Source organism: Gallinula chloropus (genome assembly GCF_964237585.1).
Source record: "Gallinula chloropus genome assembly, chromosome: 23".
NCBI lineage: Eukaryota > Metazoa > Chordata > Aves > Gruiformes > Rallidae > Gallinula > Gallinula chloropus.
The window spans coordinates 7717929-7778919 of NC_140108.1; the positions used below are offsets into that span (position 1 = coordinate 7717929).

The following is a 60991-nucleotide window of genomic DNA, read 5'->3' on the forward strand; positions in this document are numbered from 1 at the left end:
GCAACTTTGAATAAGGTCTGCTTTAGTGTTATACTGAGAGAAAAGTACTTTTAAAGGACTCTCATAAAATAAATGGGTTTGCAAAGCCCTTTGGTCAGCAAACCTTCCCTGTGAAATGTCATTTAGTCAAGTCACAGGGTAAGCAAGCCAGCTTCCCTGAGAAGCACACCGATTCCCTGCATGTGGCTATCAGCCTCTCTCCTCCCTGTGCTGAGAAGCAGCAATAGCTGTTGCATGTCAGCTGTCGAATTTCTTCACATAACACCCCTCATTGTGCAATACACCAGCAGCATAGGGAGGAGCATGTATTCCTGACCTCAGCTGGTGAGCATCCCATGCCCCGAGGCGTGAGAGTGAAGATAGTGTAGCTCTCTGCATCACATCTCCCTAAACTGTCAGGAATTTCCCAGTTAGGAAATCGCCTTGCCCAAAACTGCCCAGATGGTGAAGATGCTATCGCTGGCCCGGTTAACTGACTCACGCTGGCAAGTCTCATTTTGCAGGGTACAAGTGGTATTCCTTTCCACAGTAGGATGAGTTTGGAAAGTTCTTCTTTTGGTATATCACAGGAGTCAGGCCTCGACACCTTGTACTGTCAGTTGTGCTGTCCCTGAGCTTTTTGGATCCACTGTTTTCCTTCACATGCCTCTACTATCCAACACTATTACCCTCTGGATTTCACAGAAGCTACAGTCTTTTCTTGGAAGCTTCACTGGTCCTATTTCTGTCTTCACAAGATGCCCAACACGATGTTCAAGGGGTGTTTGGGTTGGTTTTTTTTTTAGTTATAGTGTTTCTTGAAACGAAACCAAGTTCACCTCTCTGCAAGTGAAAACAAGAGCTACATGCCTTTTATTTAAATGTGTTCTTGGGTAAATTGGTAATAAAATAAAATAATCCATGGGATATCAAACACAGTCAATTTTAAGGGGTGGGTATGTGAAGAGCATTCCCAGAAGGGAAGGACTGAAGTGATGACTGCAGCCCTTAATGCTGTGTTTGCATATTCTCCTACCAGCAGCTTCTTACTGTAACTCTTCTGATGAATATTCCTCTCTCACTGGTTTTATCACTGTGGGTAAACGCACACAGAAAGGTTGTTGTCTTTGCAGGAGTAGGAAGAACAGTTTAACTGGCTGCAATTGTATAAATACATTCCTGTATCTCCACATGCTATTCAGCGTGCTGGCTCGGTGCCCTAGAGCTTGTGTTATTAATTTTAGGCATTTGGGTTGTATATTTAATAAAAGAATTGAGCCTCAATCCACCTCTGAGCTGAATTTGTTTTGAAGCAACACAGATCTCTGTGTGGTTCAGCCAATTCCCCAGCGCTTGAGTTCAGCCTCAGCATTCCTGCCCAGGAGCAGTAACTGCTGCTCAGCACGGCTCTGTGTGGAGACACTGCTGCTCCTCAGAGCATTTCTACTGCTTTGGCTACAACATGGCACTGCTGCAGCTGCACAGCTCATGCACATGGACTGTGTTGGGCTGGTACAACTCAGGACCAGAGAGCTGCACCTCTCTGGAGCTCTTCTAGGTGATGCCAAGAAAGCACTGCCTTGTCCTTGCCCCACTCAAAGCTCCACAGGAGACTGAAACCAACTCACTAATGGTTCAGCAAGCTATGCTTTGAAATAGCCTTGTTAACAAAGAAATGCCTTTGTGTGTGTTGGGGTGGGGGAGGCAGGGTATTTCTCACTATGCTCCCACCTAAAAAAACCCTTTCTCCAGAAAAAAAATGGTCCTTACACAAGCCAGGAGCTGGTGTTTCTCACAGAATAGAAGCAGGAAAGTCTTTCTTCTAATTCCTCAGTAGTTCTACACACACATACAAACATACAAAATGTTACTTGACCTCCTGATGTGAGTTTGGAACAAGCCAAAGTGACTTTGGACTCGAACCCCCTCCTATGGTCCCTGAGCTAGCAAGGCAGATGCCACCTTCACGAAGAGGGTGAGAGCCAAAAATAATCCACCCTCTGAGAAAATAAATAACCAACATCTATTTCAGCAAAACCAGTATTTCTCCTTCTTTGATTGACAAGGGAACACCCTGGGTAGGTTATCTGTATCACATAGTGGAGACCAGAATGATGCATTGCTATCAGAACAGCCTGGGCTCAGACAAGGTGAAAACTGAAGCAATCCATTTCTGCCTAGTGTAATTACCTCTTGCTTTGTTGATTGAGGACTTATCATAAGAGCAAGGCAAGTAGGAACTTTCCAGCTACTTGGAATATCTTCAGCAGTACTCAAAAGGCTGCAGAAACTCCAGAGCACCCAGTAGAATCCCAGGTTTCTGGGTACAGGGACAACTTCTCAATCCCTGCTTTCAGTCTTGGTACCTAGTAGATAGTTTGGGGGGTTTTGGTAACAAAATCTTTTAAGCCACTTTTATTATATTAAGGCTGGAAGAAATTGGGCAACTTTAATTTTGGTCAGGTTCCCTTTTCTTAAACTTGGAGTTAAAGTGTTTTGGGAGTGAACATTTTGAAAAGCAGGGACAAATTCTGGCTTTAAAGTTGTGGAAAGTAAATTTTTTCCCAGCATTGTTTGTTTCTCCAAAAGCCTAAGCCCTTATTTCAACACGCCTAAGACTGTGAAGGGATCACAGGTTCTCCTGAAGTTAAGTATCCATTTACCAGCCTACAGCTTGTCTTATGGTGCACAAAAATGCTCTGGCAGGGGGTTGGACCCGATGATCTCTTGAGGTCCCTTCCAATCCCTATGATTCTGTGATTCTGTGAAAAACAGGACTCTGCTGCATTACACTGCACATACCACTAGGTAATATAAACAAGTACATTTTCACATCAGGCAATAGCCCATTAGGCCTTTGCACGATCGAGCACAGCATCAGGTTGGGGACAGCATTTTACCAAACAGCCCTCAAACACCTCCTGCTTGCTCACCTCCCTTTAGCACATAAGTATCTCTGATGCTTCCTACAGCTGCTTATGAGCACCAGGAAGGGTTTCAGACTTGGCTTTGGTCACTGTCATAAAGCTCAACAGCAAGGTCACTGCTCTGTTAATGCTGTTCCCCCTTCATCTCACTAGAACAACATCCCTTTCTCCCCCAGAGACTTTGCAGCTATTAGCTGAAGACAACATTGCACTCACACTGCTGTGTATTACACGTTCAAATCAGGAAAACTCAGGCACCCACAGAAAATAACTTGTCCAGACAGTTGCAGAAGAAAATAACCAAGAGACTTTGTTGTAGACTCCAAGTATTCAGACTTCTTATTTGGCTTTAACTTACCAACATCAACATTCAACGTCCTGGCATAACAGTGTGTGGGGAATTAGAAGAAAGCTCAGTGCCTCCTTGCCTCCTTGCCTCCTTTCCTCTCCTACAATTAACCATTTTAAAAGCAAGAGACAGGAACCCAGAGCTTTCAAACAGGGAGCTAGGAGAAGACAAAGGAAAGGCATTGAGTTTTCTTAGTATTTTGTACAAACCAAAACACTGGGGTGTGTGTGGGGGGAAACACCTTGACCCTGTTTAAATACTTTATTACTCATCATGGAGCAATAAATCTCCCGTGAGTTAAAACCCCTTCATACCTCCTTTGAGCCTGGTGAAAGCCTCATCAACAGAAACGCTGGCTCCCAGCGTGGTGGTACGGATGTTCTTGACATCTCCAGAATACCAGCCCTAAATGCAATGCAGAAAAGGCTCTTTAGATATTTAGGGAAAAGACCTAAAATACCCAGATCCCTCCTTACGAAACTTCTGCTTGGGAGAAGCTCTTTTCATGCTCCTTTGTCAGTTTATTTTAGGCACAGTGAGGTGGAGCCAGCTCCCAAGGCAGTAAATTTAACAAGCACCTCCTGGCACAACTGCTACAATCCAAAGTGATTTAAGAACAAAGTTCAGGCCATTTAGACTGCAGAAACTATGAGCACATAACTTGTTTGATCGTTTTACTCCATAAAAGTGGATTGAAGTATTAAAGGAGCTGCTTAATGAGCAGCATACACGCCCAGCACGCTATCTACCTTGTTCAAGGCAACAGCATTTGTTTATCTATTTTTTTCCCCAGATATCATGAACTTTCTTTGAGTAAGTGGGATCAACCTGACCTTCCAGGTTCAGGTTGGAGTAGTGGTGCTTGGGACAGTCCCCTGGGGACCGCACAGAGCCCGCAGCTGGCTCAAGTGCCCCAGGATGCCTGTGTCCCTGGGCAGTTCCCTGCCTGACTTCACTGGCCCCTTTTAAACAGTGTCTTAAGTGGGGGGAGAGTTTGGAAGAACCAAGAGGATCCTAAACTTTAAAATGGGATATTTATCAAGATCCCCATTGTGTTGGTGCCCAAACACAGATCACTTCAGAGCCTCTATTAAACCATTTATTACCTGGGTCCCTCCAATTGGGAGCCAAAGCCAGGGAGAGGCTAAGCAAACAGAGGAGAAACAACCTCATTTGGATTGCTAATTTTATTTGCATACCAAATACCACTTGAAACAAACCCTTCTGGATTTCTGTGTGCCATCCTAACTGGTTATTTGCTGCTATTTGATGACTGTTTGTGAGCCTGCCCTTTCAATATACACACACAGAGCGAGAGGAAGAAGCCTTGAGGACCACTGAATAAAGGGAACCCTGAAAACACACTAGGATGAGCTAATGACACACAGCACTTTCAGACTGCACACTTGTCTCTGGCCTTTATCTCCCTTAGAACAGGTCCTAACATCAAGGTGACTTTAGAACAGTTTGGGAACAAAGGCACTGCCTATAAATATACTCCAAAAAATAGCAGGCAGAAGACTAGAAGAGTCTGAGCTAACTGCAGTCGTATGGTGAGCAGAGTGAATGAGATACAGCCCACATTTAGCTTCTTTTCTAAATTGAATTTCTCCCACAGCTGTAAGTTAGAAGTGTGAGGCATGACTACACTGGGACTGAGGCACTCCCCGTCCCCTGCTGCATCCCATTTTCCTGCCCTTTGTCTGGGCAGGGGGCATGGGGTGTTTTGATTTTTCTTTTCAATACTGCACTGACTTGGTAGCTCAATAGATGGGAAGAGGTTTACTCCCCACCCCCACTCCTCTTCCCAGCCCTGCATTCCCTGTGCTGCTGCGTTCTGCCACCTCCTTATTCCCATCAAGGAATTCTCTCAAACAGGGCAGGACAATAAAGCAGAGTGGGGAAAAGGGCTGCTGCTGCCCAACACACCCTGTTCCCCCTGGCAGGAGAAGGAAGCCTTACACCTCCCAGGAGGAAGAGCCAGGAACCAGCCCCACACCAGGAACCAGCCCCACACACAGGGCAGTGAAGCTCCACACCAGCCACCCCAGGGAGCAGCTCCACGGCTGTGCTCACACAAAACCCTGGTGCCTCAGCTGCACGTGCAGCAGCACCTCAAACTGCCTGAAGACAGACGTGTTTCCTACCTGGTGGCTCTTCTCATTACCCAACTCTGGTGTCACTGGCTGTGCAGTGTAATAAATTAGAGAGCTTGCTTTCCTTTCTTCTGGGGTGCGTCCCTTTTGCCCATGATGTTATTTGCATCTCCTCTGTCCACCTGAAAAGAGGAGAGAGAGAGCAACTTTAGTGGGCATCTGGCCTCCAGCCAGGGTCAAACCATCACATTCACCCATTTCTGCTCACACTTCCCTGCAAAACCACGGCACAAGCAGCAGCAAGACCCTATTTCTGTGGAAATGAACCTCAGAATTAATCACTCTGCTGCTGCTGTAAGAGCTGCTCTTGGTGAGGCCACGCAAGGCCAGAGCTGTAACCGTCAGACGCTGATACCTCACCAGCCCTTCGGGGCGTTTTCATAAGCTTGATAAATCAGGGACAAGTTCATCTGTCAGGGAGCGATGTGGCTATTCCCAGGAGACGGTACCTTTCCCCTAAGGGACAGGTACGTGGTGCTGGTAGCTGACAGAAACAGAAGCTAGCTCTGCCTTTAAAAAGCCACCAGAATACTGAACAGGCTTTGAAAAATGGGGTTTACAGGTTGCATCTCCATGTGGCTCACAAACACAGAGCCATCTCTTACGTGAGCTGCTGCATCTATTCCAGGTTCACGTTGCCAAAATGACAATGACCTTTTATTGCTATTTAGAGACCAGGGCGAAGGGGGGAGAGGTCTCTCCAGCCTAGCCTAGGTGTCCCTTGATGTGCCCAGGAGTTGACTGGGGAGATAGATGCTAACTGAGTATCTCAAAAGAGAAGCCGAGTGCTGGAGCACCGCTGGGGAATCCTTCCTCATCTGAAGGTACAGGGGGGCAATGTAAACAGGTCGCAGAAGACTGGCTATGCCAGATGAATGGTTAAGTTTACTGGCTTGCTTTCCACAGGGAAAAATTAAAAATAGCTGGCAGCCTGGCTCCGTGGGCTGGTCTCTGTGGTTTATGCAAAGCGCGACTGACAACGCGCAGGAAAATTTGGCCCCATCTGACACTGTGAAGCAACTGCTTTTCTGAACTGTAACACACTCTGCCAGCAACTCGCAGCAACAGATGGGGCCCTGTCAGGGTTTGAAGAGCTCCCAAGGTGCAGGAAGCAGTAACTGGAACGCCACGTACCCCCCGACTGCCGTAAAACTACCGAAATGATTGCTGGAGTTTGCCCTCAGACTAGTGAAATATTGGTTTTCACCAGAAATTCATTTCTGAAAGCATTTGGGCATCCCTCTCACCCCCCCTTGCCCCAAGGAGGGCAGAGTGCTGGGCTACGGGTGGAGCCTCCTGACTTCACTGCTCGCTGGCATCCCAGCCGAGTCCTGGAGGCATCCAAGAGACGGGTCCAGACACGAGCAGCTGTGGTTTCTGGGATGAACCAAAGGCACAACTGAAAGAGGACACATACCTACTTAGCCTGACTGGTACAGCAATGAGAAAAGTCCTGCCAAGCAATAGGCTGTACTTAGAAAGAGCCTCCCAGAGTGGTGTATGAAATAAAACACCTGAAGAAAACACCACAGAAAGTAAAAGAACACTGCAACTCACCCAGGGAGGCAAAGCATGAACAGGGTGGCTTTAGGTCTGAAATCATCGTCCCTTACAGACAGGCTCTCTGCCAGTAGTGCTTCTAGGAGATATTCCCAGTTTGCTTAAAATACTGATCCCAAGCCAGATGAAACCCTTGGAAGTCTTTCCACAGACTTCACTGCACTTCAGGCTGAATTCCCTTTTTCTGTGATCGACAAGACCCTTTTCTATGACAACTCTCACGCTCATGAAGAGATACACTCCTGTCTTTCAGCTGATTTCAAGCAGGACTGTAGGTGCTCAGCAGCACTGTGAACTGATCCTGTTATGAGAAACTGGCTTGGCAAAATCAGGGCGCAGAGAATTCCCCTGTTGATGCAGGTTTGTAGCTATAAACCGGGATTTACCTTATCATCTCAGTTGTTCTGGTTTCCCACTGTGCTACAGGAAGGGGATGGGTCCATCTCCTGCACAGGCAGGGTTTCTGCCACAGCTCCCATGAACTGGGGACTCATGCTGGACCTCCCACGGTTGCAGGGTGCTGCGAGTGGCCTCGGTACAAAACTACAGCAGCAGCCAGCCAAAAAACCCCTCGGGTTTCATGTTTCTAGAGGGTTTTCCTTCTCCTGACTGCACAGCTTTGTTTCAGAATTTGGGCTTAATGATTAATTCCTGCGTGGCTGTGGGCAGGGTGCCTGCTGTGCAGCCAGAGACAGGCCCAGCCTGGTCAGCCTCTCCGGGGCAGCCGATACACGCTGCACCTCCACACACACCCACAGCCTGCACACACCACCGCTGCTGCCGATACACGCTGCACCTCCACACACACCCACAGCCTGCACACACCACCACTGCTGCCCGATCCTGCCTGGGAACCACACGACTCACTGCTGGGGGGCCCAAGCCCGTGTTGTTTAACACCTCCCCAAGCAATCTGCAAGTACCCATTGCTGGTAAAGTCCACAACATCTAAATTCTGGGGTTGTTTTCCATTGTACAGGCGATAAAACCAAAGTCTGCAGGAGGATATGAGTTTCCAAGTGGTTTTCTTGCAGAACAAAGGGGACACCATCCTTTCTGGCCCTGCTGCACACTCAAGAAAAGACCCGTACACCACCACGCATGGTCCTTCCTCACTGCTAGGTACTTCCTAGCTGCTACCACAGGTTGGGCTTCTCCCTCCCAGATCTGCTGCAACCCACTGTAAAAGCAGTCACTGTAAAAACACTTGTGGCTGTTGGAAAACAGCAATGCCAAGCCAGCCAACCCACACCACGACTGCCCTTGTCTCAGGTCCAGAGGTACTTTGGGAATTATTCTATTGGGGTTAGGGGTGGGGAGTGGCAGTTGGGGAAGCAGCCTCCCAGCGTGATTAAAACATTGTTTTCTGAGAGACATGCTGTTCTGACCCTCCAGTTAGCTATGGAAAGGGCACAGGGAGCAGTCACAGCACCAGCACATGAGTCACTCTTAAAAAATCTTTGAATGAAAGAGATTGTCTAGATAGCACCGCTCTCCCACCGCCTGCACGCAGCGAAACCTCAGTGCTGTCAGCTCATGGCTGATCACAGGAACGTAAAATCATAGAATGGTCTGGCTCTGAAGGGACCCCAAGGATCACAGAGCTCCAACCCAGCCCCAAATACCAGCAGTTTTTGGATGCAACAATGCTGCTTACCAGGATGATGAGGACCCACGCAGGCATCTCTCATGATCCCCCGGACCAGCAGTTTTCTGTCCTCAAACTGCATTATTTATGGAGAGAAGCATCAAAAAGCGTCATATTCCTGCAGTAGTGCTCAGGTTGTTCTCTTCAGCAAGAAGCTATTAGCACATGTTTATGCAGCTTGCTTCCTTGCACCGTCTGCTCTGTGAAACCAGAAACAGAGACAAATTCAGACCCCCCCAGACCTGCAGCACGGGGCGATGTGTGATGTGAGGCTTCTGGTTTCCCTGGCTGCTGAATAGCAAGGCCTGGTTGGTTGTTTTGAGGTCCTGCATAGGTAACAGTGTGGAGTATATTGTGGGTTTTTTTTAAAAAGGAATTTCCCATGGTTTACTGTTTGAATTTCTTACCAGGTTTTGTTTCACACAGCTCTCCCTTGCTTTTGTAGCTTGGATTTCATGAGAGCCCTGAAAAAGAATTGCAACCTTATTATTGCATCTTCTATGGTGGAAATACATTTCTTATGTAAATCCTGCTGCACTTCCCAGTCGAGGGACTGGTTTGCTACACTCCTATTTCATATGGATCCCACAAGACTTTCAGAAACACGGAATGCAAATGGGCCTTTCACATCAAAACATTCCAACTTTACACACTTAAACAAGGGACCAAAGGCAGCAGCAAGCTTGTCCCACTGTCTATTCCCAAAACAGCCAACCCACATGCTGCTTGCACAGTTCATGGAGTCACAGCAGCTGTGACAGCCGAGCTCCCTGGGTCAGGCACGTGCTGTCTCTTCCTGTACCTGTGCTGGCAGCACAGGGTATTTTCTATGGCACGGTATTTTTTCAGCCTGTTTTTCCAAGATAAGGAGGATTACCCAGTCACTTTATCTTTGTCATTTCTTACTCTAGTGACTTTGAAATCTATTGGTCAAGTTCTACAAAAGTCGAGTTTTCCAGCCTCCTACATTCACATGAACAGGCAGCGGGGTAGGAGGGGGGAGAGGTGACGAATGGCCCTTCCCTCTCCCTGCCACCTCCCACGCGAGGGAAAACCTCCAGCCTTCTTTGAATCACTGCTTAGCACTGGAGATCCAAACAGAAAAGGATGGGGAAAAGAGGTGGCCAAAGGGTATTTAAAATAGCCTGAGTTAGGATCTCAAAGCACTGGGCAAACACGTAGGGCAGCCCAGGAATCCTCTGAGGAGTTTCGCTGCACGCAGACTGAAGCTGCTCTCTTAACGTCTCCAGTGAATGAAATGCATCCTTTGACTCTGCAACTGGCAGCCTCTCCCTGTCTCCAACAGTTAGGCAATATTTCCTAGAGGGTGTAACGTTTGCTGAAAGCATTTGCAGCACCGTGGGTTGCAACACTTGCCATCCTCCCACTCCGCGCTCTTCTCTGCCTGACCAGAGATTAGGTTGGGTGCCTTGGCCATGAGAGGTAATCCAGGAAGGTTGAAGGTAAGGCAAGGACAGGGTCCTGACTGGCTCTGCTTGAGCGCTGGAGCTAATCAGAGGCATTGTGTGCGAACAGGAAAACACAGAGAACGTTCTTGAAGGTCACTGTGACTGCCAGGGAGGAGTGCCAGGGTATTCACACCGCCTTGGCACGGCCACATTGGAGGATGCAGAGCCAGCCCAGGGGGAGACTGAACCTAAGCCAAATTCCACGTTCCATCAACTTTTCTCATCCCTTTTGGTCAGGGGGGCTTGGGAGAGCTGCTGCATAAGAAGACACAGGTTTATGTCTGGATTTTCACTCTTCCTCCCTTGTAGTTTTAACTGAGGTGCTGTCTGTGTTCCCTGGGAGCCGATCTCGCTCTGCAGAAAGCACATTTCAGCATCTCAGGTCCTGCTGGCAGATGGGGCAGAAGTTTTCTGGGTAGGGCAGTAACTGACCTCTTGTGTCTGCAGTTGAAGAGCCAAAGCCTGACAGTAAATGCCGACCTTTCCAAGCTTTATCTTCTCATGTTAATCCTGGAGATGACCGACTCTTTGTGCACATCCAGCTGAGGTCATAAAAAACCCACGCTATTTTTTGTGCCTGCATCTGAAGGACAGAAAAATCTATACAGAGAGGAATTTAAAGCTACATAAATAGGCTTTTCTGTCTTTATATTTTTGACTGAGTGTCCATAAGTGTCAAAATCCTTTATTATAGCTAGTTCGGTAGCACACAGCAGCTGCCTGAGCAAAAATCAAGGTCCCATTGTTTTAGGCACTTTTCACTGCACTCAGATAATTAATGGTGTAATAAAACCAAAAATGTGAGGGAGGAGAGAGGCTCCTGTAGAAATAATGATTTGCCATGGTCATAAAATGGTCCGTTTAGTCACGAAACTGGCGATGGATCCACTCCATTTGGTTCGAACTTTGCTTTGGAGAAGCACCCAGAACCATGGAGTTGTTTCTTTTCCATACTAATCCTAGCACTGCCAGACTCCTGGAAACACACGTAGGACCTTATGAGGTTTGGGATAAAAAGAGGAATGCTTCTTCCATTTCCTTTCTTTTCCTTTCCCCTCAGTCAATCCCTGGGCTGCTGTAGGCTCAGCTCACCAGTGGCTACAGCTTAGTGACACAGTAAAACTACTCAAGGGATTCAATAACCAATTATCGTCAGCCTTATATGAGCAATAACTGCCAAATAGAGAGATCTCACACTGCCACTTGCTCATTCTTCCTTTCTGAACTTATTTTTATATCAATTGGTGTCATTTCATATCAGTGTGAGCTCTGTTTTGACATCACCCCTGTCTCCTGTATCAGTGAGTTTGTAGGTGTGCTTTCGATCACAACTGGCATGTGATTCCATGAAATAGCAGTCCTTTGCTTGCCAGGATGCTTCCCAGTCTGCGGGTGAGAGTGTTAGAGGAACAGCTCCTTATTCCATCACCCTTCAGGGGATCTTACAGCTTCCTCTTGCTGTCTGGCAAAGCCCTCTGCCAGGCCTTTGGGTGACAGTCACAGTGTACGATGCCACTCCACACTTCCCTCCTGCCACCCAAGTCCTAGAGAACCCTTTCCCCTGTGATTTCCCTCCTGGTTCTGCCAGACTGAGGTTCAGAGAAGGGCAGGTGCCCTGAAGTTCCTGACCACCAGTTCTGCTGAACCTTCCTTCACGTGGGAAAGGGGAAGAGGAAACACTGCTTAGCAAGCTTCTAAACCCAGCTCCTTTTATTTTCCTTTTGGTAGCAGATGACACAAAGCAGACCACAGCTCCCTGCCAGCCTGTCCATCCCCACGTGCACTGACAGCAGAGCGGAGATTAGACCCACCAAACACAGTTCCCAAAGACATTAGTGAGCTGAGTTCAGAATCGTCTCAAGCAGTGTCATTTACTGGCTGCTCTTGGTGTGGTGCAACCTCTGTGAAGGGAATCACCCTGTTTAATTCCATGAAGCCAGTTCGTGCCTTGCATCATGAGAGCATCTCCCCAAGGGCTCCCCCCGCACACCTCCCCCCCCAAGTACCTTTTGGACACAGAGAGACCCCTTCACTGGACAAGGCAGAGGCACAAACACCCTCTGAAATACCCACTGCTCTCTGGTGATGAGGTGTGCAAGCCAAGCCACGCTGCCTGATCCTTCCCAAGAGCTCAAGTCACAACAAGCATCTAATCCCACTACTGATAAACAAGTGAAGAGGCCCTTGCCTGAAAATATATCCCCTGCATCCCTGCCTCTCCCTTCCTCTTCAGCAATAAGCCATCTATGGATGCAAAACACACAAGCAAATGAAGACTAAGGGGACTCCTGCTTAAATCACACGTCAAAAGAGTCAATGAAATGAAGGTTCACCTTTAATACTGGGAGATTCCATAATTAGACAGGAAAGAAGATAAAAGGCTCCCACGCCCTGGGTCTCTGCATAAGGATTAGAGAGGGAGAGACAGGTACGTGTTCAGACTAATGGAAGAATACCTTACCAGCACTTCAATCACTGCAGGATATTTCATGTGTCCATGTCTCAGGATAAATGGGACTGGTTAAAATTGGATCCAGGCCAGGAGGGAGATGATAAAAGAGCCAGAAGCTCTCTCAGGAGGGATGAGCGAGCAAATAAATGTTAAAAATAGATAAACATTTACATGCTCCTATCAAAGGGGAACAAACCAGCACTGTGATGCATAGTGCTAAGGCAGAGGAGAGAGATCAGCCTCCCTCGTGCAAGATACCAGCAGGTGGAGGGGTGGTACAGCTTCGTGGTACCACCTTTCCATGAGATGCTTTCACCCGGTGCTGTGATGGCAAAGTGAGATAGTGACCAAAGAGCCAGGCATCGCTCTCTGCTGGAGAGTCCTCCCCACTGCAACTGCCCCACTGTCCTGCAACCAGCAGAACCAGTAACAGGCAGCTGAAAATTCCCCGTGGAAAAAAAACTCCTTTCAGCTGTTTGCAAGACATCCAGGAGGTAGTTTTCCATCCTGGAAGTGGCGTCCTGGCTTGTTGGAACTGGTTGTTTAGTGTGTACTTTGGGTTTGTTTAGATTTTAATTTAAGAGGGAATTCAAGGCAGGAGTCCAGGGATTAGCACTGATAATGCTGCTTTTACTGGGAGAACCCTTTGGTGCCAAGTACTGCACGAAGCAGAAATTTCAAGTCACCTCAAAGAGTTTGCAAGCGACTTCCTTTATTCCAAGGCAAACTGAGCCTGGAGTGGGAGCCTGCTGGGAAATTCAGTAACTGTGGGCACAGGGTTCACTGTGGGCTGCACCTGTGCTCATAGGTGGAGCAGAGGGAAGACATAAAACAAGTGCTTGTAAAACAGGAGAGATAACAACGTCCAAAACCTTTGCTCCACTTAAGTCAAAGGGGTTTTGTCATTGAGACTTTTTTCATGTGGTCACAGGATGTATGGCAGCAAAGGACGATAAAAGAACAGACCAAAGAGTAGACACCTCCACTCTTGTCACCTGCTTCTTTCCTGCTCCCTCCTTCCCAACTACCACTTTGTTCCAGTGGGAAGAGGCTGAGGACAATGTGGACTTTTTCTTCCATTCACAGACTTTACTGTTTCCAGATGTTTTGTGCACAGCCAAGCTGAAAAGAAACCAGAGGCATAGATCCTTAGCCTCTGGAAGTGCTAATCCTTGGTATGTTTTCCATAGGAGCCAGTGATTAGGCACCAGTATCTCAGATGCCAGGTGTACAACTAGTCCTGAGCTGCTCTGGAAGCAAGTGCCAGACACAATTCCTATGAGTTACCAGCCAAGAAATCAGACCACGAACAGAACTTTCTTGCTAAGACCAAGATAATGGATGATAAACCCAGCAATAGTTTTGAGGCTGATGACATCATTGCAATAGATACAGTTCCCTCCTCTGAAGTCCTTTACCAACAATCGTATTCCAAAGAAAATTTCCCATTACTGGCCATTCTTTCATTCACACCCAAATGTGATTCAAATGCCAAACAGATAACATCCTTCATCTCATTTATGTACCCCAATGCCACTGATCTGTTCTGGGAACATTTGAACACCATGAAGACTGATCACATACAAATTACCTACCACACTTTCTTTCCTAACAGTACCACAGCGTAGGATGGTCTAGTTGCATCAGACAGGACCCTGAACAAGTTTTGCTACTTTCCTTAAAACAAATACAAGCATTAGACCTCTTGACCTGTATCTCTGACAGGGTGAGAGGGCACTTGAGTTGCTTCAGCTGCTTTGCAGCATCTTTATGTTTTAGAACGTGACCAGGGGCTGCACCAGAGAACTGTCTGCACTGTGTGAAGAACATCAGAGAGCTGAGATATGGACAAGGCATGGGGGTGGTGGGGAAACGTCCCAGGGTCTCATTTTGCCTCACAAAAGGAAAGCTTTTGCTGTGCATTGTACAGGGAAGCCTCTTGACAGAGGAAGATCTGGAAATGATGCTTTAAGTTTAGTTTATAATTCCCAAAAGGCCAAGATTTTAAAGTTCTTCTCAACTGTTAAAACTAGATATCTCAGACATTCTCCTCCACAAACAACACTGGTTAGGCAGATCCCATAAATTTTGTACTGAGAAGAAATTATTATCCCCTCCAAACTCACCAGGTTCTGACCTGAGAACAGGTAGTGGCACCATTGCAAGCCTGGCATGGGGAGTTACCCATCAGGGTGTGTGGAGCAGGGTGTTTCCCACTCTCACCCATCAGTCATTGTCACCACAGTCTACATGTGCCATTCTACTTTGTGGCTGCCTGCCCAGGAACCTCAGAGCTGCCCTGTCCTGGGCTTAGCACCATTCCATTCCCATGGGCTTTAACAGTTGAAAGAACATCTGTTTGCACAGACAGTGTACAGCTCACACTTTTTAGGAGGTTCTTCTTGCCTCTCTCCCTTTGGACCTCCACTCCTCTCTAGACCTGGAAGCCTGTCTGACTCTCACACCTGACTAGCTGGAATGACTTGTGCTCAGCTTAAAGCAGAGCAGAGCCCCACCCAGACAGGATACCTGGGGAGTCCTGTGAAGAAGAGCCCTGCCAAGGAGGAGACCACCATTCAGCACTGACAGAGCAGGGCTGACTGGAACGCTCCCTTCTACTACATATTCTATTATACTTCTGCTTTCCACTCAACACACCATGGCACCTGCCAGCAGGCTACATCAGCAGCAATTTCTGAATTAAGACAATGCCCCTAGAAAGGGCTATAAAATCAAAGCAGCCCCTTACCATGCAGTTTTGTCTTCTGTGCCAGCTGCCTGCCTGGATGTGGATTTTATGGAGATCTCACATCACCCGAAGTTTCCCGACTTCCAGTTCTGCAGCTGCTTCTACCAAGTGGAGCTTGACAAAGCCAAGTCTAATGAGAACAGAACACACTGTTAAGGCATGCCCTCAAGAAAAACATCTGGGAGAAGAGATACCAAAAGTACCACTGGGACCAGGGCCGTATTCTTGTATCAGTGGATCTCATGGAGCTTGGCTCTAAGTAGGCCCTCTCAGCAGGTTCATGTGAACAGTATATAACCATATAAGAAGTCATGTGATGTTATCCATTGGCTTCAAATATTTTTTCTTTGATTTGCTGTCTTTCTGGAGCAGTATATCTTGGGAACTCTGTAAAGGTAATTGAAATGGAAAGTACCTACTGGAAGGACACCTGTGGCAAAGTATCTACCACATCTTCACAAAGAAACAAAGCACTTGTATTGGCTTAATGAACTGTTGGGGGTGCTCAGAAATCACTTGACTACACCATGTAGCAAATCTGCTATCTAGCACCATCACTAGAGTTAGGAGCCATTATTGGGGATCAACATTCTGTTGGGCTAAATGTAAAACAAATGAAAAATTAGAAAGGATTTCTGGCCTGGAGAGAAATCAGATAGGATTTCTCATGTGCCTGTAGGCATCTTTCTCTAGATGTTGTCACCAGCCAGCACCACCGACTCTGCTACAGACAACACTTCCCTTGCTATGTTTCCATAGTTTTGGCTACAAACAGCTTTATCTATTGCTCCCTGTCATCTCTCCCTAAGCTCCCCAGTGGAGAGCCTCCTTATCAAGTCTGGACTCTGCACATGTCTATTCAATGGGTACCAGCTGCATCCTGAACAGAAAATCCCTGCTGAAACGGTAGGAGTTCTCATTAGAGCTGCCCAATCACAATGTGCTTCCCATCCCCAGGTACCCCCCCTCCCCCTCTCAAGTTCAGACCAGCAGGTCCAGTAGCAGCCGAGCTAATTAGTGCTTCCCACCTTACCCCTCCACCCAGGGGCTTCTGGGCATGTTAGGTCAAGCTCCCAGAGAAAATTATAAGGAGTTGAAGGGACAGGAGCTAACTATTTGTTAACAGAAAGGACCCTGCTGTGCTGTTTTGTTTTCCATATGCAGTGTGAGCATCTCTTGCCAGAGAAGAGGCTGGCAGTGTATCTATGACAACAGAGGAGAGGATTATGCACTGAAATGGTGTGAAATCAAGTGCCAAGAGACCTATTACCATTTCAAAGAAGGTAGAGGTCCCTGTGGGTCCTGGGTGGAAGAGGGTGGTGGGAAAAACTTGAGAACACTGGATTTGTGACTCCCAGGGCAGAGGAGGTCACTTGGGGGTAGAAGAAATAGGTAACCTCAACCTTGTGGCAGACCTCAGCGGGGACAGCAGAGCTGGATAGCCACGGCTGATTAAAGACAGGATTCTGGACAAGAGAACAGCTTGGGGAGAACAGATACCATGGGAACGAATCAGGCACAGTGAACTGAGCAGCACCATGAACCAAACACAAACCATCATCACTATGTGATCCTCTAAAGTGTTCACAGAAATATATAGAGCAATGATAACGGGTGCCTATATGCACGTGTGTGTATTTACACACACACAACCCCAAGCCAGCCCTTCCCAGAGCCTACTGTCAGTGCTGCATACCCCATGCAAAACTGTAACAGAGTCATTCTCCCTGCAGAACAACGGATTTGGATCTACAAGCCCAGTTGCTCTAATCAAGGTTGAGGAATTTTCCTGCTTAAACCTCCTGTTGTTGTCAACAGCCTTCGAGCCCAGCTGCAAAGCCCTGAGGAATGCCTGCACGATACACGGGTGCCATGCAAGGCTCCCCAAGCAGGAATAGTGCCAAGGCAGAGAGCAACGCCTGGGAATTCATGTGTGTACTGAGCTCGGTTAAGCACACTGGCCTCAGAGAGTTGACTAGTTCCAGAGGTGTTTAATGTGGTTACACCACATCTCATCAGCTTCTGAGCTCTCGTTTTGTGGGAGAGAGGCCATTTCTCTGGTTAGTCTGCCCTGCATCCACACTTCAGTCGTTTCAAGGTAGATCTTTGTCATCAGAAAGACTTGAGTTTACCTTTGTCTGGAAATTGAAGAATGACTTCAAAAGGCCAGATGCTGCAGCTCTGTACACGGTTCTACACACAAGCCCTCTGCAAAGCAATTGAAATTAGATATTATCCCAGCTTCTCAGACAAAGGTAGCATTCTACAAGTTGTGCAGCTGCAGTATCTGTTCTATGTCATCTAATAAAGCCCCCCAAATACCTTCTGAACTCTGCCTCAATGCTGCAAAAGTCTAGACCTTAATCACCAGGCAGTGGCTAGCAGGCACTGAAGGTTTGGGCAAGGGTGGTTTTACTTTTTATTGCCTGCACAAATAAAAGAACCACACAAATTCTTCTCTGTAGACCATGTGCCCTCCCAGCCATTCCAAGAATGTTTTGTAGAGCAGAAGAGCAGCAAAAGGAAGGGAAAAATAAGGCAGAAGTAGTAAGGAGAAGACTTTCAGTTACTGAGGGTCACCTGCTTATTGTTATGAAACTCACCTGACTTCCCTGTGCCTCAGTGTCCCTCCTCCATTCAAGGAACCATTATAACTACATGGCTCAGTGCTTTGAGATGAGGGAATGAAACTCTCAAAGAGAAGTGCAAAGAGGATGATTCCATTACTTACCCCACAGCTCCCAGATGCCTTTGATGCCACCTCGGTGCGCACAGTGAGGCGCGTGGGGCACTCCAAGCGTCAAGGTGTCCCCAGGCACATGGCAGTGTCTGGCCTTCTGATGACATGCCAGCAATGCCAATGTGCCACACTCATGACAACGCTGCAGCATCGCCACAAAAGCCCATCTTGCCACATAGGCCTGGCCAGCTGGTGATACCAACTCCTCATGCCCATCCTGCGCCGCATCCCTGACACTCAGGTAAGAGATTTGTGGAATGGTGAAGGGGAATGACCATCTTACAGGCTTTCCCAGTGGGCTGGGCTGTGGTAATGCAGCAGCCAGCACAGAGAGCAAAACCACTGCTTGACAACATGAGATGAAGGGTGTTAGTGTGACCATTACGTGCTCTCTGACATGGACAAGCAGCAGTGCCGGAGACGAAGTGGTTGGGCCCTATCTTAGATCTCACCTTGATTTCTACTAGTGAGGGATGACTTATGCTTTATGAAGAACAAGGCTCCATATTTCTTTGAAAACTGCTGTTAGCATTGATTTTTTTAACAGTATATCCTTGTTATTTGTGTAGACATCCAGCAACCTTTGATGATAAAGGGAAACAATTCCCAGATTACATCACTCTGGCAATAAAAGTAGTGGTGCCTTATGAAGGGCTCTTTGTGCTCAGACATAAACTTTGTATATTCTCCAGTAAATATTGGTAAATCTTTAATTACCTCCCACTCCTGACACTCAGCACAGTGTCTATTCCTCCCCAAAGGAGCTGCTGTCCTTTCCAACTTCTCCCACAAGTGCCCACTGCTGCCATTCCCCTTAAAACCAGTGCTACATCAGACCACCAATGGGTTCCTGTGGCACGAGATGAACTGGCTGTGGGGTTCTGTGCGAGCTTTGAATCTCTGTGAATTACAGCTACTTGCTGGTGACGTGTGTTGAAATGCCCTGACAGGTACGTTCAGCAACCTCTGCTCTTGGAGGGGAAGAGGTTTGATGTCCAGTCTTACCTCCTCGTTGCCTGCACAGCACCAGGTGTGGTATTTTTTGCCCAGGGTTACGTTCGGTTGACCTGCGTCAATTACGATGCCGCGTCTGATGAGCCGACTGTTCATCCAGCCAACTAGGTAAACTGAGTGAGTGAACTTAGCTCAGAAGAAGGGGAGGGTGCGGTTGATAGAGACAGGAAGCAAAGAAAGACTTTGGAAAGGCTACAAATATGTGCCTCATGCATGCAAAATCCATGCATCCAGGAAACGGATGCGGGCTTATGGTCAGGCACGGCAGCGACGCCGAGCAGAGCTGTACTGGGTGAGGTTCCCTCCTCTGCCACAGACCAGTTCTCAGCTTAACCTGACAATTTATTTCCCTGCACCACTTTTTCCTGCCATTATTTTCTCACTTGTCTGCAGACTATAAGCTGCTTAGGGCAAGAAGCCTTTGATTATGGCTACCTAGCACAAAGAAGCCTTAATCTCAGCAAAGGATTTTGCTGATCCTGTTGTGCTTAAACACAACGATCGTAATGATGCAAGATGCAGATGAATTCTTCAAGAGCCATAATGCTAAAATCTCCATCTTTGTGTGTCTTGCTTCTCAAGTGAGGGTTATAACAGAACAAGCCTCTTCTGGCTTGTACCCCCATATGTTTCTTACACACAACAGAAGCCTTCCTCACCCAGATCCACCTTTGGTTTTGCTTTGAACCAAGCCCTTTGGTATTCAGAGCTGGTCCTGATGAAAGAGAACCAAAAGAGGTAGAAGGAAAGAAACCCTTTGCTTGCAAAGCCCTCCTCTCCTCCCAGCATCCTGCTCTGAGAACTGGCAAAACACACAGCGGGGAGGTCCCAGACAAGCCCACTTCAGGTGGAGTTTTACGGTTCCTGTAGGGGTGCAGCTCAGGACAGCAGATTACAGTTGCTTCCTGCAATATAGGTGATTATCGGTATGGCACTTGTTTTCCTGGAATAGTTTGTTTGCTCAGCTAGAGAGCTATCCACATGGGAACTCAGGTGCTCGGGTAGGATCCCATGGCACAAGTGATATTAAACAAAGGACAGGTGTTTACTGGCAAAACATAAATTATCTGGGTTCCTGCTGGGAGGAGGGAGACGAAATTTACTGGAGCGACTCCTTCAAATTACAGTCGAGCCTGCTTGCTTTCCCCTCCTACCCTTTCATCCCACCTGGAATCAGCCTTCTTCCCAAAGGACAAGAGGCAGCAGAGACTTTACAGTAACCGTCCCACAGATGGACTTGCAGCCAAGCCTGGCTGTTTCACAGGGGCAGGGGACTTGCCTTTGACTGACCAGTGTAAATACCCCGTTATTGACAGGATCGATGAGCCAGTGAGGAGAGAAGCCCTCACCTTGGTTTGCTCCGGGCAGACATTCATACATCTGTCCCAGATGCACTCTTCTCTAGGAGAGCATGAGGCAGATGGACACGGGAACCAGGTTTAGCCCAATGAATATCATGCCTAAGACCTGCAGGCACCTCTCCTTACCTGCCACCAGTCCAGACATACCATACCCACACTCACATGCAGAAAGCAGCCCTGGGACAGAAGCCCTGGGTAACTGCCTGCCATGGCCATGTGGGTCAGGCACGTTCCTGCCTGTGGAGCACTGCACATGGGGACTCAGAGCACTGACTGAAGTTTAGCTTTCCTAGTGAGGGGCTGTATTCCCTCCACCTCTATAGTTCTTCCCAACTCCAGATGCCTGGAACAAATCAGGGCAGCTGGATGTCCCCACGCGAGCCGGTGCCCAGTTACCCTTCACTGCCAGAAACCCAATCCTCCCTGTGCTCTGCCTCCCCAGCCCTCAGCACATGCAGGAGGAGAACTCCCTGTACAGCCAGCTGAAAGATGAGACACTTTGGTGGATGTAGCACCTCAACAGCTACGTTAATGAGAAGTTCAGAAAAGCCAGTGGCATCCCCAAAGGCTGGGTTTTCACTGTGTTTACTGTAGGTGCAAGTGCTCAGTGTGCTCGTTTGCCTAATGAGGGTGACAGAAATAGGGAGAAAACCCGGTGGTTCACTGGAGCCCCCAAGGAAACACACCACGTGAGAAGGTATTGATGGTCCCATGGTAACCATTTAGCTGCAGGTGCTAAGCACAGAATTGAAGACACAACGAGTTTAATTGCAATAAAATGGGTAAACTACTGAGAAAGAGATTGTGAGTGTAAATGCTAGCTATAAAAATGCAATTTCAGGCTTCACATTCCTGGCCCAGCACTGTGGTCCTGCATTAAAAGAATAAAGTATGCATCAGAGAGCTCTCCAGCCTGGCAGGTCTTAGCCTGGAAAGGGACAACACTTGCTGTGGAGCCTTTTCTGTCTGACTTGGTCTCACCCTTCACTTTCCATCTGATTTTGCCACATGAAAAATCCTATCAAGGCCTTAGATCTCCTCTTATCACAGTGGAGAGAGAGGATGACTCAGTTGGCTAGATTTCTTACCATCTTCCTGTCTCACAGAAGAAACTATTTGAGTTCCTGAGATTTCCTTTCATCAGCCTGAGTCTAACGGTGCATCAGTTCTGTACCTGACTTGCTGGAGTGAAAATGAAAAGGGCAGAAGGTACAGCTTTCTCAGGTTAATTTTGGAGGTGCTCCAGTTTAAAGACAAATACAAAGAAAATTAAGCAGCTAAAAACTTTGTTAAATTATGGTTTTGTTCAAAACAACAGCTCAGAAGTTTCTCAGGGGATCAGAAAGTTTTCAGCCAACTTTATGGTATCTCTCTTCCTGGGGAAGTTCCCCACCTCCAAACTGAGTGAAACTCAGCTGCTGCAAGCTGCTGTAGCTCACCAGGCTTCTGTAAGCCACCATGACCAGCCCAGTTGTGAGGGGGTGTGAGTCATGGCTGTCAGAAATAGCTGTGTTCAGCTCACATCTAGGTACACCCAGTGCAATGAATGAAAGAACATCACCACAAGCTGTGCTGCCAGCCCATTCTGAGTAAGTGACAAAGGCAGAGACACCTTCACACACCACCACAGCAGCCTGGAGAGCCAAGCTCAAAACGGGGTTTCAGTCAACTCAGGGTTGATCGATGTATGGTCTGCAAAATGCAGCATCCTTCCAAGCCTAGAGAGGAGCTCTGCTGGAAGCAGGGGGACAGAAAACATCCCTAAACCAAGTGGGCACCTCTGACTTAAAGTGAAACTCCTACGCCCTGAGCATTCACAGTGACCAGTCACTCCAGTTCCCTGCCTTCCCTTTCAGGAGAGGATACAGCAGATGCTTCCTGGCAGCCAAACACAAACCAGACCACAAACTGGGCTACTTCGATCTCATCGGCTGTGACTTCCTGATGGAAGAAAACTCTCAGGTACAAAGGCAACGCTGCAACACTGTGAAATGCTCAGTGTGCTATTGGCCAGAGGTCTAATGTCAGTGGTACAGAGTGGCTGACACAGGCCCTGGTGCTAGGAATTAAATAGAGCATGCAGTCAGCTAACAAGTGCAGGATTTGGGTTTTTTCCTCCCGTTTTCACTGTCCAGCATCAAGACCTGGCACCTGTATCAGCTGCATATTTACTGCATGGAGAAGCCCTGGCACTGACAGCTCAGTATGGGAAGAGAAGTACTTGCTGCAGCTGAAACGGGTCGGTGCAGAGTTTGCTCTGGGAAGCAGAGTTCAGGGTATGGGAATTTTTAATGCCCACTCAGTGTTTTTTGTATCTCCAGAAACCCAGTGTGCCAGATGGTCAACCAGCATAAACCAGTGTGTGATGCTTCTAACACCCCATGAAGTACACTGACCTACACTGGCTGGGTATCCAGAGGCATTGAAGAACTCGCCACACCGAAGAATCGGTCATCATGGACTCAGATGTCAGCATCAGCATCTCTGCATTCACTGCCAGGTCACCACTCAGCCATAGGGCAGCCCACTGAGTCTATAGAATCTGCTAGAATTACAACTCCAACTTGTAAAGAGCGAACGAGCACAGGCGAGAGAAGCCTGAAGAAAGGGCAAGGGGACGATGAAAGCAACTGAGGTGCTTCCAGTGCAGCAAGCCCTTCAAAACCACCTGGCCTAAAGAGAACAGAAGGCCATCTGGCAGATTCTGCTGTTGCTAAAGCAGAAAGGAACTCAAACATATTCCAGTGAAGGGCAGCGGGAAGAGCAAACCCTCTGAAGAGCCAGCGGTGTATGCGGTGGGTCAGGCACCCGAACAATAGACCCTTTGTGCTGGAAGTCAATGGCAAAGGAGAGCAAATGGCACAGACAGAACTGGGGCTTCTCAAATTGCAGCGGGTTTGTCCTTTGCAGCGCTGGCATGCGAAGCCCCGGCTGTGTACACCTGAAGGAGAACAGGCGACCCAGTATCACTCTCTTGTGGCAGTTCCTACTTTGGCTGGTTGAAAACTTCAGGGTTTAAAAAGCATCACGTCCCTGTGCATTTTGCATATGGGGAGGTAAACAAAATCTGTCTCTTGACAGGTATTATCTGTAAAAACAACAAGGGTTTCTGGACATTTAGTGGTGGCAGAGTCACTTGGAACCTGGCATTTCCCTTTGAGAGTGATGTGGAAATGTAGGCTTTTACCCAGCATAGGTTTGTCCACGTTTTCTTGGGGAGCAACAGACCCAATTTTTACCCATGAAGTGCTGCATGAAAAGACAGCTTTATGCTCCAGGTGGAGGTAGTGCACAACAGCAGGACAGACAGCTTCAGCCCACAGGTACCATCGGTCAGTGCAGCCACCTCCCAGTTTCCTGTAGGCTGATATCCTGATTCCTGGTCTGACATCCTGTCTTCTCCACCTCCCAACACACAACAGCCTTATTCTGCCCATCATCCTACTTCACAGCACACGCAGAATCTGCTTAATACCGATTTAACACAGTCTAACATGCTCAGTCCTACAGCTTATCACGCCTTGCCCTCTTCCTCATTTAGCTGGGATAGAAGTGCCCCCAGCATCGTTCTTAACAAAGCCTGAAGGCCCTGCAGCATCCTAATTCAGTCTCTGGAAGGTGTTTTTCCTGCCCCGAGTTCTCAGAAGCACAGACTATGACAGCAGGGCTTTCAGCAGAGCTTTGCATATTCACCTGTAAGCTGGGAAAGGAATGAAGTGCTTTAAGGGGCAGAGGGAGCAGGAGTGAGGGATGTGGTTTTGCTGGTTTTGGCTTTTTTCCTACAGTTTTCTGGAGCTTCCTTGTGCTGCACTGTAAACCCGAAGTCGCTCTGCAGCTCAGGACAGGGTTGTTTGTATGCTCAAGGAACCTGTTCTTCAGAAAGCATTGCATCAGCCCTGTAAAAGGGCTTCTCTCCAGGGGTGTGCTGGGACAACAGATGTGTATGCTTTTTATCAGCCGTAAAGGGACTCAGCTATCTACCAGCAGAACTGCCTGAACACAGATAAGCCATTTGCCAGCTTGTGATAGGTGTAGGTAAAGGAAGATAACCCTCAGCCCCCCAGCTAACGCAGGGACGGGGCTTTTGATTTGACTGCGCAGCTTGCCCTTCACACCGGGAGGATGAGGTACCACATGGATGCTCTGGGCTTGGCTGTGCCCAATCTAGGTCAGAACAATTCAATACAAGCCTGATAAAAGCCTGCAAAGACTATGGAAAACAGACCCCCACTGCCTTAGCCTGAGGTGTCCACTATCATTAAGCTGGTCCCTGTCTGGGTTGACATCTGAGCAGCCTGTCCAGCGCTCGGGTTGTGACTGCATGTGGCTTCAGCTGTGTGCACACAGCATACAGAATAAGCTGTTTTATTCCTATTTCTGACTGCTATTCCTACAGTTGGACTCCGTGATGTAAGGACATACACACATTCCCACTCAGTCTTGGCTATCAAGCCAGTTGGAGCCACTAGGATAACAGACTGATGCCCTTGCCCTCCCTGAGAGCCCAGCTTCCACCTGGAGAGCTCAGCAGAGACCCACAGAGTTAAATAAATTCCATGGGTTTCAATCACAAACAGAACAAAACTCTGGCTCAATCACTGATGGATTTCCCCCACACCAAAATGTCTCACCTCTGCCCAAGCTGGCAGGCAAAGGACCCTCGAGACGGGTCTTAACGTGCTTTGTTACCCACCATGTCAACCATGCTGCAGCCCAGTCTCACCAGCCAAGTCTCCTTTGAAAGACATCAAACTGCTGCTCTAAGGATGACTCTACAGCAGCGAGACCATAACAGCAATCAAACAGGATGAAAATCAGGAGTATTGAGCAGACAGTAACATTGCATCTAGTACTATACTTAGAACAAGAAATGAGAGCTCAGATCCTGGTGTAACCCAGGAGTGCCTTGGAGCTGTTCAAGAGCCTATGGAAATATCCTGCTATTTGAAGCTGTTAAGCCTACCTGTGATGTCTTGGCAGAGCAAGCTGAAGATGTGACAGGAAGTGGAGTCATACTGGTAGGATGCAGGAGCAGTAACATCTTCAACCCCAACAAACATCCAGAGCAGCACTTCTGACCAAAGCCACAAGGTACCTGCTACTGTCCTCACCACTTGAAAGACCTAAAGAACAAGGACAGTCCATGGTTAGGAAGTCGAGGTCAGACATTCTGGGTTTGGGTTTCCTTTCTTTGGTGTATGTTTGCTAGGAAATTCTGAGCAAGGCACCTGCATGCCAGATGCAGGGAGAAGAATGGGAACTTCATTCCTCATGGAATCCCCCTGGATTTCCAGGTCTTCACACAGGGACAGTGAATCTGGACCTCAGTCTCTCTGCTCTCCCTGAAACACAACAAAGAGCATTTATTAAGTTGCCTTGGGTGTTGAGAAGTTGGGAGCATTTAAAAACACTGTGAGACATTTAGGTAGCACAGTACTGGGGGAGGTGAAAGATGAGCAGCATGATGGATGCCACAGAGAGCGTCCTTCCTTCTGCTTGTCAGTGTTGCTTGTTTTGAAGAAGAAAGCAAAACCTAATCAGGAAAACTATGAAGGTTCATCGAGTTTGTCTGTCAGCACAAAAATCTTAAGCACTTTTAATAGGGAAAAGCATGCTCACAAGGAGGATGCCAGGAAAGATGTATGGAGCCCAGGTGCCCTCTGTTGGCATCCCCAAAGCAAGTGTTTCAGCGGCTGCTCCAGTTCTCCTGGGGAAAAAAAAAAAAAAGAAGAGAAAAGAGTCATTCCACTACCTCACTTCCCAGTCCTTTCATTTGTTTAATAAAGTATATCAAAGAAGTGAAAGTTATTACTGTATTTTGTTCTTAGCAAAATAAAGCACCCAAGTGAAGGCTGTCACGTCACCAAGATCTACCAACCCCTCAGCCTTCCTTCCACAGGTACTTAGTAACTCACTGCTGCTTCAGAAAAAAGTAAAAATAATCATAAAAAATAAATTGTAAGGGAGTAAAATTCTCCTGGGGCTGTTACACGATTAAACATTCTTCCCTACAAACGCTGAGCAGCTCCTCCATGTGTAGGATGCAGCACCATATGGCAGAGGCAGGAAGCGAGCAGATGAGTTTCACTGTAGGGAGAGGAAATAGTAAACAGTGACATGCCAGTCAATCGTTTGGTTTCACACAGATTTGTAACCAGCCCATCACATGCTGTGGCTTTACAGCTTCAGACCTCGGCATTGCGAAGGGAAATGAGAGATGAGGCAAGTGTAGATATGTGAAGCCAGTATCTTACATGGCTCCTATCTGAAACCAAAGCTCACCCAGGAAACCAAGGCCAAGGGTTCACTGAGGACTCAATGCTGTGGTGGCTTTGGGTTGATCCCATGCCCACCTCAAACCAAGTCCTGGTTTCCTTGTGCTCAGAGGAGATCCAGCCCAGCTTCCTGACCGGCATTCAGCTTTCCTAGGTCTGGCTTCTGGAGATGACTGCAAACCCAGCACTGCAAAGCAACTGCAAAGCCTTGAGGGACATCATCCCAGCTATGCTCTGAGAGAGTCCTGGTAAGCAAACAAGTCACAGCGTGGCCAGCAGCAGAAAATCCTATCACCACGCTGCTTGTCAGAGCAAAGAGTCAGATTTCTATCAGCTGTAGGTCCAAAACTGTTATGTGAGCTATACAAACCCTGCAAAAGTCCTTCTGTGGTCTGATACACATTAACCAGAAGCACTCCTGCCTGGAGGACCAGGATCTCTTTCACCTCTGGCTTTCTGTGCTGTCACCCCATGTGTGAGGAAGAGGAGCAAAGGAGGGAGAGTCTGTGCCTGCATGAAGGGCATTAGCAACAGCCTGCTTAGGCTTGCTTTCACAGACACAGCTACCTGTGTGTGCCCACAGATGCTTATTTTGGGGTGCACCTCTATCCTGTCTCTCACTGTAAGCAGTTTTAGAGTATTTTTCCCTATGGATTTCCTAAACCCTTTCCAGTGGAGTTGAAGCTGGCTGAAGTGACTGCAAGAAGAGAGAAGTGGGGTTTGTTTTTGGTTTTCTTTTAAATTGTCTAAATAATAATAGTCTACAGAGGCCACAGCTCACAGGTTGGAAACCACTTCCTCAACTCCCCCACATCCTTCCCACGCACACAGATGCTTTGTGCATTCACATGACAGCTTACGTGTAGCTTAGCACCAGAGTGACCATCAGACCACCTCAGAGCTGCTGCTTCTTTGCCAGGTTTGGTTCTCAAGATTTTCAACAAGCACCTCCAAGGCCGGGGGGTTTTGCCTTTAAAGATGCCCTGCCATTTGGTGCTTCTCTGCTATGAGGATGCTGCAGAACTTGGCCAGAACCAACCCTCAAAGCTCAGAACCCGCCTGTGCACGGGGTGATTTCTGCAGCCATGAACAAGTGGTACCAGCCACTGTGGCCAGAGCCCTGCCAAAGTGCTGGAGAGCTCTGCCAAGAAGTTTGGTTGCTCTAAGAAAAAAAGGTCTCCTCATTGCCCAGAAAGAACTGTTAAACTGCCCCAACTCTACCACACATGAAACTCTTCAAGCATCACAGAAAAACCCTCTGAGCTGCTGCAGCACAAGGGCCTTTCACATAAAGAGGGAATAAAACCTAAACCTGCACATGCTGTGCATGTCCAGCTCGTTTCCACCTTACGTAAGGAGACAGGTACCAACTTCAAATGGAGAACTGGGAACGACTTCTGTAAGCTCTTAGTGCTCCTGTGGAAAGCAAGACTTTACCCAGCCAGTCAGAGATGGAAAAGAGATGGAAAGCTACAGAAAATGAGATGACTGTTACCACATTAAAACTCCTCCCTGACAAAAACAACGATGGTCTGGCCAGTGCAATCCAGAAACCAGCCAAAGTTTTCACATACAAAGTCCTGGTACAACAGTGCTGGGAGAGAAGCTGTGAAGACTAAACCTAGGGCTGAGCAGTTGAAACCCCCCAGTTTGCCCCATCATCCGTGGCTCTGTGCCCTCTGTGCCCTGCAGGTTTAGTCATGGCATATTAAGGCTCCTTCAGGTTTCATTTTGTTGATGTGACAGCCAAGCAGCAACACACGCTCAGCGTATCAGGCCACCATCTCAGCAGGAAGCTGTGACGCCTGGGGACCAAGGAGATGGGTAAGAACAGAGAGGAGCTTCAACCAACAGGAAATGCTTTACGTCTCACGTTGTTGCTTCTAACACAAGCTGAATTTCAACCAGTTGAAGGGGACACACGTTTCCTTCCCCTCCAGTGCTTACTCTAATTGACTGTAGTTCAGGCACGTTCACGTGGTCCTGTGACTGCAGCACCAGTTTGAAGCCAGCACCCGTGGACCAGGGAGCCAGCGACCAAGCATGGGATGCTGCAGCCTGAGCGCCAGGAAGGCTGGGTCTGCAGGACTGGGCCAGGATGAGGTGGAGCTCCTGAAGACAGGCAGGACCAGGTAGGTAGCGATTTTGGGGGCCATGGAAAAAGCGCTGAGCAGCTCTGCTCAAGCAGAAAGACATGTGGTGCTTCAGACTGAAACCCAATGGCTTTATTTCCTTTCCAGAAATGACTCCCTTAAAGAAAAGCTTTCTCTTCTTCCCTTTTTCTAGCCAGAATTTACAGTGGCACTACGTGCCAGACTCGCTTACTCTTCCAACTAAAGCCTGCTTGCTTCTCCTCAACTTGTCCTCCTGCTGTCGCAGTTGTTTAAGACAGAGGGTCAGCATTTGAGGAACCAAAGGTGGAAACATCCCATCCTGCCACAGATGTAACTCTCTGTTTTGGGCAGGCAACCCCAGCTAACTCCTGGGGCAAGCACTGCTCATGGTCTGTCAGAAAGGGGTGTTTCAATCAGACTGTCACACATCAGAGACAGATCAAAGACTTGAAAAGAAGCTCAGTGGGAGCCTTTAGTCCTGCTTCCAGCTCTGGAGCAACCTCAGCTCTTCCTAAATCCTGCCTGACAGGCACAAGTCTGTCCTTGAAAGTCTTCAGTGATGAAGAGTCTTCAGTGTCCCAGACAAGCCATTTTCCCCCCTAACAACTAACCTTTAATGCCAGTAAGGCGTTGTCTCTCCTACACACCACAGGCATAAGATAAAAGCAACTGTTCCCCTCCTCTTTGTAGTGGCATTGTACACACGTGAAGCCTGTTACCACACCGCCTCAGCACTCTTGTCTTTAGGCCAAGTGTTGAGCTACTTCATACATTTCCTTCCCTAATTTGATCCTTTCCCAAGGAAAGGTGTTATTCCTTCCTTGTCCGTTAGGGCAGGCACACCAGGAGCACCCTCACCACCCCTGCACTCTGTGTGATGCCAGTGGAAAATTAGGAGTCTAAGTGCTTTGCTGAATTTAGGACATAGTCTCTGCTTAATGTGAGGGGACATTTAGTGGCACGTTCCCCAAAAGCCTTGACATGCCTACTTTCTGATTCTGCATCAGCTGCATCTTTTCTCCAAGACTTCACTGAGCTGCAATATTCTCCTTGAAATCAGCATACTCTAAAACACATTACCTCTACGCCAGAAATCCATTCACTTATCTGCTCACTCAGAATTAACATAGCATCCCTCTTTTTCTTTTCCCCAGTGCATCCCACAAGGGCTTTCCTGTGCCTTTCCATATTCTCTTTTGTTTCAGAATGTCATCCAACTCTGAAGGCCACAGCGAGGCATCCCTGCATCCTAAGGACCTGGCAAACCCAGCAGAAACAGAAGATGTGAGTGTGAGCAGGGTCATGCAATCAAAGATTCGGGCATAGGATCAAGGAAGAAATCACAGGCCTGTTTCTCTCACCCACCCTGATGCAGTATCCACTGCAGTGAAGTGCCAGAGGCTACGCCATGCCCTTTGCTTGAAAGCAAGTAACCAACAGCTCTCACTGTTTCAGGGCCTGGGCACAGGTTTTCAGCTTTTGCTTACAAATTCACATGTGAGAAAGTTTGTCATCACAAGTCAGCCTGGGGTTTCGGTTTTTACCCCCCCTGGGATGATGTTTTAGCACCATTGTTGAGAGAAGATGCTCAGAGAGAGCGGAAGTGACTGACACACATTCACATACACGCTGACTTTCTGCAACCCCACCCCTCCTCTCTTCCAGCTAGTGTCAGATATCAGTGTTGTTTGGCTCTCCTTTTCCATTTTCCCACCTCCTAACTGCCTCACTTTGCAGACTGTTCCTGGTAAGGTTACCAGAAGAAATGCATCCCACTGTTTGTTTCTTCCAGACACTGTGGGGAAGAACACGAGAGGAACTGGCAGACCTGTTGATCACGCAGCCCATCAGCGGCTGGGAAGGGATCAACATCCACTCACTTGGGGAAATCATTTGGTCCTCCCTGGTTTTTCTGAGAAGTTACTGCATGGAGGTAATCACCCTCTTACAACCACAGAGTCACACACAAGGGATAAAGGTGGGGGGCAAGTTTGCATTTCATAGCTCCTGTCTGCACTGCAGCCAAGTCTCAGGGCTTGCCTGAAGCTGTGATTTCTCCTGACCTTTGCAAGAGGCAGTGTTAACATGCCCAATTTTTCCTCCAGAACAGATGTCATAGCCACTTCCTTGAGCAGCACATCTCTTTCCATTCGTTCCCCAGGGAAACGAATCCACCCTTGCTGTCAGGAGTTTCCTGTATCACTTTCCCCAGACAGACAAGGACTGGTTATTACAGTTGCAAAATTGTCCGTGTGACAATCGAGCCCCCCCCACAGCTACTGCTGAAACTAACGCAGCGTGACTGCCTTTACCCTGGTTTTGATGAGGTCAGAAGAGGGAGCTGAGATCTATTCCAGCCTTGTCAGGGATTCACATCTCTCTAACTGCACATCACTGTTTATTCGGGTGTGTACCCACCTCCCAGTCTCACAGGAACACCAGGGTCTGGTCACCAGTGCTCAGGGAGCCCAGAGAGAGAACCTGAGATGATAGAAACCACAAAGTATTGACATAAAGCTTCCAACTGCGACCCAGTCCAGTTAAACACTGCAGAGCTGCCCAGTACCAGCCAGTCCCTACCCACGAGAGCCTGCCAGCACTGTCTGCACATAAAGACACACCACCCGCTGCATCAGCAGAAGGGAAGGGAAGGTGAAGAGGCTCAAGGGAACATAATTTCCTTCTTAAAAAAAAAATTGAGTAAGTTTGGAGGAAATAAATCGTTATCTTATTTCAACAGGACATGTGTGAATGCTACATCGTGCTGTTCTCCTTCCACCTGCTGATTCTTTCAGTGGATCGTATGAAGAAGGCATTTGTTTATGAGGTAAAGCATCAAAACCCTTCTGTGGCTGTTTCAGCCACGTTTGCATTCCAGAGTTCCTAAATAGCCCTTTGCTCACAGCTCTGGCACGTCCATGGCAAAAAGAGTGCCTGCCCTGCCAGGAGGGCACAACAACCCCAGGCAGCACTACAGGCTGGGGGCAGAGAGCCTGGAGAGCTGTCAGGCAGAGAAGGAACCGGGGGTGTTGGGTGACTGTGACTGACCATGAGCCAGCAGTGTGCCCAGGTGGCCAGGAAGGCCAATGGCATCCTGGCTGGTGTCAGAAATAGTGTGGCCAGTAGGTTTGGGGAGGGGATTGTGCCCCTGGACTGGGCACTGGTGAGGCTGCACCTCGAGTGCTGGGTCCAGTTCTGGGCCCCTCACTCCAAGAAGGACATTGAGGTCCTGGAGCGAGTGCAGAGAAGGGCAACCAGGCTGGGGAAGGGGCTGGAGGGCAAATCCTATGAGGAGCAGCTGAGGGGAGACCTTATCACTGCCTACAACTACCTGCCAGGAGGGTGCAGAGAGGTGGGCGATGGTCTCTTCAGCCAGGGGACAGGAGATGGGACAAGGGGCAATGGGCTCAAGCTGCCCCAGAGCAGGGTCAGAGCAGATGGGAGGGAAAAGTTCTTCCCTGAAAGAGTTGTGGGGCTGTGGCACAGGCTGCCCAGGGAGGGGATTGAGTCACCATCCCTGGATGTGGAGAGATGAGGTGCTCAGGGATCTGGTTTAGCACAGGACAGGAACGGTTGGACTCGATCTTAAAGGTCTTTTCCAACCTTGTGATGCTGTGAGATGTGTGGGTCCCATCAGCTGAGACAGACCCTTCAGTCCAGGGCAGCTCTGAGGGATTTGCTAACACAGCAGCTGACAGGTCTCCATTTTTTAGCAGACTCTGAACAGGGAAGTGAGTCTGCTGCCGGGTAGGAGGAAGCTCCACTCTCTGTGTAGATGCCTGCTTTTAGAGCCTGTGACGTTCACTGGCCTCTTTCCACCTGATTTGGTTACCCACGGAGAGGGACTGTACGAGCTAAGCCACAAGCACCAGCCAGGAGGTATCAGAAGAGAGTCATAAGAACAAGAGACTCCAGGGGAGAGGAGCTTATCAGGGTGCAGCCACAAGCGTTGCCTTCAGCACACCAGTGTCTCCTGATGGCTGATTTGGATATTTCTCTGTGCACCTTAAATGTGAGCAGAAAATAAGAGGGCCAAAGTAAAGAAAAGCTAAAGAAAGAAGGTCCCTGGTCTGTATTACATCAGAAATGACAAAAATCTAAGTCACTCCATCAGTCATGCAAGAGGTCACAGACAAGGAGTCAACACCAGTGGAACAGAGGATCCAAAGGGCAAACTGGGGCCCTTTGTGTCCTGAACACCAGCGTCATCATCTCACACGGCGTGGGGCAGGGATTAAGGAGGGGGAGGCTGCACGGTGGGTGCAATTCCATCTTTCCAACACCAGCCCTGCTCTGCTGGTGGAGCTCCCCCCCTGCACCTCCGAGTGCTTTACCACCGTGTTTTTACAGACAGGGAAGCAGGAATAAATGCCTGGCTTCCCCTGTCTTAGGACAGTGAGCTGAATGTCACCCCACACACACTTCCTTAAAGTCAGAGGTGTGAAAGGTGGGAACTTCTTGAGCTCAGCCTGCAGAAAAGCATCACATCACCCATCAGAGGGGCCACAGCGGGACAGGCAGACGTGGCTGTTACCAACCCATGTCTAACTCCATTCTCTGCCTCACCAGGGTCTCCTTCCTCTTGCTGGGATGCATCTGAGAGAGATTGCAAATGCAACTGGCCACACCTTTGAACTTTCTGGTAAGCCTCTGCTGGAGGGGATGCTGGGTCTCAGAGCAGTGACATGCCTGCTCTAGCCTTCAAGGGTTGGCCTATGTGGCTAGGAGATGACAGGGGCTATGCAGCCATGCAGAGGATCACAGACCAAGGGGCATGTCTCCTCTTCAACAATTAAGCCACTCCAGAGAACATGCCATGCCTTTCTGGGCCCTCACAACCAGCACAGCAGGAGGAGATGGTGTCCTGGGTTCAGCTCCCAGAGCATTAGTTTTCTTTTAGCCAACAGATGGATGGCATTTGGGTTTGTACAGGTGGACACAAGCGCTGTGCAGCCTCACACCAAGGATTAGGGTTAACCAGAATTCCTCACAAGTGAAGCAATATAAATGATAGGTTCACCTTTACTCTAATTTCCTGCTTACACTGATCAGGAGACACGTGCTGATGTGGAACCAGGAAGGTACCCAACCGTCCCAGTGCCAAGCCAGCATCTGCCACCCAGAGCAACAAAAGCCAAACCTGAGCTTAAGATGAGCTCAAAGCTCATCCTAGCATGAGGTCAGAGCACAGGTGGAATATGGTCACAGAGACAACACATGGTGGAGGGCAGCACACAACTCACCTGTAAGGCTCAACAGCAGATCCCAAACTCTTCCTCAGCCCCAGGGGATGTGTGTGTCTGTGTGTCTCTGTGTGCAGGGTCCATGATAGAGTCCAGGCTCGTTTTCTGCCGGAGTTCAGCCGACTTCAACATGTGGGTTCAACACCTGCAGCACCAGATCAAGACAGCAAACGCTCACTGCCCAGTCAGTCCCAACAACAACATCGCTTTCCTGGTGAGTCAGTGCAGAGGGAGGCAAAGAGAATGGGGACGGGGGTGGGGGCACTGGAAACAGTGGCAGCTTTAACGTAGACAGGGGTTTTCAGGGATTTTTAGAGTGCAGGGGGGGGATGAGCAGTAGTGCTGCTGAGGGTGCTGATCTAGGCTTGGGCAAGGCGTGCTACACACAGATTTGCAGGTTCTACTCTATGCTCATGAGAGAGCTTGGAAAAATTCCTGATCGTGTTTGCCCCTGAGGTGTAACTACACCGCTGGGTATTTCCTCTCAGCGGCAGTCACAGAGTACTTACTCTTACTCGGAGACGCGCTGACTGCCACACACGCGACACTGCAGCACCCACACGGGTCACGAGAGGGCAGGGCTACACCGCGCCGTGGGGTTCCCCAGCAGCCACACAACGTGCCGGGCCAGAGCTGCTTGGAAGGAACAGCAAAATAACCCCAAATAAAGGGACTTGAATGCCAAGCCCCAGGTGCTGTGAACTAAGGAGAAATTCTAATTCGAATCAAAGCAGCGTCTCAGCCAACCTCTTCTGAGGGGAGAAGGAAGATGAGACCTCTCCCTCTTAACAGCTGAAGCTGGCTGGTTGTTCCAGCTGCTGCTCATGAGCCACATTAAACATGATTTTGTTTCAGGTAGGCAGGAAACCTACAGCAAACATGGAAATCACCGTGGGCTTCCCAATTTCCCAGCATATATCCCAACCACCTTCCGTGTCCCACCGCCCTACCCTGGAAAACATCACTCTTGTGGTCTTACCTCTTTGCTTTGTCTCCAAAACAACCCACCAGGTGCCATGTGATGAAGAGTGGAAGAAAAGGGAACTGATGAGACATCTGTGGTGTAACACCATTCTGAAGTGGGAGGGAAAACCCATCCAGCATCTGGGAAAGATTCAGTACCTGACCATGGTGCAAGTGGCTAGTGGCTGCGTGGGGGTAACGTGCAACGTACACCACTGACATCTGGGTGGCAATGGGAACCAGCAGAAGTTTAGGCTCACACAGAACCATTGCTTCAAGAGAATAGTAAGATGAAAAGGCTAATCACATCGAGGCCTCAGTATTAAAGAGACAAAAGGAAAGGCAGCTGTGTTTCTGAAAGCTGCTTCTGACAGCGTGTCCAAGCAGCCACACTCAGCCTCCAAGGAAGCAGAGCTGGGAGGGATGATCCACCTCAGCAGGACTGATGCTTGCTAAACACCTCCTTGCCAGTGTGTGCCTGTCCTAGTCTAAAAACCCTCAGTGCTTTGTGCAATCCTACCAGCTTTCTGAGTGAGGAATTGCCAAGCTGGACAGGAAACACAAAGAGCAGCCAGTACCTGTGGGTGGCAGGGGAGCAGCTGGGTGCTGCAGCCAGTTCCGAGCGTTGGTGCTCGTCGTAGTCATTAAACTTCATATTCTGCCTTTGAGATCCTCTGGGGGGAAATTGTTGAATGTTTCTGCTGTCTCCAAGATGCCTCTTTTCCACAGGACTCTGAGGAAAGGCTGATGATCCTGTTCCCAGAAGATCTGCTCTTCCTCTCTGTGGACAAGGACAGAACAACAATCACCTACAAGGTAACAGAGGAAATGCTGGAAACGGTCAAATGAACCAAGAACTAAAAGGAGCTGGGGCTAGTGATGAAAACGCTCAAAGGGCATGGAAAAAAGGAGGAGCTGAAGGAAAAGCACCTTTTTTTCTTTTCTTCTTTAAAGGGAAAACTCCCCCTCTCAGCAATCCAGGCAAAGGAGAAATCCGCGGTGCTGGGGAGACTGCAGTTTGAGATCACAGGTAGGAGCTGGAGGAGGAGGCTGAGAGCAGTGACACACAGGAGTTCTGTTGGAACACACAGAGGGTTTGTACTGCGAGGGTGGCTGAGCACTGGCACAGGTTGCTCAAAGAGGTTGGGGGGTCTCCAAGTGTAGAGAGTCAAAAGCTTCAGGACATGGTCTTGGACGATTGGCCCCAGGCAGCTCTGTGTGAGCAGCAGGGTTGGGGCAGGTGATCTCCAGAGGTCCCTTCCACCCTCAAACCATCCTGTGATTCGAATGGGAAACAGAGTGATGCCAGTGCTCAGGCCTGCCCTGGGGATGGGTTGCCTTAGGGTGCTGTCACTGTCCCCACGACTTGCCTTGCTCAGGCTAACAGTGTGCTGTGGCACCCTTCACACACCTCTGCATCTCCAAACAGCTCCCTGCTACTGTCTTGCAGGAAGCCTGACAGAACCAATGCTCATCACCTGTGCCACTGCAGCGGATTATGAAAAATGCCTCTTCTACCTACAGAAGGTATTTTTTGGAGAGCTTTACTGCAGCAATATCTATTTCCAAGCCTGGGATTTTCCCAGCTGTAGATGCAGGTAAAATGTGTCGCCCTCCCAACTGTTCTTCTCTTTTTCCACCTGAGTAGGGAGGTGCTTTCAAGCCTCTTTCTCCTGGTAAGACTCATCCATTTGGCCAGTAAGATATCAGTAGGGTTTTAAATAAAGAAAAACACTCTGTCAGGAGGGGATGAATTTGGGTCCTCTTAGGCAAAACACCTACTCCAGGAGTGAAAGACCTGAGCACTGATTTCAGTGGAAATCACACACTGAAATAGGCAGAACTGCTGCAGGGGGGGAGGAGGTGGGTCATTGGACTCTATTTTGTGAAGCTAGAGAGACACATTACATCACATCACATTACCTCCTAAAACACCCACAATGGCACTACCAGCTTACGACCTGGCTCCCTGAAGGTTATACCCACGTAAGCAGCAGTCAGTTCCAAGCAGGTCCTTCAAAACAGGACTTTATCTAGGTCCTATTTTCCAAAGTCAATCATTTGTTTTGCTGGCCAGCCTTTAGAGCACACCTTCCCCAGAGGATAACCATGTCTGGGCTCAGAGGAGACAAAGGTGAACCAGGAGTGGGTGTTGTAAAAGCAGAAGAGCTGTTGGGCTCTGAGTATCTACTAATGAATATGGTTATTCTATAGCTGAGCATGGCCAGGTTTCTCTCGTGTGTAAGTCCTTGGCAGAGTGAGGATACTCACGTGCTGAAAATATGTTCCAGCCAGAGAAGCTCCTTGACACGCTGCCCCTCCACCCACCACCAATCATCCCTCAGAAATCCCAGAAACGCCACTAGGACGTTGCTCTGCAGTGACAAGAAGGTACATTGGATGTGATCCCAAGAGAGGGTGAAGAGCTGCAAGAGCAAGCCGGGACTAGGAACTGGGAGCCAAGCTTCTTTCAGAGCCAGAGGTGAATACAGGGCTGCACATGAACCACTCTCCCCTGCTGCTGGTTTGAACGGGCCATTGCAATCTGTGTAGGATGTTGTGATTCTGACTTCAGCTGTACATATGCCTCAAGGAGAAACCTTTCTCAATTTCCTTACTATTTATTACCTGCACCTTATCAGAAAATGAAACATTACAAAATACTCTGTAAACAACACCAATAAAACCTAAACCCTGCATTGGAAGCAACATTTGGGTAACTGTTGGTCTGAGAGTCATTGTTTTCCTCTGGAGTGGCAGGCACAGTGTGGGCCCATTTCTAGAGCTTTTCTTCCCCAAACCAAGGAAAAAAAAAAACCCTTTAATAATGGAAGTTTTCACAAACCAAAAACTGCTCCCCCAAATAACCATTGCTGTCTTCTGCCCTCCAAGAAGAGCAGCCCCTAAACCTCCAGGTTGAATCAAATCGATTGGTTTTGATGATAGCAAAAGGTTTCACTGGGATTTTTAACACCTTCAGAATTTTCCCCCCACTCTACGTACATAAATAGCACTGGAAAGGAAGCGCTGCCACACACCAAACCACAAGAGCATCTCATTTCAAATAGCTCTCAGTTACCAGCAGCTTTAGCATCCAGGCTGCATCCGTGGTTTAGCTGCAAAGTCACCTGAAGAGGCTCCGTGTGGTCCCTGCAGTATCCCAATTTCTTCCCTCATGCAGCCTACAACCAGCCACATGTAAATGGAGAACACAAGCAGCTGTGAAAAATATTTTAAAAATTTAAAATATTCTTTAAAATCCACAAGTTTAGAAGAAAAAAAAATAAATCCAGAGTTTTAGAAGAAAATATGCCCTGAAATTCTGAGAGTCTTTTGCTGGTGCTTTGAGGAGCTGAACACCTCTGCCAGCTTGGGCTGAAACTAGGCCATAAGTTGAAAAGTTTTTCCAAGTAACAGGTGTGTAATGACACAAAGGTTTCATTTCCCTTTCCTTGGGAAAGGAGACAAAAAACCCTCCACCAATTAAGGACAGGAAGTCCCCTGAGGAGATTGTTTTGCCTTCTCCAGTTTAACAACACTAACACCTTGCAGGAAACAGGAGCAGACAGAGTAGCTTAAGAAATGCTATTTCTGTACCTCAGGCATTTTCCTTACCCTGTTACTGCTCTGCTCTTCTTTTGCAGCTGCAAGATGAAGAAATTCCCCAGAGCTCAGTGGGCCCCAGCAATCATTATTTCTGTGTGTGAGCCAAGGGCTGCACGACAAGGTGTCACCTTCTCCTCCCAACCGCTGCGTTTCCTAAAACTGTGTGGGAAGGGCTTTATCTGATTCTGAGCAGAGAGCCACTTCTAAGCACCACAAGGTGTTTGAAGCAAAGTTTCAAACTTTGTCTTAGCAGGATGAAGTTTCTTAAACATTTACACCTGGAGAAAATCCTGAAGAACTGCAGATGCAGAAGTTTTTACTGAATTTTTTGTTAAGCTCTTGGAGAAAGTGCAAGAAAACAAAGATACAAACCCCTCTCTCCTCTGCTGGGTGCCACTTTTCCCTGGCTCTGGAATTTTGCTGCCATACCTTTTTCATTTTAGAAGTCAAGATTTGGAAATGCTGCTCCAGGTGTGAAGCACAAAATGCTAAATGGTAGCACAGGACCTGGCACTGGGAAGATGATCACTCTGCTCAGAGATAAAGCTGCTGAACTGTGGTCTGATGTAAGAGCTTGGTCACTGGGAGGCCCCAGATTCTGAGAAGCTGGAGGTGTCCCCTCCTTTGGGCCAGTTTTGATGGTGGCTGCACCAGCCACTTCCCCTTCCTCCAGGGGCAGGCAAGGAGCCTCGGGCACAGCAAAGCCAGGTTGGCTGCAGAGAAATCACAAACCAGGTATTTTAGAGCTTAAAATTCCTTCATGGTGTCACCTGTAAGACGCCTTCCTTTCCAGGTGCTGCTGAAGCACACGTGCTGGAAGACCTGGCTCTTAGGATGGTGACAGACTTTGCTGACCAGCTCTGAGCCCTGCAAACCCCACAGAACGCTATGGCAGCTGTAACGCCGACCCCAGGAAGCCCCTGGGAGGAGAAGACGTGCAGACACATCGCTCAGACAGACAGACAGACAGGCAGCACCACCACATCAACCCCGCCAACCACACAACTCTCCCATCCAGAGGTGGGCATCGCGGGCAGAGCTCCCCATCCCCATCCCCAGCCCGCCCAGCGCCCTGGCTGCCCGGCACGGGGAGGGGCAGTGCCAGCTCCCTCTGGCTTGGGCTGCTCGGGGGATCCCAGCCCCCAGCCCCAGCCCCACGGCCGCAACGGGGAGATCCACGTCCTCGCCTCTGGCCTGGATTCAAGTGTCAGCACAGGCAAGTCAGGGGCAGCAGGAAAATTGCTGGTGAGGGCGAATGCACACTGGAGTGATCATAGAATCCCAGACTGGGCTGGGTTGGGAGGGACCCCAAGGGTCCCAGAGCTCCAACCCCCTGCCACAGGCAGGGCCACCAACCTCCAGGCCTGGAGCTACACAAGGTTGCCCAGGGCCCCATCCAACCTGGCCTTGAACACCCCCAGGGATGGGGCACCCACCCCCTCTCTGGGCAGCCTGTTCCAGCCCCTCACCACTCTCTCTGTAAAAAACTTCCCCCTAATATCTAATTTAAACCTGCCCTCCTTTATCTTCACTCCATCCCCCTTGTCCTGCCATTATCCACCCTTTTAACAAGCTGATTCCCCTCCTGTTCCTCTGCTCCTTTCAGGTACTGGAGGCTGCAATAAGGTCCCCCTGCAGCCTTCTCTTCTCCAGGCTGAACCAGCCCTGATATGACATATCCAGGAAGGAGACCCACTGAATGGCAACAAGCCTTTACTCACCACTGGCAGTTCAGGAGCTGTTTCCACAATTGGATTCCTCAGCCCACAGGACAACTCAAAGAGACCTTCAAGATAAGTGCAGGGCAACTCCCAGTAAAACAAGGACTAAGTGCCAGCAACTGTCCCACAAAAGTCTGTCATGTTTTTGTCCATAAATATGAAATACATCCTTTAAGCTTCACCTATACATTGTGTAAAGCTCATCAGATCCTCAGTTAAGCCACAGTTTGATGTTGTCTTTTTGGAGCATGCCTGTTTGCCTTTTGGTTAGCAGTTTTCCTTGGGTTATTTTAGATTTCTTCATGTCTCATATTTTACCTATTTACTCAAGACAATAACAATGAAACATATTTCTCAATTTGCCTGATCACACGACCTCTGGAAACCTTGGGATATTTTTCAGGGATTTTTTTTCCCCCTTTTGAAAAGAAAACCACACAACTGCTGAAGACATTGAATTAGATATAAATGGTCTGGGGGAGAAGCCTTTAAGTCTATATACAGAGACCAAGCTGAAGTTTAAATCAGAACTTGGAAAAACCCCATAAAATGTGGGACTGGAGCTTGAAAATTCAGCTAGGATCTGATTCAAATATTGCAGTCCTTGCACACAGATAAAATACAGCCATTGGTCTCTCTGGGTGGAAACTTGAATACAGTGTTCTCTTACAAATTCCCTGAACAGAGCCAACAGCTTTCATTTCCTTTGATGCAGTGAACAGCTCTTTAACTGAAATTCTCCAAGGCTTAAATGATTCACACTTTGGGGTTTTCCCTCTGAATTGGAGCTTTAAGAAGTCAGGAAATTGGTTATTTTTCCTATCAATAAGCAGCCATAAACTCAGGTTGTTAGGTAAGCATGAAGTGGGACTGTTCTTCAAGGCAGGCAATACAGAAACCCAAAAGGCCACTGTGCAAATTTCCAGTGAATAATATGGCTCAGTTCATCATGTTTCAGTATTAATTGGCAACAGCGTCGGCTACTCAACACCCACAGCCCAGGAAGCCTTGTACACCTCACCAAGACTCACCATCTTGCCAAAGGCACAGGCTTCCACCAGACACTCAGATCTTTCATCCCTCAACCAGTAAGCTCTGGTGAATTTTTATTTTTGCCCCCCCCAAAAAAAAGTTGCTGCTTCTCTGGCAGCATCAGGAACGGAAAAACCCATCAGCCACAGTTTCCTGCTACCTCAGCAGCAGGGAGCTGAAAAGCTGGGCTAGGCAGCAGCCAGGAAATGTGAAACCCCTTGCTTAAAAAGGCAAAAGTGCAGGTGCACCCATGTGAAAACCAGTAACATAAAGAGTTGGGTTGGAAGCAGGGTGCTGGAATAGCCAGAGCTCTCTAAGAGGGGGAAGTGAATTGGGAAAGTTAAACTAAGTGAGCTCAAGAACACTGGGGCAACCTAAAGAATAAACCCCTTCCTTCCCAAGGTGCTGAATGACAGTATCACAGAGGCATTCCATTCGATGTTCAAGTTTATTTTACTTTTACCAGGTCAGAAACCTTGTTTAAAACATTAAACCAAAACCAGAAGTCAATACAGAGCCAAGAACAAACATGGCCAAGACAGAAGGAGCTCCAAGAAGTGTCTTTACTAACCAGCATTTAGACTTCTGACTGTACCAAATCCCACCACAAGCCTGCTTACAAGGCAGACACCACCTCACACTGCACAAAACTCATCCTATTTAATCCAGTCCAATGCTTTCACCTTTCCTTGACTGAATCTCCAGTTTGCCTCTTTAGACTCTGCACAATTCCCAAAGCAACGCAGGAAAACTCATTTTGAAGTGAGTTTCACCTGGGGATACCTTTGGGAAAAGTTCTCAGCCACACAGGATCAGAGGTGGCAGTAGTACACTGAAAGTACTCATTATGTCTTGTAACATCCCTTTGGGGCTGAGAAGGATCACTGCTCTCATTCTATCTGGAGGGGAAGCTAAGGTATAGAGAGGTCAGCTGCAGTAAATGCAAGTTAGATTAAAAAGATGATTAAAACTAGGACTATGGAGGGATACATTCTAGTGAAGAGAGAGCACTTTGCATTGCATTTTCCTTTACAGTAATTTCACCCAGTTGCAAGACCCTGTAATGGGGACACACACACACAAAGAAAAAGGCAAAAAGACAGGGTAACTCCTCTTTACATAAGCACCAAATAAATGTTCAGCCATAAAACTATGCCTATGAATCATAAAACTAAACCTCCAGCTTTACTCAAGCTTGCCAAGACCTCCTCCAGAGGAGGCCTGAAGAAAGACTCACTGGAAAGAGCTTAGAAAGAGCCTACGAGGTCTGGAAACCACAGCTGGGGGAGCAGACAGAGCCTCAAGCAGCCAAGGAGAAATTAGTTCATAAATGCTTAAAGAGATGCTGAAGAGTCAATTCCTCCTCATAACCAAAACAGATAGTGCACATTTTAACCAGTAAAATCTCTCCCCTCCTCTGACTTGAAGTCAGTCACTGGCCTGGAGAGGTCATGGAGTCACCTCAAGGAATGTCTGCCAGGTAGGTGGGTACCCAGGCACACAGACACCATGGTAACACCACTGGTCCCACCTCTTCTGTGCAACTGCTTCTGCAACACATCTGGGGAAGAAACAGCTCCTGCTCCACAGCTACTGTCACTCCAGAGAGCCCTGCTTCACTCAGCAAGTCCCTCAGCCTGGACTAATCCCCTCTGAGCATTCAGTAAGGGGATTAACAGAAGTGTCCTTCCTCTGTTAGGGTAAGAAATGGTGAGGAAGCTTCCCTGAGACACCTGCAATTCTTTCATGTGAAAGCTGAGTCAAAACTCATTTTTGCCCAGAGCTGACCCGCTCATGGTGAGATTCTGCTCAAAGCAGCACTCACCAGAAGGCCAAACCTGAAGGCACCCTGAGCTTAGAGTCTGGTCCTGCAGTCACAGAACACAAAGGTAATTACATAGGGGGAAAAAAGGTGAGTTTTAACTAGCTGAAGCCACAGGATAGATTCTTAATTGAAATCAGTGTCAGTTCACAGAAAGCAACCAACTCTGCCTGAAACCTGCCCCTGTTAAACTCCAGCAAACCACCTAATTGTAGCCACGTTGGAGCAATCTGAAGCTGGAGCAGCGCTGATGTCCCTTCCAGGAAGGGGAACATCTTCCAGCTGGTGAGCAGGTCACTGGAGCTGGGCTGGAACACACCAGCAGATGCTCTGGTTCTTTTCCTTATGGGGTGGGGAAAAGTAAAAAAAGCATCAAGAACAAATGTTTGGCTTTTCCCTGTTTTCCACTGTCTTTTCCTACTCTATAAATTGATGAGGAGAGAGCACTAACTCAAATCCCTTTCTCTAGCCAGCATGATCCTCATTTGAGCCTTTCAGAAGTCTCCCTGCTGTAATCCAGCATTCCAGGTACCAAGGAGTAAAGAGTTACAGAAAAGGAGGATAAGTGCTACTCCCTTCTTGCCCCAGTTCCCTGGAAGGGATAAGGGGATCACAGAGCTCTCATGGAAAAATCTCTGCAAGCACAAATGGCATGGCCACAGCACTCTCACCTTGGGCAACAGAGGGCAACTGGGGAGGAGTGAAAAGCACTGTCTGCTTAGAGCAGCTCTGCTCGTTAGGCACAAAGCCTTATTCCTTCCCCTTGAGCATCAGGAGCACCTTGGAAATGTAGGCTGTGGATGCCATGAGTGCCCAACAGGTTGTACTGGTCTCCCTGCAGCTCTCCAGGGCGTGATGGTGGGGTGCTGGGCTTCTGTGGGTGCATCAATCTGTGGGAGCACCACAGACACATTGCAGAAGAGGCAAAGAGGAATAAGGACAAGAAGGGTCCCAAGGAAAGATGGAAACACTGTCAGTAATAAAAACCCCAACAGCACAGGAAACCTGTAACCATGCAGCTGAACTCAATGCCAGCCAGACTCAGCAGTTTTTCTGTTTCTAAATGCTAGGTCTGCTGAGAAGAAACAAAGCAAAACCCCCTCCAATGCCACCCCTATGTACACAATGGTGCTTTATGCACCCAGCCCCTCCCCCCTTCCCTTTGGTCTTTTCTTCTCAAGAGCTGAGCTCAGCTCCCCATTCTCACAGCACTTAGCAATCCAGCTGTTTCCACTGTAGACTGTGAGGGTGGAAATAGCAGGTCTTTTCTTCTGGTGTTTTGTCTCCATGCTCTTCCTCTGGAAACTGGCAGCTGTAAGTCTCTTCTCTGTGGTGTGGCAGTTGAGGAACCCCCATCAGCCTGGTGAAGTTATGTTCCAGATCTGCAGGGAGAACAAGCAAAAGCACTGCACATACAAGAGGTCTCCATCCACCACCAGTCAGCTGCCCCTCACCTTCCCCAGTACAGCCTCTCCCTCTGAGGAGAGGGCAAAGACACAGGTGAGACATGGCATCTTCATGAAACGAAACAACCCACCCACAATCACAGACTATAAATCCACATTTACCCTGTTTATTCAACTTAATTTATCCCCTTCTGACTCTGGATCGATGGGCACGTTGTTCAGCACTGAAGAGCTACCCACAAGCCCACAAAGGTGCACTTACTGTCAGTGCTGGGGTATTTATCTTTCTTCAGGGACCATATGCAGAAGTGCAAGAAGAAGGTCAGCAAGATGAGGACAAACACACCCACTGCAGTAAGGATGGCCAGGATGGTGATATACAGAGAGTCATTTCTGAGAGGAGCTGCAATTAAATACAGTTATTCAAGATGATGAAATCACATGCCCAGGCTGTTATTAGAGGAAAGGCAGTTCTTCTCAGGAAATTTAGAGATTAATTTCCTCTTTCTGTGGAAAACAATTTTCCCAAGGAAAAAAAAAAAAAAAGCCGTGTGGGTGTTAACAATCAAACTGAGGTGCTCCAAGTCACACTGCTGCATGTCATGCTACAAAAACACATGCTTGAGCTCTCCATTGCAGTGTCTCTCCCTCTTGCAGCTGCCACTTGTTCTATCTACTCGGGCTTGGGTTTTATTTTGGGGGGGGATTTGCTTTCAGTGTTTTCCTGAACAGCCCTACAGCAAGGCAAAGTTTCACACTGGCACCTGCCCTGTGGAAGTTAAAAGTAGCACCCTGTTGCAATGTGTCTCAGCAGCACTAAGTCTCTCTGAATGAAGGGTCCAAGATCTGAAAAGCACTGATTCATTGTAGGGACAAGGGTATGGGGGAAGTCAGGAGCAGTGCAGCTTGCTGTCTTCAAGGCTCTCAGTACCTGCAAAGCCCATACCCACTTATTCCTACCCAATTTGATGCAAAAAAAAAAGCCATGAGACTTCAATTCTGAGTGTCTTGGGCTCAACCAGCACTTGCAAAGGAACTCTTTGCCCAGATCAACAATTCTATCTATATCAATATTGCCAGAAACACAACAATCATTTTCAGAGCAAATGTCTGTGATAGCAAGTTCTGGATGGTAACTGTGCAGCAAGTCACCAACTGAGGAAGCACAGAGAAAAGTTACAGGCTCAAAGAAACACATCACTGGGAGAAGGTACCTTGCTCCAAATCCTTTGGGGGGAAGAAGCCACAGACTGCGTTGTGGGTGCTGTTGCCTTGCTTGATTGTTAGAAACCCAGAACTTTCACAACTAAAAGAAGAATGAGTCACATTTAGAATGTCCCTGCCTTCCTTTCCCTCTTCATTCCTCCCCAGCCTGTCTCTTGGCTCCCTTTCTGCCTTCCCTCTGTCTTTCCACAACTTGTTTCCTTTTTTATTTTTCCCTTTCTGTAGCCACACAGGTAAAGTTATGGTTATTCCCAACAGAATTACAAAGAACACATTACAGTTGTTTATGTCCACAGCTTTTTTAGTCTCTTTGTTTCAAGTTACGCCCATGTTTGGGATAACTTTGCATTGCTTTGGAAACAAGTTGGATAAGCAGCAGTTTGTCTCAAGTTCTGCTTTGAGACCCACTATTTATAAAGCCAAGGGAGAGCGAAATGCCATATTGCTGACTTTAAAAAACCTCATTGCTTAATCTCATTGGTGATTTGGTTTTATTTTCTAATTTACTTATTAATCCCTTGAGGATTTCATCATGCCTGCTTCCAGGGAAGGAAAGCATCACTCAGTACATACTCAGTCCAGTTACGACACGGGCCGTTCCTAACGTTAGAATAGGTTCCTGCCTTGCATGGCTCACAACTGAAGGTGAAGTCCATACGGCCTACAAGAAAGGAAAACATGGATTATTAGCAGTCAGTGTTTTCACTGAAAGACCCAGGTACAAGAGATCAGAGCACGAGACCTTCCCTCTACACTCCTTCTGCAGTATGATTCACCCACTCCCACGGGGAAACACATGAGCAGTTCTTGCCATCTTTGTGGTCTGGGAAACGTAAGGGTGGGCCCTATACAGAAGGGAAGGCACAGAATGGTCTGGCCTGGCAGCAGAGGCTCTAAAGGTAAGAGGCAATGCAGAGTGAAACAGTCTTCCACTGACAGATCGAGCAGCTTGTGAGGAAAGTCATTCCAACAAGCCTGAGCACAAAAGTGGAAGTCTCACATCCAGATGAGTAGAAATAGAGAAGCAAGAGGTTTAGTCTGAGAGGCTAGGGTACAAGTGACATTTCTCCCTGCATCATGAGACTTCCCAAAAGTAGGTTCTAATAGGTAAAGGAAGCAGCCCACTGCTTAGCCAGCCACTTATGTCTGACTCTTTCAGAGTCGCTGTTGGTTCTGTAGTTACCTCTTTTCACCAGCTCCTGGCCCTCCACGCACACAGGCAGGTCTCTGCAGTAGCTACAGTCACTATCAGCACAGCTCTGTCCCTCCTTACATTTGCAGTCATTGTCCTTTATTTGACATGAGATGTCTCCTGTCAAGAAGAAATTAATTTGCCTTTGTGACAGAGGCCAGAAATTAACCTACCCAGTCGTCCTCCTGGCTGACACAGGTGGAGCAGTTCCTTACTGTGCCATGGTGGGACAGACCCCAGGAGGATGGCCCTCCCATGCCTCCTGGGTAAAGTTTAGAGTACTCAACAGGTATCTGAGCATTGCACGACGTACCCCTGGAGCCCTTCTCCCTTAGCTGGAATCCCAGCGTAAGCCATGGTAGGCAGAAGTAAGGCAGCAGGTTTGCTTTACTATGTTGTGCAGATTTAGACACTGTGGGGTGAGGGGGGCACTGCCAGTGCCCCAGGAAAGCACTACACATGAACTAGCCACCCAGCCAGCTCTTGGGACACTACCAGAGCTCTTCTCATTCAGGTTCAGCCACCTGAGAGGAGGGATACCCAAAAGATCCTCAGCCAGCAAAGCCAGAGCTCCTTTTCCATGCCCTTCCTACCAAAAGCAGCTGCTTCCTACACACTGTCAGCAGAAGTGGATCTAAATCCATGCTGTTGCTGTAGTTTTGCATGGCTGGGTTCTGGTGGAGAAAGGGGCTGCAGGGGTGGCTTCTGCAAGAAGCAGCTAGAAGCTCTCTGTGTGTCCAACAGAGTAAACACCACCTGGCTCAAGGCTGGAGTCACTGTTGACCAAGGCTGAGCCCATCAGTGATCACATCAGGGAGAAAAAAACCCCACAAGCAGCTGCTTTTTGCCCCGAAGAAGGGAGTGAGAAGACGTAAGGAACTGTGCAGACACCAAGGCCATGGAAGGAGGAGGCACTCCAGGGGCTGGAGAGGGAGATTCCCCTGCAGCCCATGGAGGAATCCACGGTGGAGCAGGTGGAGACACCTGAAGGACACTGTGACCCCATGGAAAGCCCATGTTGGAGCAAGCTCCAGGCAGCAAAACAGACTGACCCATGCCAGAGGAGTTTGCTGGGGGATTTGTGGCTCGGTGGGGAACCAGGCTGGAGCAGTCAGGGCTGGAAGGTCAGCACCCCATGGAAGGAGCTGTGCTGAGGCAGCTGGTGAGGAGATGAAGCCCTGTGGGAAAGGACTCACATTGGAGAAGTTGATGGAGGACTGTCTTCTGTGGATGGGACCCCACAGTGCAGCAGGGGAAGGGTGTGAGGAATGCCCCCCTGGCTAAGGAACTGACCAAAACCCCCATTCCCCCAGTCCCTGCCTCTCCCCATGCCACACTGGGGAGGAAGAAGGAAGAGAAATCATGGATTAAGTGAAGTCTGCTAAGAAGGGAGGGGTGGGGGGAGGTGCTGTAAGCTGTGATCACACTTCTCATCTGGTTCTGGTTTCACTGGGTGTGCAGTGTGACGAATTAGAGAGTTTTCTTTCCTTCACCCTGTGGTGAGTCTGTTTTGCCCATGACGTGAATTGTAGACCAATCTATCCCTGTCCTTATCTCCACTCCTGAGCCTCTCAATAGGTATTTCCTCCTCTGTGAGAGTGACTTTGGTGGGCCTCTGACTTCCAGCCAGGTTCAAACCACCACAGCTATAAAGGTTCACTTCCTACCCTGTGTTCTCTGTTTCTAGAGGAGCTCTGTTATGAACTGTGCTTGCACTCCATAAACATCACCTCTAATTCTGAAAGGCACCTGGGTTCAGGAAAGCAAAGCACTGGTGGTATGATACTGTTTACTGATGGGATCAGTACAAGCAGTCCTTTGGGCACAGGAAAAGTGCTGCTCAACCAGGAAGGTGTATAACCTTAAAGGAAAAAAAACGTGGAAGGAAACACTGCCTATGTCAAAAGCACGCTTAAAACCCACGGTGGGCAGCAAATATCAAGCCAAGATTATTTCCTGAGGTTGGTGGGGGAATGTACCGGGTGGCCAGGGAACTGCCCACATCTTCCTCTGCTCTCTGTCCTCCTCTTTACTGACCTTCAAAGCTTAATGAATTCTATCAGCAAAGAAACAGCTTGGGGAGGCTTCTTTCTGCTATTACAGGCAGGTGACTCTGGAGCTGATGCAACCACACAATGACTCTCCTACCTCACACTGGATGACTTGATCTCAGCAGGAAAGGAAACACTCTGGAGTCTCCACACTGCTGATGGCTCTACAGCTCTTCATTCCCACATACCCCGTGAGTCCACCCACCCCTTCCACAGGGCACTCTGTCTGGTCCTGGTTGGTCAGGCCAGATCCATTCACACAACTGAGAGCTGGGACGCTGGCTCCTCACTAGGCACCAGTGAATGACAACTTCCAATCCAGTCCCACTGCTAACACACAGGTACCTACTGCAGCTGGACGAGGCTCCCAGCAACCCTCTTTCAGGACAAACAGGGAAGGACAGCGCATTCTGCAGTGTAGGTTCTAAACTGCATGTTCTCTACTGCTCAGCTCTGTCTACCCTTACAGACAGCACAATGAGGAAAAAGAGTGAGTAATGATGACCTGAGACCTTGTCTGGCCATTTAGTTCTGGGACAAGCAGAGGTCAGCAGAATGGAGGGATCGGAGCGGGATGCTTCGCACTCTGAAGGACCACAGATTGCAAAGAACAGCCTTACAGAGACCATCACTCCCTGTAATCCCTCCAAAATCTGAACAGCACAAACTCCAAACCCACATCTGAACAGAGCAAGGGCACAGGATCAGTGTTCAGTGAGCACTTTCTCTCCTCGTGAGCAAGACCAACCCACACAAACTTTTCCCTTCCCCACTACATCGTAACAAGTACAAGCACACAGCCTGAAACACAAGTCCACCCTGAGGTTTACAGCTAAGGCACACTGGGAATGCAAGGGGCACGAGGGAGCCTCTTTTCATCCTCTTTTGCATATACTCAAGATATTTCCATACACACGTCTGATCCCAACAACCTGACATAAAACAATATTGACAAGCAGAAAGAAGAGGGACACACCATTCCCTTACCTGGTTTTGAGCTGCATCTGGGACAGCATTTCTTTTCACCATTGCCAAGTATTCTCAGGTCACCATCGTGGCATGGCGTTGCCTGAATCTGCTGTGTCAACAGGCACACCAGCAGCAGAAAGCAAGCTTGAATCCTGAGGTGCCTACTTGTCTGCATAGTCATGTCTTGAGCTGTATAACCCAAAAGCACACTGGGGTGGGCTTGCAGCAGAACTTTCCTGTGAAAGCACCCTGTCCCCTGATGCTCTTGGGAGGCACTGTGCTTTTTGTGGCTGAGCCCTTCCTGTTTCGTTAGAGGCGGAGTGAAGAGCTTACCTTACGTCATCACTTTCTTAAAGCCAGGGCTAAGCACCATGCACTGATGGCTCCTTTAAGAGAGCAGCAGGTTAGGGACAAGATGTAGCATCCCAGAATTTGCTTTTCAAAGGATTCTGCAAGTTGATCTGCAATTGGAAATGAATGCAAATTAAATTAGCATGTGGCCATCAGTGCTCTCAGACTATTTCGTTCTGATTTAAGACTCCCCAATGAATCTGGAAACCTTCAAGGATTTAACTATCAGACTGTACTGTTTAGGAAGTCCATCCATCCACTCACCTTTTATCAATCTGTTGTTTTCAACTTCCTTCACTCCAAATCAGGAGACTCTTGAATTATTTTCCAGAGCTGATCTAACTCCATATGGACACCATGAAACAAGAGAAAGAACACGCTGTCCCCCACCCGCTGCACCATCACCCTGGTACCAAACCTGACAGTGGCTGAAGATACACATACAGCTGCTCTGACCCCCAGCCCCCTGAGATTTAGACACAACAGACACCTGCTGAGCAGAATTGTCCACAGGCAGAGGCGTGATGTGTGCAATCCTCACCTGCTCCTGGGTTTCAATTCCAGTGACTTGCCTTACACAAAGGTGTCTGCAAACCTCATTTCTGCTTCACATGCACACAGCCTGGTTGCTCACCGTCCCCTGCTTCTTTTTCCACTGTACCCCATGGTTTGCTTCTCTCCCTGCAGCTTGTGGTTGCTTTTATGTGTGCACAGTGAAGACAGTATTTCAACTCCAACCTCATTCTCAGCTGAACAGATGAATTCTCACGCAGAAACAGTTCTTAACAGATTCTTTTCCATGCTGCATGTGATGACAAATAGGTCAAGGCAAGGGAGAGTCACACCTGTGGAAAGAGATGAGTGCTTCTGGAGAATGCTGTGTCTACATTCACGTTTGCCCTGTTAATTCCTTAGTTTAATACCCAGCCTATTAAGTCTGAACATACTTCCCACACGGGCACCAGCTCTCTTCTTTCAGCATGTCCTACACCTTCTTCCTGAAGGTCCATCTATGAATCTCAAAGAGTAGGTCAGTCAACACACTCTTCACTTGGTCTACTCAGGGATCTCTCTTGTGTTCCTGTCATGGCTTGGAAATAACTGGAGAGATCTGGTATGCAAAAGACCTCTCTAATCTTTAAAATACTACAGATTTGCTTAAACATGCTTGGTGAAACCTTTCTATCAAAAGATGACGCACAAGCTAGCAGCAAACAGGCAAAGCACACAGATCTCTGCCATCAGTTTTTCACATATAATGACCTTAGAAGGCCAACTGTTACATTTTTGGCACCTAAAAGCCTCCTACTCTGTACTTCTGACAGCCAGGAGATCCCCTCCTCTTCCCACACAGCACTGCTCCTCATGCTCACCACAGTCCATACCATTCTGTCCACCCTGGAAAGGCAGATGTGCTGCTGCCACTGACCAGCTGGCCATGGAGAGGCCTGGACACCACAGGTCTTGGGTTCAGTCCCCAGTCAGGACTCCTTTCACACAGCTCCTCCTCCAAACAGCACAACCACAGTGCCTGGGCAATCCAGGGAAGGTGTACAGGTACTGGTCAGGGTGCTTTACAGACACTCTGCAGCATACAGAGCTTGGTCTCAGCCTCTTCAGAACTCAGCAGAGTCTTATGATGAAGACAAGTTATCAGGCAAAGCACTTGGACACTGCAATACACTCCTGTCATGAGCTGGAGCTCCTGCATGGTGCTCAGCACCAGTTGGAGCTAAACCACAGCAACTCCAACCAGTTGTACCCAATTCTGAATGGCACACAAGCCCTGACCAACACTGAGGATACTTTTATTATCCCTGACTCTTGTAAGAACAAGCTGCAAAACCATTTGAAAATACTCCTCACACAATGGGGCAAGGGTACCTGAAGTGCTCAAAGCCCCTCCAACCTAACATGCCCACAGCCAGAATTCCTGGGGGCAGAGCAGCCCACATCTGCCCTGGTAACATGTGTTGCTGCTCTTGTAAGCAGTGTGGTAGCCAAAATCTCCCTTCCACCTCCTCTGCCTGTCCTGGTTCTTCCCCCCACCATCATGGTGTGGAGAAGGGCAGGGAATGGGGGAATGGGGTTCCAGTCAGATCCTCACAAGCTGCTTTCCTCCTCCAGATCTTAAACCATCTCTACTTCCCCCCACCCCACCCCTCCCTTCTTAGCAAACTTTATTCATAATTTCACTCCAACAGCCCAACACTGTCCCTGGCTACTCACAGTCTGTAACAGAGGTGATCAGTCTCACCTGCATGAAGAACAAGAGATGCATGAAGGAAAACCAAAATTCTTGCCATCACTATCTGTTCATCCTCCCAGCAGCACCCCCATCTGAGGTCAGGGCTTCCAGTGTCATTGATAGATAGCATGTAAGCTCCCTCCAAACATGACCGGGCTGCAAACCCTCTAAGAGCAGCTGGCAACACTGACAGCAACTGCAGGACAGGTCACCAAAGCTCTTAGGAGGAACCTTTACAAATCATTTATCCATGAGGTGTGTGGAGAAAAATGTAACTCGGGAGTAGAAAGAGACAGGATCAGCAGTCTGTGCTGCTGAGAGACTTGCCCAGGGGTGATGAACCCTGTTAGGACCCCAAGAGCTGTTCTGATGCCAAGGCTGGGGTCCTGAGGAGCTGCCTGGCAGTTACCCCTCCCTCTCGCAGCCATACCCTGGTCACTGATAACTAATGCTGCTGATAACCAACAGGAAGAACTTACTTCCAGGGAGACCTCGGATGTGTAAGTTTACAACTAGCATAAAGACTTGAGTGGCAGAAGACCAGGTCTCTCAGGTAGGCACCATGCTCAGTCTCCTCATTTCCTTCATCCTTAGAAGTACAGCAGCAGCAACAGACTGAGACCACGTCTACCAAAAAAGCCAAGGACAGTGTAGTGGTTCCAAATGGAGGAACTGGCCATTCCCCTGAAATTCAGAGATGGACAGAATAGCCAGCACTGCCTAAACACCAAACAAGAACTTAATAAAGACTTTTAGTCAGCATCATAAACACAGCAACAGAGAAGGGACCTCTAAAGGCCCTACCAAGCCAACCAGCCAGTGGTCCACAAGGGCACCCATGCCCAGCAAAGGCTGCATGCAGCTGATGCACGTTCTACCCAGGGTTTATCAGAACAGAGATTAACACTTTATTTCCCTCTGTCATCTGCACTGTTGGGGGTTTTTCTCAATTTTTGTCTGAATTTTCGTTCTTGTTCAGGTCACACACAGATACTGCCAGATGGCGGAACATTTACAGTCAGATCGCAGACAACAGCTGAACGTGCCAAATTTAAACCTCTAGAGTCAGCAGTGACCTTTCAGAGACAACTTGACTACCTGGCTTTAAAATTCTTAGGGGGTTTTCTAAAGCTAGCCTTACCTGTCTCTGACGTAGGGTAGTGACATTTCATCTCTTGATCCCTTTCTTGCTCTGTCCTGTATGAGAAGTATGTCAGCGCTTCCAGTTCCATCCTGCTGTTGAACCCGTTGGGTTTCCAGCTCTCTTGGCACCTATTGATAAAAAAAAAAACCCAGCCCATGTTCAAAATGATAATCCCAAGGGTTAAAAGGCCATTGGAAACAATATGGTCTTTAGGGTTGTCCAAGCACGTCTGTCATGGAGCACCTTCTCCTTTGTGTGAAACGGGAAGACGCAGCAGTCCCGAAAAGCACAGAGAGGCAGCAAGGGGCTGAGGTGTTCAGAAACACCTCAGGGCTCAGAGTTCCCAGCTGCCACCAAAAAGGAGCATCCAAGCACTGCTGCAGCTTTGAAGAGAGACTGCAAGGGCTCGTGCTGGAGCTTGAACCGAAACGGCCCCCGCGTGTCAAGGGCTAGTTCCTCACCCTGGGATGGAGAGGTGGGTGGATTGCTTCTCCTTCCCTCAGCAAAGGGAGGCACAGGCACAAGTGCAGCACAAGACCCCAAGTGCAGAAGCTCACTTCTCACCCTGATGTCCACAAGAGGAAGGTGTCCTCTCCTGCTGCGCCTGCCCAGACCTAAGCTCAGGGCAGACCAAGGCTGACATGCAAATGCTCACAGTGACAGACCAGAAGATGTTACAGACCTCCCAATCCCTCCTCCCTCCCCTGCTCTACCATGACCTGCACCCTCAACATGAGGAGTCCTCAAGGATGGGCTGCAAAGGAAGGGTCAGTGGACTCTTCCCCCACATGGAAGTGCACCGATGATGCAACTTGTACCTCTGTCATCAGGAGCACATGTTCCCATGAGTATTTACAGAACTGGCTGTGACTTTGACTTTTGCCCACCTTAAGGATATCCCACCATGAGCTGAACCTTGTACGCATCGCGAGGAGCCTCGTTGTTCAGTCTCCTTTTGCTTGGGGCCAGCAGAGCCAGCAATTTGCTGAACTGTCCAGATCAGTGCCTTTCGGAAAGAACAAAAAACCAAAAGAAAAGCCAAACCAAGAGCATAACCACTTCTCAAACAGTTCCTGCAACTCCAGTGGCTTTACTGACACTCCTTGGACCTCACGTCATCAGTGACATAGGATTGTTACCAGAGAGAGCACTCCGTTTCCTGACATTCAGATTTCCTGATTACCCATAACAGGTGACCAAAGCCACCATGCAGCTCTCCTCCAAGAGGCTGTTCACACGAAACCCACGCAATTTCTGAATGACTATCAAAAGTTGTTAGGCCTGGTGTATAAATTGCCTCGTTAACTCCATCTCGCAAACTGCTTTTCATCCCATTGTGTGGTGGTTTGGCTCTGGCTAGAGGCCAAATGCCCACCAAAGCCACTCTATCACCCCCCTTTTCAGCCAAAAAGGGGAGAAAATATATATTGGGAAGTTTAGGATTCGAGATAAGGACAGAGAGGGATCACTCTGCAATGGGCAAAACAGACTCAACACCGAATAAAGGGAAGAAAAGTGATTTATTACACTGGAGCTACACACCCAGTGAAACCAGAGTCAGGTAATGAGAAGTGCAGCCAGGTCTTAAAGCACCTTCCCCCCGCTCCTCCCTTCTTAGCAGACTTAAACTTCACTCACCATTTTACTCCCTTCGTCCCCCCACAACAGGGCTTGGTGTGGGGCAGGGAATGGGGACTGGGGTTCTGCTGGTTCCTCACAAGCTGCTTCCCTTCCCCAGATCTTAAACCACCTCTAATTCCCCACACCCCTCCCTTTGCAGACTTAATTTTAGTCATAAATTCGCTCCCTTCTTCCCCCCCATCAGGACCCGGGGAGGGGCAGGCCCCTGCCTGGGTTTTTCTCTCCTCACTGTGATTCCCAGAGGTGCTGTGACCATCAGCAATGGGCTCAGCCCTGGTCAGCAGTGACTCTGGCTTTGAATCAGCCAATGTTCACTCTCTGGGGCCTGCAGAGAGCTGCTGGCTGCTTCTCACAGCAGCCATCTCTGCAGCCCCCACCTTCTCTACCAGCACATTGCTGCACAGAACTGCAACAGACTGTAACCAACTCCATCCCTGGGCACAGGACTGCCCTTAGGCAGCAGGCACGCCGTGAGGCTGGTACCAAAAGGAGACACAGGGACATGGGCTCCCCCAGGCATGGTGTGAGCAGTGACAGCTCACACAGCACTGCCCAAAGCCTGGGGTAGAAAAAAAACCCCCTAAAACTTACAGAATTGATCTGCAGGCTGAAACTAAATTGAGATAAAATTGTGTTCCTTCCAGCTCTGCTGACCTTTAGGCCAGCCTTGAGACTTGGCAGTGACTAGTGCTGGCTACATTGGGGGTTTCCAGATTGTGGGGTGCTCACAGAGCCCAACACCTGCCCTCTCTTGGCACACAGTGAGAATTACTGCCTTGCAAAGCTGGCACAGGTGAGGCTGGGGCACAAGGGCTGAATAACGACTCACATAATGCCACTCGTGGGGTCCCAAGGGAAGTTGACTTCTCACTCCGAAACCATTAGGGTTTTGCAAAGAGCCCTGGATGGCTCCTGGGAGTGGTGCTAAGGACCCTGCACTCCCCAGAGCTCTGCTTCAAGCCTGCAGAGCCAGTCTCAGTCACCTTTCTGGGTGGTTCACACAGCCCAGCTGCCAGAAGTGGTCACTCCTTGCAGACAATCCCCATGGCACGGGGACCAGGTAGGAACACATCTGACATTTCACAGAGGGAAACTAAAACCAGACAGAGACAAAAACACACAAGTCTCTGACATCAACTGTGCGCTTTCTTTCCAGCCTAGTACCTGGCATGGCATGTATCAGCAGATGTGACCTTTCTCAAGTCTCTGATGGCAAATCTGAGTCACTTTGACGCTCTTCTAAGTCACAGGAGAACGTGAATACAAAAGGCAGGAGATAAAGGATCTGGGGTAGTCACAGTAGCAGAAAGTTGTCTCATATTTGTAGGGGAAAACCAAAAAAAAAAAAAGAAAAAAGAATAAAGACAAAGGGGAAACAAACTTTAAAAGCATAAATTTAGGGATCTGTGTGGGGCTTTTTAAAATTATAGCTACTGAAAGATGAAATACATCCACAAACTACCAAACCTGCAGCACAAAAGGAGCCTTCAAGACCTGCAAAACCTTTTTTTTGCCACGTGGCTTTCAAATACCATCCTGTCATTGAACAGTTAAATCCCCCCCAGTGCCCCCCTGCCATGGGTAGGGACAACCCTCCTACCCCTCCCCAGCCCAGGTGCCCAAAGTGTCACCCAACCTGGACTTGAGCCCAGCTTCTCTGGGCACCCTGTGCCAGGGCCTCCCCCCTCCCCGGGAAGGATTTCTGCCTCCCAGCCCCTCTCCATCACTCTCCTGGAGCTGCTCAAGGGACTGGAGGGGGCTCAGAGCTCTCCCCAGAAGCAGTCTTGTCTTCTCTGCTCCAGGCTGAGCCAGCCCAGCCCTCCCAGCCCATCTCCATAAGATAAGCACTCCAGCCCTCAGATCATCTCCCTGGCCTCCTCTAGACCTGCTCCAACAGCTTCATATCCTTCTTCTACTGGGGACCCCAGAATATCTGGTTTTGTCCTCAAGTTTCTCCAAAAATGAATACAATAAGCACAAACCTCAATTTTAAACAAAGAGCCTTGTTAAAGCTCCAGGCAGCCGCATGCAACAGCCTTCTGTGTGAGAGAGAAAAAACACTGCAGATAGAAATCACAAAGGGCAAGGAGGTTGGGCTTTGTCATTTGGTTTTCCTCCTTGTTCTGTAGCAGTCTGACCTAACCTCTGTCTGCAGGTAGTTGAAAACTATGCCAGGGGCTGCTGCAACTCAGCTGAGGAAGTTAAATTCTTCATGGAAAAACAGCATCATTCTCACCCAGAAACACAAAATCAAGTCACTTTGCTCTTAAAACACCTGAAATGGAAATTTTAGTGCCAACGTGACGTTCACACAGGCAGCTCTGCACGTGCTTAAGTGACTTCCTGAATCGGGCCCCATGGCAACCAAGATACATTCCATTTACAAGCCATAGAGGTTTACCAAGTACTTGCACTGCCAACAGAGTTCATGCCACAACCAGAGCCAGCACTGGTTTGCAGAATAAAGGAACTGACACTGCAGCTTACTGTGTTACACTGGAAAAAATTTCCAGTACAGCCCTATCTTTTATCAGCTGAGCTGAAGCCACACAACTCAGTGTCTCTCACAAGTGCCTGAAAAAGGGGAAATCTGAAAGGCTGAAAAACAGGAACTTACTTCATGACACAAGCCCATACCTTTGAGACTTTCATTTCTGGCACGTAGGAAGTGTGGGCAGAAGGCAGCACCAACCTCTTCAAGACTCTCTATTTTTAACTACTTTTTGCCATTTTAGAGAGGATTGGAACAAAAAGTCCCAGTAGTTTTTCACGGAAGAGCGACAAGACTGAACATGGCAACTAAAAAAAGAATTGGTATTCCTTTATTTAGCATGAAATATCGACATTGGATGATTTAACAACCTACCAACCATCCTCAAAACAAAGTAATCATAAATGCCTCCGATCCTATCGAAAGTTATTAGGGTTTAGCTCTGCTGATGGGATTATCCATCCCAGCACAGTCCCTGGGCACAGCTCTGGAGCAGTACAGCCAGCACAGTGTGACTCACAGGGATGTATCGGCACACAGGCAGCAGTGACAGCCTGCACAGGGCTGTGACTACACACCCTCAGCCATGCAGGATGCCAAACTGTCCATCTTCAGTTTTCCCAACACCAGGGAGCAAATAGGACTTGTCCTCAGCTCCCCCACCTCTGCCATGCACTTCCTGGGCCAGGGGCAAAGGAACCCACGCCCTGACATGCAGGAAATCGGCTGGGGTGGCTGTAGGAAAGCATGAGAACAGAGTGCACTGGGGCATCTTCCTGTGCAGCTGAGCCAGAGGGCAGAAACCCAGTCAGATTCGTGGAAACGGCTACTGAGCCCACACCACAGAGGAGCTGTCACAGCACTGTGGGCTGCACTGTCACCATGGAAGCCACAGCCTCAGACATCTCACTCATCATCTGCACCTTGCTCAGTTACAGGGAAACAGAGTACTTGCTTTATGGCCTCCAAAGTGCAGCCTCCAAACCTGATAAGCATTCTGAGAACCTGCTGGGTGCTCCCTGGAATGCATCTCTGAGTCCCCCATCACCCTCTGCCATCCCATCCACCACAGACAACAGCACTTACACCACCACACGCTCCTGAAGACCTCTATGTTCACAACAGGGACTCTGTGCTTCTGAAGGGGCTGAGCCTTATCATCTTCAACATCCCAGCAACTCTCAGGCCTGATCTACTCCCAGGCCAGCTTTAGAGAAACACACTGCCCACACACAGAGAAAACCAGCATGCAGTCCCAAAGCCTGCAAACCCAAAGACTGCCAAGCTACAGGACTGACCATTTGGTGTTGCCACCTTCTGCCCGAGTTAACACACCCTGGAATGGCTTTTTGCTCATTTGTGCTCTCCCATCACACACATCATACGTGCACATCTAGCTGTTGCCACACTTTATTTCAAGAAAAGCTCTATCACACCTCGTATAAAATACAAATGTTTATATACATTGTATATGCACTTCAAAATAGGAAACGACTGCTAAGTACACCATATGTATAACATATAAGAAAACATGTGTCTAAAAACATGTCTCTAGATGCCAGCTGTATTCTTCCCAGTGTATATTATGGCATATGCTTCAGCACTGAGTATATAAACCACCTCTGAGTAACCTCCTGAGGAGTTATACCTGGAGTGGAAAGCGATTCTGAATTAACTTCCAAACGTGCCAGGACTGGAGCTTCCACACCAGGACACCTCAATTACAGAAGAGCCATCGACAGTGACACTTCAGGTTTCTCTCAGACACTTCGGATTCTGAACTTGCTTTCTAAAGTTTGAATGCTTTCCAGAACTACAGACTGGATAACTTGTGGTAAAACATCACAGAAGTAAAATTCATTCCATACAGCATACAAGCAAACAGCCAGGTGTTTTACCTACACAGACACCAAACCAAGAACATGTCCTCAGCTCTGCATGCAGGTTCCACTGACAGCACACACAAGGTCATCATCCAGATGAATGGTCAGAGTAGCTTAGACATCTATCCATTGTTAGTGGATCGCTGTGTGCCTCCATTAAAAGACACCCCTTGTAGGCCCAGGCAGTCAGCACCATGTTAAGGGTTCAGCTCTTGCCTCTTACCAACACAGAGCACCTAAGGAATTAATCTTTTCCAAACCATCTCAAAACCATCATTCATGGGCAGAAAAGCTCCACATGTCCATGTATGTACTCCTAAGCCATAAACCGAGCTTCCCCACATGCAGGCCACTGTCTGGACTCAAACTTGCTTGTGGCTCCCCCTACACCCACACCAGGCAATCACCCACCGTTGACAGCTAGACAGTTTTCCTGTGGGGATGTCCAAGCCTGCCTGCAGCAGCCGTGCTGCTGACAGACACACCAGGGCATTCAGCACAACAGCGTGTCCCCCAAGGGGGAGCACACAGCGTGTTGGTCACACAGGACTTGAGGATAAAACCTTAGTTATACATGGCAACTGCTCCAGCTTACAGTACAGACAAGTGGTACTCTACCCCCCCCAGTTTTGAAATAGTTTCCACTAATAATGGAAATCAGAAATCATCATTGCCTTTGACTTGCAGCAAGCCACATACTCTGCTTTCCACACACATTAGTATCTCCATGGAGATTTCCAAACACCTCAAGACCCAGAGCTACCTCACAATCATGAGCAATTCCATTTATTGGCCTGACAGTGGGGATGCTGCTCAACATGTGAACGTGACATTTTCTAAATGAATGTTTGAAGAAATGCAGAAGGGAGAGAGAAGGGTCACCAAATGGCCATCGTTCAATACTCATTTGATAGCCAATGCACAGACAGCAAGAGTTACCAACAAGGACAACTGTCTCTGGAGGCACAACTGACATATGACACTCAACTTTACCATGAAGTAACTTGAGAAAATGGAAGCACAAAGCAAGCTGGCTAGGTTCATCAGGGGGATCCTCACCTAAAGAGAGGAGAGTTCATTTGGGAACTAAACTGAAGCACTGGGGATATCTGCACTAAGAGAGCAACATGCTCTGGTTAGCATCTCAGAATTGTAAGACAAGATATAAACTGAGTCATAAATCAGGTCTTTTGATTTCCCTGTTTTTCCAT

At 48.4% G+C, this 60991-nt stretch overlaps 3 protein-coding genes and 1 long non-coding RNA gene across 4 annotated transcripts; 3 read left to right on the top strand and 1 right to left on the bottom strand.

The window, feature by feature from the left end:
* Positions 1 to 16151: 16151 nt before the first annotated feature.
* On the top strand, positions 16152 to 26917 carry TTLL10 (tubulin tyrosine ligase like 10; the record flags this gene model as incomplete). The annotated part of the gene is given in 7 exon segments (XM_084274497.1): positions 16152 to 16195; positions 18980 to 19148; positions 20854 to 20913; positions 20917 to 20994; positions 21549 to 21613; positions 22261 to 22366; positions 26834 to 26917. Coding segments are annotated over 7 exon segments (606 nt in total).
* A 1834-nt stretch (positions 26918 to 28751) lies between these two features.
* LOC311200419 lies at positions 28752 to 30630 on the top strand. The gene is made up of 3 exons (XR_014617823.1): positions 28752 to 28811; positions 29999 to 30077; positions 30586 to 30630. It is a non-coding gene; the product is annotated as an uncharacterized lncRNA (long non-coding RNA).
* Positions 30631 to 34049: 3419 nt separating this feature from the next.
* Positions 34050 to 37699, top strand: LOC311200444 (rho guanine nucleotide exchange factor 6-like). Its single transcript, XM_084274673.1, has 6 exons — positions 34050 to 34250; positions 35048 to 35194; positions 35729 to 35815; positions 35954 to 36029; positions 36450 to 36526; positions 37291 to 37699. Exons 1-6 carry the CDS (start codon positions 34119 to 34121, stop codon positions 37363 to 37365), a joined length of 594 nt encoding a protein of 197 aa, XP_084130799.1. The 5' UTR covers positions 34050 to 34118; the 3' UTR covers positions 37366 to 37699.
* Positions 37700 to 44392: 6693 nt separating this feature from the next.
* Positions 44393 to 54691, bottom strand: TNFRSF18 (TNF receptor superfamily member 18; the record flags this gene model as incomplete). Its single annotated transcript, XM_084274498.1, has 8 exons — positions 44393 to 44562; positions 44849 to 44989; positions 45801 to 45892; positions 46384 to 46471; positions 50041 to 50258; positions 52603 to 52630; positions 53763 to 53893; positions 54669 to 54691. The coding sequence occupies 8 exons, from the start codon at positions 54689 to 54691 to the stop codon at positions 44393 to 44395; spliced, it is 891 nt and encodes a 296-aa protein (XP_084130624.1).
* Positions 54692 to 60991: the final 6300 nt, after the last annotated feature.

What these genes read in the sequence shown, in the direction of transcription:
- LOC311200444 (XM_084274673.1), top strand. Translation starts at nt 34,119, where the DNA reads ATGATAGAGTCCAGGCTCGTTTTCTGCCGGAGTTCAGCCGACTTCAAC. An exon ending in TGGCTAGTGGCTGCGTGGGG is followed by an intron (nt 35,195 to 35,728) that starts GTAACGTGCAAC and finishes TCTTTTCCACAG; the next exon opens with GACTCTGAGGAAAGGCTGAT. An exon ending in ACTGCAGTTTGAGATCACAG is followed by an intron (nt 36,030 to 36,449) that starts GTAGGAGCTGGA and finishes ACTGTCTTGCAG; the next exon opens with GAAGCCTGACAGAACCAATG.